General features: G+C 37.3%; 6 protein-coding genes and 1 pseudogene across 6 annotated transcripts in view; 5 read left to right on the top strand and 2 right to left on the bottom strand.

Annotated features, from left to right (window-relative positions):
- Positions 1-4,129: 4,129 nt before the first annotated feature.
- LOC133055692 (olfactory receptor 4P4-like) lies at positions 4,130-5,066 on the top strand (annotated as a pseudogene).
- An 8,041-nt stretch (positions 5,067-13,107) lies between these two features.
- Positions 13,108-14,037, top strand: LOC133065196 (olfactory receptor 4P4-like). Its single transcript, XM_061156037.1, has one exon. The coding sequence runs from the start codon at positions 13,108-13,110 to the stop codon at positions 14,035-14,037; it is 930 nt and encodes a 309-aa protein (XP_061012020.1).
- A 10,125-nt stretch (positions 14,038-24,162) lies between these two features.
- LOC133065138 (olfactory receptor 4P4-like) lies at positions 24,163-25,101 on the top strand. Its single transcript, XM_061155917.1, has one exon. The coding sequence runs from the start codon at positions 24,163-24,165 to the stop codon at positions 25,099-25,101; it is 939 nt and encodes a 312-aa protein (XP_061011900.1).
- Positions 25,102-30,856: 5,755 nt separating this feature from the next.
- On the bottom strand, positions 30,857-31,795 carry LOC133065075 (olfactory receptor 4P4-like). The gene has a single exon (XM_061155791.1). It carries the CDS (start codon positions 31,793-31,795, stop codon positions 30,857-30,859), a length of 939 nt encoding a protein of 312 aa, XP_061011774.1.
- A 7,914-nt stretch (positions 31,796-39,709) lies between these two features.
- On the bottom strand, positions 39,710-40,642 carry LOC133065019 (olfactory receptor 4P4-like). The gene has a single exon (XM_061155669.1). The coding sequence runs from the start codon at positions 40,640-40,642 to the stop codon at positions 39,710-39,712; it is 933 nt and encodes a 310-aa protein (XP_061011652.1).
- A 25,851-nt stretch (positions 40,643-66,493) lies between these two features.
- Positions 66,494-68,291, top strand: LOC133064952 (olfactory receptor 5D13-like). Its single transcript, XM_061155545.1, has 2 exons — positions 66,494-66,583; positions 67,314-68,291. The coding sequence occupies exons 1-2, from the start codon at positions 66,494-66,496 to the stop codon at positions 68,289-68,291; spliced, it is 1,068 nt and encodes a 355-aa protein (XP_061011528.1).
- Positions 68,292-70,823: 2,532 nt separating this feature from the next.
- LOC133063872 (serine/threonine-protein kinase 3-like) overlaps positions 70,824-72,089 on the top strand; it is a 2,433-nt gene continuing 1,167 nt past the window's right edge. Inside the window, exon 1 of the mRNA XM_061153765.1 lies at positions 70,824-72,089. This exon is cut by the window's right edge and continues 1,167 nt beyond it. Coding sequence (XP_061009748.1) covers positions 70,878-72,041 — 1,164 coding nt within the window. The 5' untranslated portion in view covers positions 70,824-70,877 and the 3' untranslated portion in view covers positions 72,042-72,089.

Genomic DNA, 72,089 nt, shown 5'->3' with positions numbered 1-72,089 from the left:
TGAATAAATCCAAAACAGTCCTTCTTATACTTCAGATTGCATTACAAATAGTAAAAGAAAGTTAAACATATAAAGCACCAAGAATAAGGTGTGACAATTGCCCAGATTCAAAAAGGATGATTGATTATGCACTCTAAACTGGAAGGTCTTTTTAGATTTAAATGTCCTCTTCTGTATAAAGCATAAATATAAAAAACTGAAGCAAAAAAAGTAGCTAACTTTCAGTTTACATTATTTCACTTGATATCAAACATCTGAATATTGGAAACATCTAGGTGACCAATATCCTCTCTCTAGCATCAGAAGTTTACCAATGCTTGGATAAAAGTGGTTTTTCCTCCATTTTATTTTATTATCTTTATCATATTTAATTTTAACCTTATTGCTTTTGCATCATCACTTGATTTTTGACTTAATTATGTTTTCTTTTCTTCACTTATGTGTTCAATGTTTTAACCTTCATGAAGGCCATCATTCTACTAGTGCCTTCAAGAGAGCTGATAACATATCTTTATAAGATCAAAGCATTAATATCTGTAGTGTTTAGATTGAAAGCTTGATGTTGTAAAAGTGATTTCAAAGCACGGACATGTTACACCATGCATCTATTCTTATAATTATCATAGTATGTTTTATAGTGATCTGGGAGTCTGTCACCTTTCAGGAGATGAAAATAGTGATAATTCCTTTACTGCTGTCTTTTCTAATAGGTGCCCCTTTCCTGTGGAAAGCAATGATATACATAGTAAGACTTTGAAGATCTAGTTTATAAATGCTGTGGTTTACTTGTTCTGTGGTTTGGGATAGTCACTTACTTTATTTTAAATCAATTCATTCGATACTGAAAATCATATGGTTGGATTAGATGAGTACTTTTATGCTACATAATAACTAGACTTATTTATTTTCAATAAATTTTAAGTCACTTTAGTTTCTTGTACTTTCACTCAAAGGAATGCAATATAATATTTTTTCATAAGTTAGTTATTAATTGCAATTGTGATGATACATTTAAAGATATAACAAAACATTAATTTGTATGGAGTTTATGGTATAAATTGCATGTAATTTTGAAGATACAACCCTGTTGTCTTCATGTTGAAAAAAAAAAGGAGACTATGGATATAATGTCTTCATGTTAAAAAAAGGCATCTTAGGGATATAATGACATAATATGATTAAATTAATACTTTCCCTTTTTAATGTAGATAAAGATATTGAGCTAAAATTGAAAAAAGAATTACTCTCAACATATTTTGCAATGTGCTTTAAAGCCACGTCTGTTTATCAGCTAAGATAATATTAAATATCACAAGCAATACAGCTATACAATTTGGAAAATAGTGAACATGTTAACCTATTCATTTTGTTGTATCAAAAGTTATGTATTATTAAAAATCTGCTTATGGAACCCATGGAAATCAGCATGGCTACTCCATCTGACAGAGGAGTCAGGTAGACAACGACCTGGATACTACCTAATTCCTCAGGAGTGACGGGAATAAAACTGAGAAGTGTGTGTTCTCAGTAGTACATGCTTTCATCACCTTAGTGTTAAGTCCTACCCTGATCAAAAAGAATATACTACATGCAAATCCATTAAAAAGCCAATGAACAGAAAACAACTGATCACTTCTTGACCACAGTTTGCCTTACATTTATATTGAGGTGACATCATTTTCTGATTTTTGCTGTCCATGATTTATTCCAGCAGAGAACACAAGTACCAAATTCAAATTATTTGTTCATTTCAATTAGTGTATCTCTTTATTTGCACTGTTAATTTTAATCACTATAAAATTAACATTAAACCATTATTTTACTTTAAATTTAAATATGAAATACAATTTTCTTTCTTTAAATGTCAATCACTAAAAATTTTTGCTATATTTTCAAATAATTTTAGTCTTATAAAATAGGTAGCAAGATTGGCTCCCCAAGTTCACTATGCAGTACTTACTCTACCCTTACTCTTGTATTTCAAGGGACAGCACTTATAATCCTAATCACACAGCTCATAATTTAGGTGACTTTTATTACATGCACTGTATTCCATGATCATATGACTACAGACAAATCCAGGAGAGTGTTTTATATCATGGTAGGGGAATGGAGCATCATGTAATTAAAAAAAAAATTACCTTTCTGAAGGAGACATTTGAAAATTATAAGTAAAAAAAAGTCCTTTATTAAATTGCATTAATAACACTAAGTGTTAAAAGTAATGGTAATGGTATAATTTATCTCTGGGAAATAGTTCAGATCTTCATGACATTCAATGAGATTCAGTCCAGTTCAGTTCAGTCGCTCAGTCGTGTTTGACTCTTTGCGATCCCATGATGTAGCATGCCAGGCCTCCCTGTCCATCACCAACTCCCGGAGTTTACCCAAACTCGTGTCCATTGAGTCAGTGATGCCACCCAGCCATCTCATCCTCTGTCGTCCCCTTATCCTTCTGCCCCCAATCCATCCCAGCATGAGGGTCTTTTCTAATGAGTCTACTTTTCACATGAGGTGGCCAAAGTATTGGAGTTTCAGCTTCAGAATCAGTCCTTCCAATGAACACTCAGGACTGATCTCCTTCAGGATGGACTGGTTGGATCTCCTTGCAGTCCAAGAGACTCTCAAGAGTCTCTCCAACATCACAGTTCAAAAGCATCAATTCTTTGGTGCTCAGCTTTCTTCACAGTCCAACTCTCATATCATACATGACCACTGGACAAACCATAGCCTTGGCTAGATGGACCTTTGTTGGCAAAGTAATATCTCTGCATTTTAATATTCAATGAGATTACATCCCAATCAATCCATGATAACCTGAAAATACAAGTTGAAAGTGAATTGAATACATCTAACCTACTGGACATCATAGTTTAGTCCAGCTTACCTTAAACATACTCAGAATACTTACATTAGCCTGCAATTGAGCAAAATCATCTCTAATACTTTGACCACCGAATGCAAAGAGCCAACCCATTGGAAAACTCTCTGATGCTGGGAAAGATTGAGGGTAAGAGAAGAAGGGGGAAACAGAGGATGAGATGGTCAGATGGCATCACTGACTCAAAGGAAATGAGTTTGAGGAAACTCGGGGAGATAGTGAAGGAGGGGGGAGCCTGGAGTGCTGCAGTTCATGGGTTCCTAACGAGCTGGACATGACTTAGCTATTGAACAACAACAGCAATCTAACATGAAGCCTATTTTTAACAATCTAACACAAAGCCTATCTCATGCAAGTTATTGAATACTCCACTAAAAGTGAAAAACAATGGCTGTCTGGTACAGAATGGTTGTAAGTGCATCCATTATTTACCTATGAGATCACCAGGCTGACTGGAGGCTACTGTAACTCACTGCTCAGACCCAGCATTATAACAGAGTATCATATCACCTATAGCTAGCCCAGGGAAAAGATCAAAATTCAAGTACAGTTACTTCTTGATGCCTGCTATTCTCATACTATCATAAAGTCAGTAAAGTCACAACATAAATCACCATGAGTCAAGGAATGTCTGTAATGTCTGTTCTGTACTGTAAACCATGTGCTCAGTCGACTCACTGTGGACCCATGGATTCAGAGCCCAGAAGGTTCTTCTGTCCATGGAATTTTCCAGGTGAGAAGTGTGCATTGGGTTACCATTTCCTACTACAGGGGATATGCTTGATCCAAGGATCGAACCCATGTCTCTTGTGTCTTCTGCATTGGCAGATGGGTTCTTTACCTCTAGAGCCACCTGGGAAGCCTAAACAATTATATTTTGAAAATTTAATAGAATTTATTTTTATTCCACTCCAGTGTTCTTGCCTGGAGAATCCCAGGGACAGCGGAGCCTGGTGGGCTGCCGTATGTGGTGTTGCACAGAGTTGGACAAGACTGAAGCGACTTAGCAGCAGCAGCAGCATTTTTATTACTACCAATGTAACAGAATATTTGAAAACAATACTGAAGAAATTAGCTATGGTTCCTAAGAAAAATATAATATCATTAATTTATTAACTAGTTTTGGTAATTTGTTAAAATGAACTTTAATGGCTTGTTAGCAGCTTTTATATGATTGTGATCATATTGTAAATATTTTCTTTTATTTTTTTTTCAGATATTCAATTATTTGCAGATAGCATACAATATATGGAAAGTCAGAGGAACATCTCAGAATTTATTTTTTTGGGGACTTTCCTATAACCAAAACATACAAATATTTTGCTTTGTGTTCTTCTTATTTTGTTACATTGCCATCTTGGTGGGAAACCTTCTGATCCTTGTCTCCATCCGATGCAGTGTCCTTTTTCACCAACCAATGTACTATGTCCTCAGCCACTTATCCTCCATGGACATCTGCTATACCTCTTGTGTGACACCCAAACTGGTCAGTGACCTGCTCCTGGGAAGGAAAACCATCTCTTACGGCAACTGCATGCTACAGGTCTTTTCCTTGCACTTCTTAGGAATGATTGAAATCTGCATCCTTACTGTCATGGCCTTTGACCACTGTGTTGCCATCTGCAAGCCTCTCCACTACATGATTATCATGAACAGGACAAGATGCAATCTCCTTATCATGGCTGCTTGGGCTGGTGGGGCTGTCCATGCCTTTTCTCAGTTCTCTATGATAGTCAGTTTGCCCTTCTGTGGCCCCAATGAAATTGACCACTACTACTGTGACATTTTTCCTTTGTTGAAAGTTGCCTGTACCGATATCTACATCACTGGTGTCCTGGTGGTTGCCAATTCAGGAATGGTTGCCTTAATAACCTTTGTTCTCTTGTTTGGGTCCTATGTCATTATATTATTCACCTTAAGAAACCACTCAGCTGAAGGAAGGTGCAAAGCCCTCTCTACCTGTGGGTCTCACATCACTGTGGTTATCTTATTTTTTGGTCCTTCAATCTTTGCCTACCTCAGACCCCCTACCACTTTCCCTGAGGACAAAATATTTTCTCTCTTTTATACCATCATTGCTCCTATGTTCAATCCCTTAATCTACACTCTGAGAAACACAGAGATGAAAAAGGCCATGAGAAGGGTTTGGCACCAAAAGATATTTTCAGAAGAGAAGCATAATTAATTTCCCCTACTCAATGTGTTAAAACCTCTATGTGGAAGTAAAAGTGGACTTGGGAATTGTAGAACTCAATTAACTTTCAAATCACAGAGCCCAAATTATTTACTTTATAAATGTCAGAGATGATGAGTTGAAAAAGTATGAGAAAAATGACAGTTCCATTGGTCACTCTGAGATTTGGTAGGGACTAATGTGATTAAAAACATATTAGCTTAAAGAAACTGTTGCTATGTTATATAGATTAGGCAATTCTAAGACTGACTGAATTTAAAAAAGATAATTTGCTTCTGATATTTGTACATGAAGACTAGATAGGAAATACCTAAATTTGCTTTCAAGTTAATTCTTTACAGACATATCTAACCTTACACTCTGCCTTGGGTGTTTCACTGACTTATGTATGGTTTTAAGGCATCTTACAGATTTTTTCATATATTAGTTATGACATATAATCCATAAAGAAATGAAAAACAAAACAGAGACAGAAAGACAGAACTATGAAGGCAATAAACCTGTACTCTGTACCTGAATCAAGAAATAGAGCACAATAATAATCTCCAAAGTCTAATATCCATTCCTTCCTGTCCTCACTGCTTCTGTCCCCTAGAAGTAGATACCCTTCTGACTTTTATAGGTACTGTCCTCTCTGCCTGGTGTCAGTCATTGAGAGGACACGACCACTGCTGGAGCAATGAGATGGGCCTGAGCATCAGAAGTTCCTCATTTGTCCTCCCATTCTTGAATTTGAGTTCCATTTATTGTCCCAGTTTTTGCCTTTTCATACTGTTCATGGGGTTCTCAAGGCAAGAATGCTGAAGAGGTTTGCCATTCCGTTCTCCAGTGGGCCACATATTGTCAGAACTCTCCTCCATGACTCGTCCATCTTGAGTGGTCATACATGGCATGGCTCATAGTTTTATGAGTTAGATAAGGCTGCAATCCATATGATCACCTTGTTTAGTCCATCCTAAAGGAAATCAGCCCTGAAGATTCATTGGAAGGACTGATGCTAAAGCAGAAGCTCCAATCCTCTGGCCACCTAATGTGAAGAGTTGACTCACTGGAAAAGACTCTGATGCTGGGAAAGATAGAAGGCAGGAGGAGAAAGGGATGACAGAGGACCGGATGGTTGGATGGCATCACCCACTCAATGGAAGTGATTTTGAGCAAGCTCTGGGAGATGGTGAAGGACAGGGAAACCTGGCTTGCTGCAGTCCACGGGGCTGCAAAGTTGGACATGACTGAGCGACTAAACAACATCACCCCCATAGCTGGAGACATTTTCAAGGATGCAGACTTGAGATAATAAGGTGTTGTTGAGACCATCTGGACTGAATATGTGAATGAACCCAGGAAAAGCCTGTATATGATCTTAAATTTTCTGACATAAAGATGCAAAGATCTGCTTGTCTTGGAACCATCTGTGACAAGCCCCCCATGTAAGGCCCCTTGTTTAGTAAAAGTGCCACCTCCAAACTGGAGTGGTCTGACTCTTTTATCAGTCTCTCCCTGCTTCCTTATATGGGGCCAGTTTGCTAACAAACACCTCGAAACATTAGGCACATTATAAGTTAATTATCTGTTATTGATTTTACTCATAGGTAAATTTAGGAGACTTAGTGCCTTTCTCACTAGGACCTTGTTAAAATGAAAGAGAACCCTTGGTATATGACACCCAGTAAATCCTCGCTATGTATTTGCTATTATTTATTTTGCTCATATAGCACATTGGAAGCAACTGAATCTTCAGAAATACATGGGAAAGAAGAAAATAAGGAAAGAAAGGCTTTTGGAAATGATATGTTTGGGGAAAAATTAAAACATGTTCAACTGAAAATTTTTTCTATTATTTTTTGGAAGTTCTCTAAATTCATAAAAACAACACCAAGGTTTATTAGCTTATAATTTTCTAGGAAATCAATACTTGAAAATAAAGTAAAACCCATTCAAACTCTCTCAGGGAAGATGATCTTTTTGAGGAGCGATGAAGACTATTAATTGCCATAAGTTTACTTCAGCTCAGTGCTTGGTCTTGTCCGACTCTTTGTGACCCCATGAATTGCAACCCACCAGCCTCCTCTGTCCATGGGATTTCCTGGGCACGAATACTCAAATGGGTTGCCCTTTCCTCCTCCAGGGGATCTCTCTGACTCTGGGAGTGAAACCTAGTACCAGAGCTGTCCTTTGCCTCTCACTCAGACTACAGACCGAGAAGGCAATGGCTCCCCACTCCAGGACTCTTGCCTGAAAATCCCACGGACGGAGGAGCCTGGTAGACTGTGGTCCATGGGGTCACTAGGAGTTGGACACGACTGAGAGACTTCACTTTCACTTTTCACATTCATGCATTGGAGAAGGAAAGGGCAACCCACTCCAGTGTTCTTGCCTGGAGAATCCCAGGGACGGGGGAGCCTGGTGGGCTGCCGCCTATGGGGTCACACAGAGACGGTCACAACTGAAGTGACTTGGCAGCAGCAGCAGCAGCAGATTACAGAAATCATGGAAAGGGTAAGCCCCTCAAGGCAAAAAATCCCACAGAGTTGTTTATATCACAAAACTCTGAGTGAAGTGCAAGGGAATTCAGTCACTGAGGCCCAGGAGGAATGAATGTCTAATAACTGAGCTTCCTAAATCACACACAAAAGCCTGGGGTGGCCTGCATACTATTTATAATCCAGCTTTGATGTTCACTTCAGTGGATCTGCTGACTTGGATCTAGAGGAAATCCACTTGGTGAGCTCATGATTCGGGAACATAAATCCAAACAACTTGCAAAACATAGTGTTCTAGAATAAGATAGATATAGTTTTAGAATGTACACTTTAATTTTGTTTATTAGTTATGTGAGCCTGAACATCTTGGGGATTAGAGATGAAAATATAGATGGTGATTAGACTCTTGTGGATATTCACACTAGGCCACTTTCTTCAAACTGTTCCTCTGGGGGTATGTCCTCTCATTGTGTGAACACTGGTTGAGTGACAGTGTCTCTACAATGACACTTTTATTTTTCTATGAATGGCTAATGAATGATATTGAGAGATATGTGAATTCAAGACACAAAATGAAATACTCTGAACAGTAGGTGAATGACCAGAATTTCAGTGAGGAAAGAATGGCCAGATTGAAATAAGTGATATGAATGGACTCACGACAATTGGATTGGAAGGACATGTGTGGTGAATGATTTCTCCTCCTTTCCATGATCCTGCCAGACTGTGTGATAGCTGAATATATTTTCCTTTTACTGCATAGGTAACAGATTGATGGCTAGTTAAAGTTAAGTATAGGTATCTATTTTTTTTTTTTATAATTTGCTTTGTGATTAGAGTAGCAATAAATTCAAGGAGTTTCCTGTTGAGTGTGCTCTGATGTTCCAATAGGAAATCAGACAGTGATAGGGAAATCATGCTTTGCTGAATAAGAGGAAAATAGCATTAAGACTTTTGGTAGAAAATGGGCAAAGTGCTCATTAAGAAAATAAATGACTCACAGTTACCAAGAAAGTGAGAAAAAACAAATCCAAAAGAAAAATAAGATCCCTCCAGTACCCATTGTCATGATCCATGATCCCCCATCCTGACAAAAAAAGAAGAAAAGATGGCTCAAGAATTAAATTAATCAAAGACTCTAGGCAGGACACAAAAAGTCGAAAGGAGATATCTCAAAATTTGAGTCTCTTTACTTTATCTCTATATACCTTGCTCTCCACCCATGTTTCCTGTAATAAATGTGATGCTGATAACTTCACTGATTTGAATACTTTATATATCATTTTAAAACAACTGAAGTTATTTCAACAAATAGTTATTGATTATTGGTTAAATAAATGGTATCTTGTAATCATTTCAGCTCCTCACGTTTGGGTAGGATCATGGAAAGGAGGAGCTATAACTCCCCACACATGTTCTTCCACTTCAATTGTTGTGAATCCATTCATATCACTTCCTTTCAGTCCTGCCATTCTTTCGTCATTCCGGTCATTCACCTACTGTTCAGAGTATTTCATTCTGTGGCTTGAATTCACATTTCTCTCAACGTCATACATTTGCCATTCATAGAAAAAAAAATGATTATGGAGATACAACAAAGATAAAATCATTGGAAATATTTATTGAGCCTCTAATATATGTTGGCTAACTCACACCTCTTATCTAATTAATTCTCACAACAGATGTGGGGGTGGACATGCTCATCAACAAAGTGCTCATCTGCTGGCAATATGATAATCTAAGAAAAATCAGCAGATGTCAAATTCTGGAGAAGATGTGACAGATGCAGATCCAGGAGAAGTGTCTAGAATTTAAAATTAAACATGTACAGGCATTTCTTAATATTCTAGGCAGAATGTAAGATGGTCTTTCTTTCCTTGAGAAATTTAAATTCATGCAGATTAAGGATGTATAAATTTACTTTGGCATAGATTGAAATCTGAAATATTGGAGTCAATGAAGCTCTCTGTTTCTAATATTAACAGCGTCATATATTTACTGAACATGCATAAAGTATCAGGAACTATGGTAACTGTGTAACATTTTACCAAGTGTATTGCTAAGTAAGATATATGCTGTTTTAGATCTTGACTCTACCACTTATTAAGGCCATCTTGCACTAATTTTTAATTTTTCTAAAACTCAATTTCCCCATTTGTAAGCTAAGTTTACCACTAATATTTATTAGAGTTATAGAGATGGTTGAAATATTTGTTTACACAATGTTTAGAAGAAAGTTAGGCACATGAAAATGTGAAATTGTAAACTAATAAAAGAATTAGACTGTTGTTAGTGTAATTAAATAACATCTTGAGGCCATATACTCACTCTTAGCAAAGCCAGAATATAAACCCAAGCAATTTCACTTCCTTAATTTTAATGTTTTCCCAAACTTTACCTTTAATAATACCAGGGTTGTGTAAAATCTTAACTGAAGAATATATTATTAAATTGTCAAGACTATATTCATCATTTGGTATATATATCAAACTGAATTTAGACTGTTTCATTTGCTTACTGTTTTACTTTTTTCAAAGTTTCTGTCTATTTTAAAATTTGAATCCCATAATTCTCTGAATTATTTAGGGAAGAAGCTATTTCTCTACAATTTAGATACAGAAAAATATTACAGGAAATGTAGTTAAGAGTTCACACTTGAAACTGATGACTCTGTCAAAAATAAAAGCTAGAGATCTCCCACTAAAATTGAGAAGCTAGAAATCTAAGCACTAGTTTAAGCATTGTGGGATACAACTGTAGGGGAAGTTAGCAAAAAGAGAAAACTACCAAGAAAGGAATTAAAGAAATGTTTGTGGCCTTGAGAATTGAGAAAATTTGAGATCAAACACATGTTTAACAAAACTTCTTGATTAGAAAGTCAAATTTAAGAAGAAACATTAATACTGTATGAAATGGAGACAGAACAGTTGGCTTTGGTAAATTATTGTAAAAGCTTTAGTTTTTTTATAGGCTTAATTTATTTAGGTATAAACTAAAATGTCCCTGTTTAATTTGGGGGTGGGAAAAAAATTTAAACTGGTTGTTTTTTTCCATGCCCATAATTAAAATAATGGCTTTGTTTATGTCTATTCAAATGAACAAGTGATTGCTTCAAGTTCACCAAATCAGTATTTTAAATATCATTTTAGATTAACCTTTATATAGGGGAGAGAGAGAGAGAGAGAGATGAGGAAATATTTCTATGATATAACTGGAGACATGAAATCTTGCTTTTCCATAGCTACACTGTAAGCTAATTTTAAATTTTAAAATTTTTACCATAGATATAACTTAATTGTTTTAAGGCTCCATTGCAAAGAACTTTTCTTTTTGGATGTGACAGAATTAATTTTGTCTGTAAGAGAGTGATAAGCAGAGAATTTATAAATTAACTGATTAAATATAGCTACAAGATTAGGGCAGAAGATATGTAACAAACTTTAAAGAAAGGTTTTAATTACTTATAATGTATTTTGGGATCAACATTGATAGTAAGAAAACTTGGAGTATGTAGTTACCAGTTCTATGTAATATTTGTCATTAGTGTTGAGACACAAACTACATTCTTAGAGGCTATGGTCAACCTCAAGTGAATTGTTTGTATTTCCATATGTCAAATCCATATGATTTAACAGATTGTTTATGAAGTGTTTCAAGCTACCTTTATTCATATTTTGTATATTTCCCATAAGCTTTTAAGTAAAATCCCATCTATTTAGAATAAGAGGATTTGTCTAGTATACCTCAACATTTTCTTCCAGTTTAAAATAATTGCATGGCTTTAAACCTTCAATTTCTATATGAAAGTTATATTTAGTTAACTTTATTATTGACAGCCTCACTGGTAACACAAGAATACATATAATAAAAATATCAATCAATAATTCAGTGGCTAATAAAACAATGACTATTGATTGATTTGAGTATTTTGTGATAAACTATAAAATATTTCACCATTTTACAAATGTTGTTCAGTTAAGTCATGTCTGACTCTTTGCGACCCCATAGACTGCAGCACGCCAGACTCCCCTGTCCTTCACCATCTTCTGGAGTTTGCTCAAATTCATGTCCATTGAGTTGGTGATGCTATCTAACCGTCTCATCCTCATCCACCCACCCTCTTCTCCTTTTGCCTTCAATCTTTCCCAGCAACAAGGTCTTTTTCAATGAGAGATAGCCTAAATTTAGAGGAATAAAGTGATTTGTACCAACTTCACACACTGCAGTGTAATTAATAATGGATTCTAGACCCCAAATGTTTGTCTTCAGCAAGCCTTTCCCACACACCTCCCATGCACTTTTTCTCTGAACTATACAGTGTAAAATTTTTACACGTGGGTTCTGGAAAAGTCTTAGATTGGACAAATAGGAAGAGAAAGTCATACTCCAATTCTAACCACTGAGAAAAATATTGACTCCTAAAGTATGATTCAGTGAGTTAAGGGCAAAGTCATAAAGGTAAAACTTCCTTTTGCTTCTCTGTTTTTAGTTTTAGCTACCATTCTATTCTGCGGTTGATTTAGTGTATGGTTTTTATTGATGTGCCAGAAATAAACATACTTCTGTTATAAAATGTTAGAACTTTACTATCTCAAATCAGTAATAAAAATATAACTAAGGAATCAAAATTTTTCAAACCAATGGCATTGGCTTCTTGCATAGCTTTCATCTTCCTCTTTGTAAATATACATGTATCATTATATAAATAAATATTTAATTTTATATTTGACCTCATTTTAAAATTATTTTGAAGCAGGATGTTTTCTACTAGTGAATATTTTTAGGTTTTATACTTTCTTCTATATCATTAAAGGTAAACTTTGTAATACTTATGCTTAATTGTGTCTTTAACAAATTTGAGTTTGTAGACATACAAAGCAATGTTTCTTTTCAAGAACTTGTATATTTTTTTAGAAGTGGGAAATATTTGGCAACTAATCATTATTTTTAAATAATTTGACTAATTGATCAAATGTATTTATATTTATTGTTTATTTTGAACCTAATGTTCTTAAAGATGGACTTGTGAAAATCATGAAACTAATCAGAAACAAAGAATACTATCAAATTTTCATTTTGTGAAGCTGGAATTATGTTCATTAAACATAGTTTCATGCTATTAGTGTGCTTTAATTAATTTTTACTGGACTAGAGTTGATTTACAATGTTGTGTTTACTTTCTGCTGTACACCAAAGTGAATCAGTTATACACATAGATAGATCCATTTTTCTTCTAGATTCTTTTCCCAATGGGTCATTATAGAGTATTGAGCAGAATTCCCTGTGTTATAGAGCAGATCCTTATTAGTATCCATTTTATTTATAGTAGGGTGTTTATGTCAATTTTAGTCTCCCAGTTTATGTCTCCCTCCTTTCCCCTTGGTAACCATAAGTTCTTTTTATCTACATCTAAAACTCTATTTTCATTTTTGCAAATAACAGAAATAGCAGACATTAGTGTTATCAGAGGTTTTCTCCTTGAATATTTCTGATATCAACTTATGCATTATGTCCTTTCAGGGAACTGTTATGCCTTTTTACTGCACTGGATCATGGAAAATAGAAATAATGTCACTGTGTTTATTCTCTTGGGATTATCTCAAAATAAGAACATTGAAATCTTCTGCTTTGTCTTGTTTTTGTTTTGTTACATTGCTATTTGGATGGGAAATTTGCTCATAATGATTTCTATTATATGCAGTCCTCTCATTGACCAACCTATGTATTTCTTCCTTAATTACCTCTCCCTCTCTGACCTTTGCTACACATCCACGGTGACACCCAAACTAATGACTGATTTATTGGCAGAAAGGAAGACCATTTCTTATAGTAACTGCATGACACAGCTTTTTATCCTTCACTTCCTTGGAGCCATCGAGATTTTTATCCTCACAGGGATGGCCTATGACCGCTATGTGGCCATCTGCAAGCCCCTGCACTACACCATCATCATGAGCAGACCAAAGTGTAACACAATCATCGTCGCCTGCTGTACCGGGGGACTTATACACTCTGCCAGTCAGTTTCTCCTCACCATCTTTTTACCCTTCTGTGGCCCCAATGAGATTGATCACTACTTCTGTGATGTGTATCCTTTGCTGAAATTGGCTTGCATGGATACACACAGGATTGGTCTCCTGGTGGTTGTTAATTCAGGTCTGATTGCTTTGGTGACTTTTGTGATTTTGATGGCTTCTTATTTTCTGATATTACACACAGTCAGGGATTACCCTGCAGAGAGCCGCACCAAAGCTCTTTCCACTTGCAGTTCTCACATCACCGTTGTGGCCCTATTCTTTGTGCCCATCCTCTTCATCTACATTAGACCAGCTGAAACTTTTCCGGAAGACAAAGTGTTTGCTCTTTTCTACACCATCATTGCCCCCATGTTCAACCCTCTGATCTATACATTGAGAAACTTGGAGATGAAGAATGCTGTGAAGAAAGTGTGGTATCATCAATTTCTTAAGAAAGGGCAGTAACCTGCATGAAAAAAAATATTTCAGAAAGTCACTTTAGGGCTAGAAATATCATGAGCCCTGAAAATAGATGTATGGGATGATATACAAGGAGTTTACAATGATTGCAAAAGCTGGCTACAGACTCTTTAGCATTTTCTCAGGTCTCTCCTGGTTGGGAAATTTAATTTTTTCATGTTTATTTTTCCTCTTTTCTTTTCTCATACCTGTCTCAAGAATTCCTTAATTTGACATTGTATTTTGACTGTGCAATAAAATATTTTAGTTCTTCATATATATATATATATATATATATATATATATGTGTGTGTGTGTGTGTATATATATGTGTATATATATATATATATATGTGTGTGTGTATATATATGTGTATATATATATATATATATATATATATATATGAAAGTTTCTCTTTTTTTCTTTTGAAATGCTTAATTTTATAGGAAATAGTAGATGGAGAATAGTGGGAAGTGGATATATTGATAAGTTTTATTTAAATTTACTAGATTTGAGTAAAATAATTATGTCAGTTCTTAAAGTGAAAGTGCTAGTTAGTCATGTCTAACTCTTTGCAACCTCATAGACTGTAACCTGCCATATTCCTCTGTCCATGAAATTCTCCAGGCCAGAATACTGGGATGGGCAAACATTCCCTTCTCCAGGAGATACTCTCCACTCAGATATCTAACATGGGTCTCCCATTTTGCATGCAGATTCTTTACCATCTGAGCTAACAGGCAAGCCCTCTTAAAATATCAGATCAATATTAAATAAGCATCCTTAATTACTGAAACATAAATTCTCTAGTAGCATACAGCCAATTCTCTAATTCTCTCCTCTGGATTGCCAATCTTATTCTAGGGTGCTCTTAATGACATAAACTAAGAGGAATTCATCTAATAGAGGACAAATATTGTTAGATTTTACTTCCAGCTTCTCAGAGGAGAGCATTTAAAGGTGGATTTTTGAGTTGAAGCTAATAGGTAAATGAGTGTAACATTTAACTCCTTTGGCTACTTAGAGTTTATTACCACTCTTCTACATTAAATTTGAATCTCCTTATAAAAAAACAATAACATCTCTGTTTTTGCCAAATAAGATGCTTCTGCAAAGATAGACTCCCTCTTTCTCTCTCAAAAAGGAAATGCAAATCCTAAACCTCCTGGACAATGTTAGTTTCTCCTCTAGTTCAGGTTGCAAACTTTCTTGAATAATTTGTCACAATAAGAAGAGGTTGTAAAATTAATACTCAAAACTTAAAAAAGAAAAACATAGTATGTAATTAAATATATGAAAAGTACACAATGCTAAATTAGTCTTTGTCTCTGTGATTGGGATCAGGAATTTAGATATATTGAAGATGGTTTATCTAAGTTCCATGATGTCTGGGGTCGAAGCTTAGATAATTCAAAAGTTGGGAGGGAGCTAGAAGAGGGGATATATGTATATCTACGGCTGATTCACGTTGAGGTTTGACAGAAAACAGCAAAATTCTATAGAGCAATTATCCTTCAATAAAAAATAAATTTAAAAAAAAGTTCATTAACTAGAAGCTGAAATCTTTTAATACCTTGAATTGCATGCCTGGAAGTTGAGGTTGGCTGTGAGCTGGGACCTCAGCTGAGCTGCTGGCCATAAAACTCTGTATCTGTCCTGTATGTGTGGGTTTTCAATGGACTAGTTTGGGCTTCTGTATAGTATGGAGGCTGTGAAAAAATATATCTCATTTTCACACCTTCTATGTTATGCTTTCTAAATAGTTAAATGTCCAGTGAAACTATTATCAAATGCCATGTTTAGAAACAGTCCTACACATCTAGACATCTCATTGTCTATACAAACTAGACAATCAAATGCATTGGCTGAGGTTTTGACTACTGAGAATAATTTCTTCACCATTAGCCTTTTGGGAATATTCGTGTTTGAGGCTGCAATGCTATAACATTCCATGTTGAGTCAGTGCCAGATTTTCTGGTAGAACTAAATGCAAACAGATGCAATCATGTGTTTCCTCCTTGGCCAACCCACCATAAGATCACAGTTGTTGACTGAGGGAAAAGAGACAATTTGGCAAGGGTTTCATGAACATTTCTTAAGCGTACAAGACATGTTCAAACATAACCTCTTAGATATCATTCTCACTTGATGATGTGTTGCTGGCAATCACTGAGCTTCTTCATGGTGGAAAATTTACCACTTTGTTTTTCAGTTCAGTTCAGTCACTCAGCTGTGTCTGACTCTTCACAATCCCATGGACTGCAGCACGCCAGACTTCCCTGTCCATCAACAACTCCCAGAAATTGCTCAAACTCATGCTCATCAAGTCAGTGATGCCATTCAACCATCTCATCCTCTGTGGTCCCCTTATCCTGCTGCCTTCAATCCTTCCCAGCATCAGGGTCTTTTCCAATGAGTCAATTCTTTGCATCAGGTGGCCAAAGTACTGGAGTTTCAGCTTCAATGTCTGTCCTTCCAAAGAATATTCAGGAATGATTTCCTTTAGGATTGACTGGTTTGATCTCCTTGCAGTACAAGGGACTCTCAAGAGTCTTCTCCAATACCACAGCTCAAAAATATCAAGTCTTCAAGACACAGCTTTCTTTATGGTCCAACTCTCATATCCATACATGACTACTGGAAAAAGCATAGCTTTGACTAGATGCACCTTTGTTGACAAAGTAATGTCTCTGCTTTTTAATATGTTATCTAGGTTGGTCATAGTTTTTCTTTCAATTTCATGGCTGCAGTCCCCATCTGCAGTGATTTTGGAGCTCAAAAAAATAAAGCCTCTCACTGTTTCTATTGTTTTCCCATCTATTTGCCATGAAGTGATGGGACCAGATGCCATGATCATAGTTTTTTGAATGTTGAGTTTTAAGCCAACTTTTTCATTCTCCTGTTTCACTTTCAGCAAGAGGCTCCTTAGTTCTTCTTTGCTTTCTGCCATATAAGTGGTGCCATTTGCATATCTGAGGTTATTGGTATTTCTTCCCAGCAATCTTGATTCCAGCTTGTGTTTCATCCAGCCTGGTTTATCGCATGATGTACTGTGCATGTAAGTTAAATAAACAGGGTTACAATATACAGCCTTGGCATACTCCTGTCCCTATTTGGAACCCAGTTTCTTGTTTCATGTCCAGTTCTAACTGTTGCTTCTTGACCTGTATACAAATTTCCCAGGAGGCAGGTCAGGTGGTTTGGTATTCCCATCTCTTTCAGAATTTTCCAGAGTTTGTTGTGATTCACACAAGTCAAAGGCTTTGGAGTAGTCAATAAAGCAAAAGTAGATGTTTTTCTAGAACTCTCTTGCTTTTTCAATGATCCAGTGGATGTCAGCAATTTGATCTCTGGTTCCTCTGACTTGTCTAAATCCAGTTTGAACATCTGGAAGCTCACGGTTCATGTACTGTTACAGCCTGACTTGGAGAATTTTGAGCATTACTTTGCCAGTGTATGAGATGAGTGCAATTGTGTGGTAGTTTGACATTCTTTGGCATTGCCTTTCTTTGGGATTGGAACGAAAACTGACCTTTTCCAGTACTGTGGTCACTGTTGAGTTTTCCAAATTTGCTGGCATATTAGTGTTTCACTTAGGAGGGTCTATACTCTTTTGCCTCAGAGACCCTAATCCCTAGACATTAACATGAGTGAGTTTTTGTTCGAATTACTGAATCTGAAGCAGGAGGTGCAGTTGAAGTCATCATCTAGATAATTTATGAACATCCGTTGTCAGTGTTCAAGGTATATCTATCCGCAAGCTAAACAAGTAATTTGAGAAGTACTTGTAATAGGAATTAATGCCCCCTATTGTTTATGTTTTGTTTTTGTTGTTGCTATTATGGTGACCTTAATATATGCATGTCCATCAGAGATACAGTGTTATTTTGGCTACATAGTAATGACAGAGAAATTATATTCCATGGGCTTACATTTGGGCATAATAAGAATCAAAAATCCATTGAAAGGATCACATGTAAATCCATGGCTGATGCATGTCAATGTATGGCAAAAACCACTACAATATTGTAAAGTAATTAGCCTCCAACTAATAAAAATAAATGAAAAACAAAAAAAGAGTGTCTATTTTAGCTGTGCATTTAAGAACTGTGGAAACAAACGTAGTGTGAACCTTTGTTCCCCTGAAGACCAGTATGAGATGGCCTGGGACCACTATCTCTAGCAGTGACGTGCTTTCACTTGAGGTCAGCTGCTTCAGAATCCCATGATTCTTATTGAAAGAAAGAAGTATATTTCTTGGGACTTACTGAGAAAAAAAAAATCTTCTTTTAAATAATAAATAGGATTCACATGTGACAAATTTCTAAAGCAATGACAGAAATTAAAATTTCCAAAATTTCAGGAGGGTAAAACAAACAAATTTATTCTTAAAAGACAAGAAAAGAGGGCAGATTAAAAATAAAAATATATTAAAAATATAAGCAGATATAGAACTATAGAAATGAATCCATGAAGATATGTCAGACTGATTTAATTTATTGAGCTAAAAGATAATAATTATCAGACTAGACTTTTAAATATAGTCATATATGTTAAAGGGGCTTCCCTCTTAGCTCATTCCATAAAGAATCTACCTGCAATGCAGGAGACCCAGGTTCAATTCCTGGGTCGGGAAGATCCCCTGGAGAAGGAAATGGCAACCCATTCCAGTATTCTTGTCTAGAAAATCCCATGGACAGAGGAGACTGGCTGGTTACAGTCCATGGAGTTGCAAGAGTTGGACACAACTTAGCAACTAAACCACCACCACCATACATTTTAAAGAGATTAACCTAAACAATAAAGATGCAAAGTGGTTAAAAGTAAATGAAGAAGGTTGAGTGGGTAAGTACTAATGAAAAGAAAGGTAGTATTCATATTAGTGTCAGAGCAAAATTAATAGAGAAAAGTATGTCGATAGTGTTAATGACATTTCATAACATTAAGAAACTACAAAAATTCTATGAAAATAGGTTTGTATATTTTATGGAAATAGAGGTTTATAAACCTGATGAGATCTCATGGACAGCTATAGCTCACTTGAACCAGAGACTCTGGAAGGTGAATTCCATTTACACACACAGAGATTACTTTTTAAAATATCATATGTTGTGATACAAATTAATTTTCTTCAAATACACATTACTTTGACCACCTCATCTGAAACGTAACAATGCAGTTACATTTCTACTGCAATAAGCACATATTTTAAACAAGTTGAAATTTAAAACTATACAATAAAGCATCTAGTGAGGTTGGGAGGGTGCTTTGGATTTGAAGCAACACACAGAATATTTTTCATTCTCTTTCCAAACAGTTTATTCCATAGTAAACCGAACTTCGAAACGGGGTCTGGAGTTTCCCTGACAGTTCAGTAGACTCTGCCTTCCAGTGCAGGAAGTGTGGGTTCGATCCCTGGATTGGGGAGTTAAGATCCCACATGCCTCATGACCGAAAACCCAAAGCATAAAACAGAAGCACAGAAGCAATACTGTAACAAATTCAATACAGACTTTAAAAAAGGTCCACATCAAAAAATAAAATAAAATAACCTGTTTCTGATTTTCTTGGCCTTTGTCTTCTTCAGTGTTTTCTAATATTTCCTCTGTTCAGACATTATCTCTTAGTTCTTCCTCAAATTTTGTTTCAACATAAAGGACATGATTTATAATCTCAGGATTGAACATAAGTGGGCTTTCAGTTTGTACTCACATTCCTCAGAGTATAAGGAATTAATAGCTATGACATAACTATTTTTTAAGGACTTGGCCAGCTTTTCTTTGGGGAGCTGTCTCATCCTTACAAAAAGTGAGAAGGAGGTTGGGGGTTATAATCTCCAAGGTCATCTATTTAAACACCACTTGGAAATCAAACAGAAGGCTTATGTGTACATTTCCATTCCCAGAACCACAGAGGAGATATAACTTTTGGTAGAAAACAACAGCACTATTCAACAAAAATGCCAGTGATGATTCAGTTTTAAAAATCAAAATGATTTTTAGATCATCTAAAAATTTAGATGATTTTAGTTTCAAAAATCAGGAGAGCAATTCTTATTTCTGTAAGGACAGCAGAAAAGTCCCAGAACCAGGATTCATGTGAGCTGATTTTAAGATAAAATTCAATAACTTTAGTAGTGTCGTTAAGATTCTGACTGCATTGAAAACATTGCTACCATTTACTCAGAGATAAAGGATTTTATCTAAAGAGATAATCACCTGGTAAGTAAAATTTCAATCAAGCTATAGTAAAGAATAATTACTTTCAAATACAAAAGATAAATTTTGCATATATAATTTAAATTAAATTTTATCTATAAATGTGCTGATTACATATGTTAATTCCCCTTGTCATATGCCTCAACAGATGTCAAAATTAAGCAGATTTTTGGTACGTTTTTGAGAAATTCATGGAGAAATGATAGCATTTGTGTCACATGGGGATATATTAAAGAAAAGAAGAAAAAACCTTATACTTAAGATGGAAGAGAAAAAAATATTAAAGAGAAAAAAGGGTACAGATAAAATAAGTTAAGGGAATGTACTGATATAGAGATTCATCACTCTTCTGCCTCCACTGCTACTCTGCATAATACGTATTTAGTGAGTAATTAAAAAAGCAAAATGTTACAATATAGAAAATCTTAATACCAGAGGATCCTGAATGTCAAGGTAGAGCAAACTCAATCAGGAAAATTGAGAATAGGATGAACAGTTACACAGAGAGCAAATAGAATTAGTTTAGCCAGAATTGGTACCGGTCTTAAGAGAAACCTTTGAAACTGTTGGGAAACATTAAGCTTATTCACGAATTTTTGTGTAAGACAACTTGGTTATAAAAGTAATAACAAAACAAACAGATAAAAATAACATGTCCCTAGAATCATAAGACTAGTTTGTACCAGAAACCAAATTAGCAATATCCGGATGGTGAAAGAAAATTAAAATAAACCTAAAAACAGTCTTTAGTATTTATCAGTATTTACCCAAATTGTTAAATATTTGGCTTCCTTTTTTACAAAAAAAGAGATAATAAAATGATCACTGGACACTTATTTGGATTAATTGTTCAATTCATACAAAATGTTTAAAACTTTTCAGGAAATATTAGGTATTATTATCATTACTTATCTTTTATGTCTGTGAAAGACCTGTAAGAAAAATCAATTTGATATGAACTGCAATGGCTTTAATTTTAGCTATTAATATTTCAGCACACTTCTGATTATTTTTTATTGTGCTGTATGAGATACTCAGTCTATACACAATGAAATGAAGAAAAACAAAGTGAAAGAGAAAATAATCGGGCAGAAAGTGAAGAAGAATTAAAGAGCCTCTTGATGAAAGTGAAAGAGGAGAGTGAAAAAGTTGGCTTAAAGCTCAACATTCAGAAAACTAAGATCTTGGCATTCACTCCCATCACTTCATGGCAAATAGATGGGGAAACAGTGGAAACAGTGTCAGACTTTATTTTTCTGGGCAAAATCACTGCAGATGGTGACTGCAGCCTTGAAATTAAAAGACGCTTACTCCTTGGAAGGAAAGTTATGACCAATCTAGATAGCATATTAAAAAGCAGAGACATTACTTTGCCAACAAAGGCCCATCTAGTCAAGGTTATGGTTTTTCCAGTGGCCGTGTGTGGATGTGAGAGTTGGACTGTGAAGAAAGCTGAGGGCAGAAGAATTGATGCTTTTAAACTGTGGTGTTGGAGAAGACTCTTGAGAGTCCCTTGGACTTTGAGGAGATCCAACCAGTCCATCCTAAAGGAGATCAGTCCTGGGTGTTCATTGGTGGACTGATGTTGAAGCTGAAACTCCTATACTTTGGCCACCTGATGCAAAGAGTTGACTCATTTGAAAAGACCCTGATGCTGGGAAAGATGGAGGGCAGGAGGAGAAGGGGACAACAGAGGATGAGATGGTTGGATGGCATCACCGACTCAGTGGACATGTGTCTGGGTGCACTCTGGGAGTTGGTGATAGGCAGAGAGGCCTGGTGTGCTGTGGTTCATGTGGTTGCAAAGAGTTGGACACGACTGAGCGACTGAACTGAACTGATTGCACAGTATGTACCTGCTAATTCTACCTGCACTACCATGAAATATTTATATTTATACTAGAAATGCTCATATTAAAAAGGAGAAATTTGTCATAAATAACAAATTTGTCTTAGCAGCAATGTTAGTCCTTGAAGTTTATCATACAAAATGTTCTCTTTAAATCACATGGATATGAAAATGAGGATCTTGTATATATAAAATCAGTAACTCTAATATTAAAAAGGAAATTGGAAATAATTTGGAAGTGTTAGAAATGTAAGTTATACTTTAAATAGCATGATTATGAAGTCTCTGATATTAAGTTGAAGGCTGTCAAGGAGAGACATTTAAGGGAAAAAAAGGAAACTAATTAAGTGTTCTGATTATTTTCCCATTTTGTTATGATAACATCTAGTTAACATGAGATAGACAGATTTTCAAACTATCCTGCCTATGAATTAATGGAATGTTTCTATTCATTTTTTTTCAGTTAGAATATGCTTTCCTCCAGGATTGTATGAGCAAATTATCAAAATGATCTTAAATTATTGGATTAAAAATATGCTTATAAACTATAGAAGCATATTGGTTAATTAATTGGAAATGAAAGTATCTACAACCTAAACTAAAGTTATTTAAGAAAGTAACTTTTATTTATTTTTCTGATTATAGAAATGCTAATAATATGCATGGTATTCTGAAAAATATTTTCTTGGGATATTTATTTATGAAATTGTCATTATTTCTTAAAGAAATCATTGTAACCTAAAGGATAACAAAGCAGGGACATTATAATTAATCAAATTATAAAATATTCTATTATAAAAATTATTGAAGCCTGATCCCTATAAAGCAAATGCCATTCACTTATATATTATTGTTATTAGTCATTTTGGCAACATTTGTTTCTCAATTTTATGTGTAATTACTATTATTTTTCCTATTAAATTAAAAGAAATGTCACAGCTACTTTTGCTTCACCCGAAACAGTATTTTCTTTACTGTTTTTGTCCACAATGCTTGCAAATATATCAGACCGTTTTCCAGAATCAGAGCTTCTTCTTGTTCAGTCGCTAAGTGTGTCTGAATCTTTGTGACCTCGTGGACTGTACCACGCCAGACTTCCCTGGAGTTTACTCAAATACATGTCCATTGAGTCAATGATGCCGTCCAACCACATCATTCTCTGTTACCCCCACCTCCCCCTACCCTGAATCTTTCCCAGCATCAGGGTCTTTTCCAGTGAGTCGGCTCTTCTAATCAGGTGGAAAAAATTTTGGAACTTCAGCTTCAGCATCAGTCCTTCCAATGAATATTTAGGGTTCATTTTCTTTAGGATTGGCTTGTTTGTTCTCCTTGCTGTCCAGACTCTCAAGAGTCTTCTGCAACACCCCAGTTTGAAAGCCTCCATTCTTTGGCACTCAGCCTTCTCTGTGGTCCAACTCTCAGATCTGTACATTACTACTGGAAAAGTCATAGCTTTGACTATATGGACCTATATTGATAAAGTGAAATCTCTTATGCTGTCTAGGTTTGTCATAGCTTTTCATCAGTCAGACAAATGAGTCACTTGTCTTGTGTGCAAGCAACTCACTGATAAAGATAATAATGATTTAGTGCAACAGTTTAAAAAATCACATTCCACAAGAAAATATCAACATTTTAAACAAAGACAGGGTTCTACCTGGCAATTGCACAACTTACTTTACTCCCTTCACTTTAAATATGCTTGTTTGAATCTCCTAAGCAAACAAGCCACTTCAGGAAAGGAAATGTATCTTTCCTAAACTCACTTTTCATCCCATACATAAGATGACTGTGCATGTTTGTTTATACTTAAGCAAGTGTATTTATCATCACTATTCTCTTTCACTCTAGAAAATAATCAGATCTGGTATATTATATGGCAAGATTTTCATACAAGGTTTAGAATTAACTGTTTAAAAGTATAGTATAGGAAGCTGATTTACTCAATGGATGTATTTCTCCAACACTCACCCTGATTGACTCCATGCTTAGTCAATATTTCTCATTCTAACCTGTCTTTTTTTTTTTTCAGGCAAACTCACTGAGTCTTCACTGCATTAGACCATGGAATATACCAATAACATCACTGAATTCATTCTCTTGGGACTTTCCCAGAACATGAAAATCAAACATGTGTGCTTCCTACTATTCTTATTTTGTTACATAGCTATTTGGATGGGAAACTTGCTCATCATGATTTCTATCACATGCAGTCAGCTAAATGATCAACCCATGTATTTCTTCCTTAATTACCTTGCTCTATCAGATCTGTGTTATACGTCAACAGTGACACCCAAGTTAGTCACTGACTTGCTGGCAGAATGTAGCACAATTTCATACACTGCCTGCATGGTGCAGCTTTTTGCCATGCACTTCTTTGGGGGGATTGAAATCTGTGTCCTCACCGTGATGGCCTATGACCGCTATGTGGCCATCTGCAGGCCCCTGCGCTACACCGTCATCATGAGCAGGACCAGACGCTTTGCCATGGTCAGTGCTTGTTATGCTGGGGCATTTCTGCACTCCTTTGTCCAGGGTCTCCTCACCATTAACTTGCCATTCTGTGGCCCCAATGAAATAGATCACTATTTCTGTGATGTGTATCCTTTGCTGACACTGGCCTGCACAGACACCTACAGGGTTGGGATCCTAGTGGTGGCCAATGCAGGCATGATGGGGTTGGTGATCTTTGTGGTCGTGATGCTGTCCTACATTTTGATATTATACACCATCAAGGCTTACCCTACAGAAAGCCGGTACAAAGCTCTTTCCACCTGTGGTTCCCACATCACAGTTGTGGTTCTGGGCTTCGTGCCTATTCTCTTCATTTACACTAGACCGGTCACAACGTTCCCAGAAGACAAGGTGTTTGCTCTCTTCTACACCATCATTGCTCCCATGTTCAACCCTCTGATTTACACTCTCAGAAATGCAGAGATGAAGAATGCCTTGAGGAAGGTCTGGTGCCAGAAACTATTTTTGATTGCAAGGCAAAGCATCTGAAATCACTTTGCTTCCTCATTACACATCTTATTCAAGTGATATTTGCTTACTTTAGTTCAATAAACAATGAACTTTGCACTAGAAAAACTAAGCATAAACAATAGTATCAGTTGAAATCCTTTTATTCTATCAATCCATGTTTCTGATTAACATCTTCCCCTAGTAACAGGAGTCATCATTTCCTTGTTGAAGTGACACTTTGCTTTGATTGTTTTTTCTCTTTCCATAAGTCGCTAAATGGATGTTACCATTTTAATTTCCCCATACTTTGGTTCCATGAAACAAATCTCCAAGTGTACATAAGCTACAATCATGTTGATCATCCCAGACAGAAAGTCCATAGAACCTTGCTATACTCCCTGCATTCTCATAAAAAAGGAGTATCAAAAATTAAAGTCTTATTTTCTATTCAGCTGAGGACGTCCCATATTCATTGCACTATTTGAAAAGCAAAATTTAGTTATGTAGGAACTGAACAACAAAAATATGATTTATGTGAGAATCACTATATAAAAATTGGAACATGTTTCTAAAGTGATTTTAATGAAATCATCTTAAAATGACAAAAATTAATAATTATATAACCTTTTACCATAACAATATCTTCATATATATTGAAACATTAGTTTGGAAATAAAAAGGATACCTATATGATTTATTGCTCAAATTGAGATATTTGAGTGTAAAAAAGTGGAGTTCTGTGACTAATTATGCTGAAATAATGGACATAAAATGGGATTGTATCAAGCAAGTAGGATGTCTACCTACTTTTCAATGTCTGAGATGTATGGATATTCTTCTAGTGAAAAGGTTAGTGGCAGGAACATTGCAGATCTGCATGTTATCTTAGTTGAAGTCAATGGGGTTTTGAAAACAGAAGTAAATGATAGTACTGAAATTATTCGATCCAGTGTATACTTCAGGTTTTCCATTACCATCGCGTTGCCGTGCCCTCCTCCAGGGGATCTTCCCCACCCAGCGATCCAGCCCAGGCCTCCTGCGTCTCCTACATTGCAGGCGTATTCTTTACTAGTGCCATCTGGGAAGCCCGAAACAAAAGTACACATTTTCAATTTCCATAGAATTTCTATACACTTTGATATCCCTAGATATATATAGAACCAAGAAGCATCTCTTTTCAAATAATTGGATTTTATTTTTTTCTTAATTCTTTAGCAAAATAAGATTCATTGGACATCATGAAAATAATTCGAAGGGGAGGAATAATGCATTATGTTGCACATGTATAGGGGCTTCCTAGGTGGACCTAGTGGTGAAGAACCCGCCTGCCAATGCAGCCAAGGGAAGATATGTGGGCTCAGCCCCCGGGTGGGGAGGAGCTCCTAGAGGTGAGCATGGCACCCCACTCCAGTATTCCTGCCTGGAGAATCCCGTGGACGGAGGAGCTGGCAGGCTGTGGGTCATGGGGTCGCAAAGAGTCAGACACGACTGAAGCAACTTAGCAGCAGCAGCAGCAGCACGTGTGAAGGGAAAAAAATAATAGATAGACTGAATATGCAAATCAATGTAAATTTACATATGCAAATATGTAAATACAAAATGCAAATATGTAAATAAATCCATATAGGGAAAGACAAAACAATGTCATAGCACAGTGTATAATGAAAAATTTCAGAAGCGTTCAAATGTGGAAGTAAGGGGAATATTCATATAGGTACTAAAAATTAAAAAAAATGTTATTAGAGCAATTGATAACCTAGCTAATTCTATGAATTATTATGACGTCTACATCATGATGCATGCTGGTTTGCATTAGTTCATTAAAGGTATCTTGAAGCAATGAGAAAATTATTAACAAGTGTTTCATTTTTTAATACCTTACCTTAGGTTAAAAGAGTTTGTTTTCCAATAATATTATTATTATAAAATGTTGAGTTACTTTAAAATTGTACTAATAGTAGAGATGGCAGTTATGATTCAAGTGATTTATTAAAATATGAATTTAGTAACAAGTGAACAGGAAGCATGCAGATAAATAATATTTTACTAAGTGAGGGGCCCTGAAAAGACCTTGTTCTTTTTTTTTTTCCCTCTGTTGTTTAGAGATATTAGTAAATAGCTTATAAGCTAATTGTGATGCTGAAAGGAAATGTGTATTGTTGTTCTTAGAATAGAAACTGCTCAAAATTGTTTTGCTACTGTTCTTATTTCTAATGTTATATTAGAAATATATATATTATTTCTAATAATAATATTAGAATACAATTCTAATAATTTCTGTAATTTAATTTCTGTGAAACAAGAATTTTATAATAAATATTTTATTTTTACTTTTTCATTATATCAGAAATATAAGTAGAAGATTTCTGTGGCTTATGTTCATGCATATTTAAGTAACATATATGCAAAACAGAAAAAAAGACACAGATGTACAGAACAGAAATTTGGACTCTGTGGGAGAAGGCAAGGGTGGGATGATTCGAGAGAGCAGCATCAAAACATGTATATTATCTAGGGTGAAACAGATCATCAGCCCAGGCTGGATGCATGAGACAAGTACTCGGGCCTGGTGCACTGGGAAGACCCAGAGGTATAGGGTGGAGAGGGAGGTGGGAGGGGGGATCGGGATGGGGAATACATGTAAATCCATGGCTGATTCATGTCAATGTATGACAAAAACCACTACAATATTGTAAAGTAATTAGCCTCCAACTAATAAAAATAAATGAAAAAAAAGAAAAAAAAGAAAAGGCATATAATAAAAAATGTCTACATATTAACATGTAGCAAAAATGTTTGTATATTTAAATATTTGTGAGTATACTTACCCACTCATATGCCATTGAAAGGAATACAAAATAAAATGAGATGGATTCAGCCATTCATTATTGTAAATTATTAGAATAAAAAAGTGCTAAAAATAATCTTTTCTCTTAAGGAATGAAATCAGAACTTCTTTAAAGTTACCTGGAACTGAACTGAAAACACTAAATGTGATAGTAAGAATTTCAGGGGAAAAAATGCCACTTTTAAAGCATTTAGTTGGGGAGTAATTATGATTTGTGTTGAATTATCAGACTTTTCTAAATCCTCCTTTGAAATTGTTAGTCATTGTCTTAACAGTATTACTTTTTATTTCTTCTTGTCCAGTTACAAATGTCTTAATTCCAAAGAACTATAGTTCTCTCATGAGCTTTATAACATTTTATTAAATTGCTAAATAGGGTAACAGTGTTTGGTAGGATGGAAAACTTGAGGTGAAATTGCATATTTTCACCCAAAGTTTAAAAGAAGCATGCTGTTTAATTAATGGTACCTCATCAAGATAAAGGATATTACTAAAATAAAATAAAGCACCAATTTGAAAAGTAACAAAAAAAAGTAACATTATAATAAAATATGATTTCAATCTTCATAAGATATATGTGGTAATTTTTTTCTCATAAAGCTCTATAAACTCTAGTTCTGAAATATTGATCTAATTATCTATGTTATTTTACAGAGGTGCAAATTGAAACTCAGCAGATAAAATTCTTTCTAAGCATCAAATGGCAAAGTCCAGTTAAGACAGTTAAGTAGTCAGGTTTGTGTCTGTGTGTGCTAAGTTGCTTCAGTAGTGTCTTTTTGTGACCTTATGGACTATAGCCTGCCGGGCTCCGCTGTCCATGAGATTATCCAGGCAAGAATAGTGGAGGGGGTTGCTACGACCTCCTCCAGGGGGTCTTCCAGACTCAGGGACTGAACTCATGCCCCTTAAGTCTCCTGCATTGGCAGGTGGGTTCTTTACCACTAGCACCACCTGGGAAGCCCCGTAAGTAGTCAGGTAAGGGAAACCAAAAGCCATAAAATTGATGGCAACACTCAAAGTTTTATTTAAAGCTTTTTAGCAAGGAGGAAGTCATCGTAAAGGCAGAGATCAAAGTCTTCATCCTCAGAAATGACATGTACAGTAGTTCATTTCAGCTCAGTTACTCAGTCGTGTCCAACTCTTTGTGACCCCATGGATTGCAGCATGCATTTATAGTAGAAAAAGCAGAAAATAGAGTGGAAGGGATTATCAGACTAGATAAAACTGAGGAACACCTGATTTAGTTTTAAGGAAAACTGATAGTTGGGTAAATGAATCTTACTTCTTCAAAGATAGTCTTAACTCCATTAAATTCCATCAGATAATTGCTCAAAAATTCCATTTTTTTCTCTCTACTTTCTCTCTCTCTCTCTCTCTCTCTCTCTCTCTCTCTATATATATATATATATATATATATATATATATATATATATATATATATATATATATATATATATATATATTACACACATCAGACTTCCCTGGTAGCTCAGCTGGTAAAGAATCCACCTGCAATGCAGGAGACCCCTGGTTGAGTCTTGGGTCAGGAAGATCCCCTGGAGAGTGGATAGGCTACCCACTCCAGTATTCTTGGGCTTCCCTGATGGCTCAGTCAGTAAAGAATCTGCTTACAATGTGGGAGACCTGGGTTCAGTCCCTGGGTTGGGAAGATTCCCTGGAGGAGAACATGGCAACCCACTCTGATACTTTTGCCTGGAGAATCCCCATGGACAGAGAAGCCTGGTGGGCTACAGTCCACGTGGTCACAGAGTCAGATATATCTAAGCACAGCAGCAGAATATACATACATACACACACACACACACATATATACATTCCCATCACTGAGTCTGATCTATATTTTGTCAAATATTATTTTAGGATTATTCTACACTTGAATTTAGATAGTAAGTGAAAATCTTTTACCTTGAGATAGATCATCTATTCTGAGGAACGAAGGGATTTATATTTTCTTCTTTTTTGTAGCAAAGTCAGTTGTGGTTTATTTATTCCTTGATCATATATACTTAATGTCAAACTCAGTTAAAATAGCATGAATTTGTGTGTTAAAATAGCATGAGTTTATATATATATAAACACATATATTTTCCCCAATGCTTACAATGTCACTTCACAAACAGATCACACAGTGACTTGCTTTTCAGAGGAACATGCCATGTAGACTATAAGACTGGACTTTACACTATGTTCTACTTAGATCTATATATTCTCTTCACTTAAGTAAAATAATAGTGGTTCACAAATGCACAAAAAAATCTCTAGGTATTTGATTAAAAGAAGTCTAGAGTTGTAAGACATGAGGCTAGGTGTACAGTTCTGAAAGGAGTTTGCAGTATGTGATTGCTCCTATTTTCCTGTAACTGCCTTTTTGTTGCTGTTTAGTTGCTGAGTCATGTTCAGCTGTTTTGCATCCCCACGGGCTGTAGCCCACCAGGCTCCTCTCTCCATGGATTTCCCAGGCAAAAACACTGGAGTGGGTAGCCATTTCCTTCTCCAGGGGCTTCCTGGCCCAAGGATCGAACCTGTGTCTCCTGCATTAGCAGGCGAATTCTTTAACTGTCTTTTACCTTTTAACATAATATTACCTTTCATACCTTGAGGCCAAGTGTATTGACAGCCAGGTCTCCCCCAGGTTTAGCCTCCAACAGAAGCAGGACCACTCTCCCTCCAGATTTTTCAGTGTGTTTTCACTCTGCAAAAAGTTTTTTTTCTTTTCTTTTCTTTTTTAACAAAGAGGATTATTAGTGAAAAGTGAAATCAAGGAAAATGCATTGAGAGGAAAATAAAAGCAGGAACCACTGAGGACAAGCTGTTTTAGAAGACTTGGCTTTTACACATTCTGACTGATTTTCCCATTAGCAGGAAAGAATCAGCAACAGAGGGAGTGATGAGAAGACAGTCACTGGCATCAAAGATGAATGACCTTCAAATCATTAGCCTTCCTTCCCAGAACCTTTTATTGCACCAAACTCTTCTTATGGAATTTTTCATCTCCATGTTTCTAAGTGTGTAGATAAGCGGGTTGAGCATGGGGACAATAATTGTGTAGAAGAGTGTAAACACTTTATCTTCTGGTAATGTTGTAGCAGGTCTAATGTAAACAAAGATGACAGGTATGAAAAAGAGGATCACGACTGTGATGTGGGAACTACAGGTGGAAAGTGCTTTATGGCGGCTTTCTGCAGAATATGTGTGCACGTTATACAAAATCAAAATGTAGGAGGCCATGAAAACCACAAAGATCCCCAGTCCCATCAAGCCAGAATTGGCAATGACAAAAAAGCCAATTTTGTGTGTATCAGTGCAGGCTAGTTTCAACAAAGGATACGCATCACAGAAATAGTGATCTATTTCATTAGGGCCACAGAAAGGTAAAACAATTGCAAGAAGAAATAGACCAAGAGAATGAAGAAGTCCCCCGGCACCTGATGCTATGAGAATTGAGTGACGTCTTTGCCTGTTCATGATGATGGCATAGTGGAGAGGTTTGCAGATGGCCACATAGCGGTCATAGGCCATTCCTGTGAGGATGAAGACCTCAATCCCCCCAAAGAACTGTGTGGTGAAAAGCTGTGTCACGCAGTTTTTATAGGAAATGACCTTTTTCTCCAGCAGTAAGTCAGTCATGAGTTTGGGTGACATAGTGGAGGTGTAGAAGAGCTCTGAGGGTGCAAGGCAGTTAAGGAAGGAGTAAACGGGCTGGGTGATTGGCTGACTGCATGAAATAGAAATCACGATGATCAAGTTCCCCAACCAAATAGCCAGGTAACAGAATAAGAAAAATAAAAAGCAGAGGATCCGGGCTTTCTTGTCCGTAGAAAGTCCCAAGAGAATAAATTCAGTAACATTATTTCTATCTTCCATGATCTGATGGTCAAGAAAGTTATCTGAAATGATGAAAGCAATGAAATTAATCATTGATGAGAAAATGGAAACCTATTATCTACTTAAAATGGCACCAATGCCTTTTAAAGACACGTTATTTTGAGACCCACTGAAATCATTTTTGTTTAATACAACTCTTTTGAATATCTAGTACTAATATTCTTCTAAGAGCTAAGCATACAGTGATAAATTAGACAAAGTTCCAGTTTTTATATAATTTAAATTATTTTGTGAGGAAGCAAGGAATTATATTTGTCAAGAATAAAAAAAAGAGATAATAGTGTTAAGTAGGGATTAATACTGTAATCCCTAGCCTAGGGATTAGGATGCAAAATAGAGGCAACTACAGAAGCTGCTTGATTAAGTGGTTTCTAATGAAATCACAAAATTGGTGTAGGGAGTGTGGGTGGGCTTTACAGTGCTCGGTGCAGAGTCAGTGTTAAATAAATGTCAATTAAATAAAAAAACTGGAAAGTGAACAAAGTGCTGTAATTTTGAAGGAATAATACAAGAAATAATCAATCACCCTTTAGTCAGGCAATTCATTATAAAATTGAAGAACAAATCATTTTTAGGAGTGGACTCATAATCCTTTTTGACTTTTAAGAAGAAATAATTCCTTCATGTGAAATACTCCATGAAACTTCCATATTTCTTAAACTTAATTTGTAGCATCTCTAGGTTAATATATCTATAACTCTGCTTTTCCTATTTGTCTATATTTCTCTTGCAAGATTATATCCTGTTTCAAAATAAATTAACATTTAGAGGTTATTTGAGTTAAGTCTTGTCAGACTGTAATTATAGTTGCCTAGTTTGGAAATAATATACTGAGAAAAGGGCTCCTCTAATTCCAAAATAGTTCCCCCAAACACAATACAATAAACAAGATGTAGCACTTCTTCCCTTAATTTCTTAGAGAATTCACCCACACAATCTGCATGACTATATAAAAGAATCTCTTCAGTTCTCTAAAATAGAAGCAGTTATACCTGTATTCAGGTAATCATCTGGTAAATACACTATATAAGCAGACAAAATACCTAGTTTTTTCCTCCCATTCTGTTGCTTAGTTGTTCATTCCCTAGGATCCCAGGCTCCCATTCATGAAATAAAGCGATTAGATAATCTCTGAAGATCTCCCCAGATTCCAATATTGTGTGATTTCTGATTCTCCATTAATTTGAGGAAGACATCTGTTTACCTCTCTCCTGCCTTCCCTTCTCTGCCTGATACATTGAGACTATGAAAAGTAACAAATACAGTGGCAATTTCATTACAATTCCTGTGCCTCAGTTTACTTCTTTGTAAAAATCAAGGTAAAGATAATATCTCTTTATATGGTGATTTTTTTGAATAATTAGTTTCTAAATATGAAAATTCTTAAAACAGTATCTGGAAAGTACTATATATTTAATAATTACTAGCCATCCTCAACAATTACTAAGGGTTTCCCTGATGGCTCCGATGGTAAAAGTCTGCTTGCCATGAAGAAGACCAGGGTTCAATCCCTGGGTTGGGAAGATCTGCTGGAGAAGGGAATGGCTATACACGTCAATAAATATTTTTGCCTGGCGAATTCCATGGACAGATGAGCCTGGTAGGCTACAGTCCTTGGGGTCACAAAGAGTCAGATACAACTGAGCAAATAACACACACATGATTACTAACTATAAGATCAAGGCCCAGAGAAAATATAAGTACACCATCTTAGGAATTGTATCTTGTACTATCCTTCCCTAAACAAGATAGGAAATATTATTAATAGTAATATCAGAAACTTCAGAGATAGAGTCGTGTTCAGCACATGCAAGAGTCTTCACCTCCTTAAATACTTTTTCCTTCTTCCTTAAAATAAGCATGCAGTACCTAATTTACAGGACTACTGTGGAATGTAAATAAGCTTACATATACAGAACTTTATGCTCAAAAACATGTTAGTTTCCCCTCCTTCCTCTTGGAAGCCCATAGTGTTATAAATTTAGGAGGTCCTCACACTATTTGAGTGGTAGTAGGTTCTAGTAACTCATAATTAAGATTATGAGTTCTGGACCAACATAGAATGAGATACTGGCTCCAAAATTGACTTGGAGCATAATCACAGATAAAATATATAAGCTCAGCTTCTTCACCTATAAAATGAATAATACTGTAATTAACTCTGAGATCTGCTGTAAAGGTGTGATGAGGTCACTTATACAACAGCTTAGGACAGAAACTGGTATATATTAAGATAAAACATTTAGTACATATTCATTGTCATTGACATCATATATGTCATATCAATGATATATTGTATTATTCTTACTATACGTTTTGAATAGCTTATTTAAAATATGTCATATTGTAACACGGGATAAATATGGATAAGACATAGCAGAGCTTCCCTGCCGTAAGCCGTCTGCTCTTTCTTACCTGGAGGCTGGGCTTGCTCACTTTGGGGAAACAGCCTATCATTGAGCAAAACCTTTCTCTTTGGTCTGCGTTGAGCTGCCTTCCCCACATTTCTGAAGATAAATGTACTGCTTATTTCAGCCAGTTAATACTTTTGTTTTCTTTCTTTTGAATTAATTAACCTTATCCAAATTGACAGATGTTTATGTTCTCCTTTGATAATTTTTCTTCATCTCAACTAAACTTAGGAAAAAGAAACCTACCACTTAAATACTATCCATTCAAGTAGCTTGTTTGAAAATTTCATCATACATTTTTGCTTCTGCATAATCTTAGAAGCATACTGGAGTTTTGATTTTATTTTTTTTAAATACATCTTCTGTTTCTTCACTGCAATACTGTCCACTTATCTGCTGGACCAGTGCATTCTTCTTTATATTAAACATTTTTCCATAATGGAATTCAAAGAGCTAATAATATGATTAAATTTGTGAAATATGAAAAGACAAGTAAATCTAGTAATATTTTGATATCTGCTGAGAGACATGGCACTGATAACTTTAAGAGCTCATGTGCAAATCACCATTCATGATAGTTGAAGCCAGGTTTTCCCAAATAGTAAAAATAGCATTTTAAAGTTTCTGGAATTTTTCAGAGGTTAGTTAGAAGGCTTAGACCATAAATGCAATCAGAATGATTCAAATATTCATTTTAAGGAAAGTCACTATTATAATTAGGAACTGGATTTAACTTACCAGCTGCTTAACTCATCAGACATTTCTTATAAGATGAGGCTTCACACCTAAGATAAAGTCAGAATATTAAAAATTATCATTTCCATGCAGTAATCCATCTCTAATTGCATAAAATCTTACAAGAGAACTCGTGAGTTCCGCTGTTACAGATATGTTTGGTAAATTGAACTAATTTTGAGATTTTTTTTTAGCATGCAGTTTTTCCATTTCTAAAAAAAATAAATGTGTCTCTGTGATATTTTACCTTTGTCTCTATAGAAAAGTTACACACATACATATATACATGATATATTCTGCTTGATGTTAAATTGGCACTTAAGGAGAATTCCGACAAAATGTGTAATATAGAAAAGGTCTCAATATCTCTGAAGATATAGAAATTTCCCATCAGTATACTTCGCCAAAGATGTAAATCATAGCTTCAATTTCTCAATTTCTCCCTAATAAATAAATATGCCAAAGTTCTTAAATACATTTCCCTATTGCATCAACATCCAAACCACTGAGATCAGACATGGACATGGAGACTATGAGGAGATGGAGTATATAATGACTATGGACGTGGAGTATATAAAGCTCGTTTGTCAGGACAGGGCACAATCAGCTGAGGGAGACTGAAGTCGGCTACCATGGGAAATACTGAGACCCCTACAGCTAGAATTAAAAGTTCAGAGAGTAGACCCAGGACTTAAGACTTAAATTTTCCTGGGGAGAAAAAAAAAAAAAAAGCTTGTTAGGGAATTATAATTTCTGGCTGATGCCTGGAAAAGACTTCTATGCTTTACCCCTATGCTTTTATTTGTGGGGCGGGGGGGGGGGGGGGGGGAAACTCACATGCCCCCATGGGCTGTCTTGCAGATGCACAGACAATTTCCCAATTTATAAGGCAAACTTACATATAAGTTTGTAAGGCAAACTCCTTTCTAAAAAGATATGCTTTTTCCTGATTGAATTCTCCATATGTATATTGCAGAAAACATATTTTAAAAAGAATTGTAACAAAAATAAAATGGTCTCATAAATTTATTCGTATAAAAATATTTACTATCTCCTAATTCTAAAAGGTCTGACTTGGACAAAACTTACTATGGAGAATGCATTTGTTGTTGTTTAGTCGCTAAGTGATGTCCCACTCTTTTGCAAATCCACAGAATGTAGCTTGCCAGACTCCTCTGTCCATGGAATTTTCCAGCAAGAATATTGGAGTGGGTTTCCGTTTCCTTCTCCAGGGGAACATCTTGACCCTGTGATCAAACTCACATCTCCTGCATTGGCAGGTGGGTTCTTTACCATAGACCACCAGGGAAGCCCTAGAGAATGTATTTAGTGGTGAACAAAACAGCCTTTGTCCTCAGTGAGGCTGGAGACTAAGGAAAGAGACAGGCAATGAAACAAACAAGAAAATAAGCAAGTGTATAATTACAAATAGTATATTTTAAATAAACAAATAGGAAGTTGTGGGTCATTTCTTTTCAATCTATAGAAGTTTTAGTCAAGTGTAAATCTTGGACATTTTTATGTTATACAGATATTTATTCCTTAGTTGCCTCTTGAATTTTACTTTATGTAATTCCATAAGACAATTGTATTTTCTCATCCATTTTTTACCTGAAAATGTAGTATTTATATTTGTTGAAAAGTTGAAATCATACAACTGAATTAATCCTTTAAGATATTTACTTAATCTTTATTGTTTGTCTGAAAGCTTCTAAGATCTTTTAATGTACCATTGAATTTTTTTAAACAGTCAGTGGGTGTCTGTGAATGGATCTATTTCTATAGTTTCTTTAAAGTTTACCATTTGTCAAAGGATACAGTTTAAAAGAGAATATAATTGAATTTTTATGCAAATGATGAATGGACATTTCAAAGATTCTATTGAATTTATTATTAATATTTAATGTAGAAACCAATAAGATGTTAAAATCAGTTCAGGCAACAGTTCACCACATATTTACCATCAGTAAGGGGTGCTAAAATGAATTTATAAGTTGATGCAAAATAGTCAAATATCCAACGGGCTATCATTAATTGCATTTCACCTGACACAATTTGAATTTCTACGTCCAGGCATTGTTGATATTGATATTATTTTGTGAAAATCAACTTCTCTATTTTGTGTTGTAAAATGTCTTAGCCAAAAATAATGAAAGGTAGATAATAACCTGAATGCAAGAACTAGTAGGGTCACTCACTAAATTACAAAGAATCTCACTGTGCTTTCTTGATATTATATGTGCTATTAATGATCCATCTGAAGAGAGAAGTATGGCTGATGCTCTTGAGAACCTAAGAAGGGAGGAGATTACAGTGCAAAAGTGAAGGAGCTAAATCATAATTCCCTGGTTAATGGTTGATATTGACAATGCAGGGTTTGCTTGTTTATCTTATTAAACTATAGTTTATTTACAGTGGTGTGTTGGTTTTGGGTATATAGTCATGTGATTCAGTTCATATATATGTATGTTCATATGTATGTGTATTTTCCATCTCAGATTACTTTTCATTATAGGTTATTACAAGATATTGAGTATAGTTTCCTGTGCTATACAATAGATCATTGTTGTTTATCTATTTTATATTTGGTAGTCTCTATCTGTTAATCCCAAATTGCCAATTTATCCCTCCCCTCCCCTTTTCTTTTGGTAACCATAAGTTTGTTTTCTGTGTCTGTGTATTTTTCTATTTTGTAAATAAGTCTATCTGTGTAATTTTTTTTTTTTTTTTTTTAGAATCCACATATAAGTGATTGCATGTATTTGTTTTTCTCTGTCTGACTTATTTTACTTAGATTTCTTGGTCCATCCATGTTGCTGCAGTCTCCAAGTTTTTTAATAATCCACAGTCACAACTTTTATTCCAAGAATAAAAATAAAACAGAAACATTTGTGTTAATTTTTGAAGTTTTATTTTTCAATAATACAAATCTGGTTGGTTGGAGGATAGGGCTTCTGAAGCAGGCGAAACTTTGAGGGTTGGCTGGTCTTCTTATTAAAGACCCTGCTTATTTCACACCAGAAAGTGATCTTTAACTTTCCTGCTCTGTTATGTTCTCTGACGTGTATACTGTGCATGCCCTATCCAGGAGTTCTCAGATAGCCGTCAAGAATTAGGTTTAAAACAATAAGCAAATATGTTAGGATCTTTTTATAAGAATTTCTAGCACATACTATTTTTAGGTTTATTTGTTGGGCATTTTAAACTGAGTCATATAACTATGCTATTTTTCTTGTTTATATTGTGAACCCATTTTAAGAATCCTCAACATTGAAACTCCTTTTTATCTAACATGGCTCTCTCTACAGCTTGAAAACAAATTCTCATGCAAGTACATCACATCCACAAAGTTTTTTAAAGAATTTTGAGACTCTACCCATTCCTAATCAGTTTCTAGTGGCCTGATCTTGCTCCTAGTCATTTCTGACATTGGGCAAAGGAGCTCCAGGATGACTACTGGAAAAACTGCCATTAACTTGAACAGTGCCAAAGATGTGCCCATTGACTTTAAGTGATATTCTCCACTTGCCCACTCTAAGAAAAAAACAATTTCCCCAGTAATAGGTGCCCACTGCACGCTGCGCTCTGCTTAGTCACTCAGTCGTGTCCTGCTCTTTGGGACCCCTGGACTGCAGCCTGCCGGGTACCTCTCTCCATGGGGATTCTCCAGGGAAGAATACTGGAAGAGATTGTCATGCGCACCTCCAAGGGATCTTCCCAACCCAGGGATTGAACCCAGATCCACCACATTGCAGGTGGATTCTTTACCGTCTGAGCCACCAGGGAAGCCTAGTAATAAGAGCATGATTTAACATGAGCCCCATTCTCACACCCTCACTGCTCCCAAGGAAAGTTATTATCAGAATGGTTACATTTCTGATGCATAACAGGAGATTGGGCAATAAAACAGCTCATTCGTATTCAGCACTGACTGTGTGACCAAGCAGTGTTTCAGTCTGGCACATATCCTCACAAGACTGTGTGTTGGGCTATTATTATCACTTGATGGATGATCTGTTGAGCATATGTCCCAATCCTCATAGTTAGTAAGCAATTCTGGGTCCAGAACACATGCCCATAACAAATATACACTATCAGGTGCTAGAATTAGCCAGAGTTGCAGTTCACATTTACATGGACAGAGTTGGGAGGGACAGTTCCTTTGAACAAAAGAAAAGAGATTGATGTGGGGCTTAGGTAAGAGTACTGGTGTTGGACATATGAGAAGCTCCAGATCGCCACTGCTACAAAATTATCAGAGTAGAAAGCTATATTTTTAAGAAATATAGTTGCAGGTCCAAAATTTGGTCTTTTAAAATATTCTTTAAATGATGCAAGTAAAATGTTGGAATTATCTTCTAAATCATTGCTACCCGGAATTGGCTGTATTGAATAAAGTCACATACAAGAATGGACTCTATGGGTTCTCAGTGTGGATTTGTATTACATGATGCCTTTGATATCTAAATTTATATTTAGATATGCTAAATATCTAAATTGATTACACAGTCAAAAGATCAGAGGGGAAGAGGAGATATAAATAAGAAAACAAGAAAACTAGAAGAGAGCACATCAGAGAATCTGGATAAATCCAGGGAGTTGCAAGCTTTTGCTCGTAGTTAAACCTATATATTGCTAAAACAAAATGAAACAAAAAAGCATATAAGGCAAGCATTATACATTTTAAAGTCTTCATTGTAGAAAATTCATATATTCAACAAGTTCAGCAGTGGGAATCAGAGGTATCTTAGTTCATTTCCTCTCTTACTGCGATATGGCACCAGAGTTTCTTTACGGCATTCTTCATCTCCAAGTTTCTCAGCGTGTAGATTAGAGGATTAAGCATGGGAGCAATGATGGTATAAAAAAGAGCGAACACTTTGTCTTCTGGTAAAGTAGTTGCTGGTCGAATGTAAATGAAGAATAAAGGAGCGAAAAAGAGGACCACCACAGTGATGTGGGAACTGCAGGTGGAGAGAGCTTTGCCGCGATTCTCTACAGAGTAGGACCTGACCGTGTATAAGATCACAGCGTAAGACATCAACAAGACCACGAAAGTCACCAGGCCCATCAGGCCCGAATTGGCAACGACAAGGAGACTGATTCTGGTGGTGTCAGTGCAGGCCAGTTTCAGCAGAGGATACACATCGCAGAAGTAATGATCTATTTCGTTGGGCCCACAGTAGGGTAAAAGGATGGCCAGGAGAAACTGGCCAAAGGAATGCAGGAACCCCCCAGCGCAGCAAGCAGCGATCATGGCAGCGCACTTCTGTCTGGTCATGATCAGAGTGCAGTGCAGAGGCTTGCAGATGGCGACATAGTGGTCATAGGCCATCCCCGTGAGGAGGAAGACCTCGATGCCCCCGAAGAAGTGCATGGTGAAGAGCTGGGTCATGCAGCCGTTGTAGGAAATGGCCTTCTTTGCTGCCAGCAAGTCAGTGATCAACTTGGGGGTCACAGTGGAGGTGTAACAAAGGTCTGAGAGGGAGAGGTAACTCAGAAAGAAATACATGGGCTGCTTCATAAGTTGACTGGAGGTGATAGAGATCGTGACAAGTAGGTTTCCAATCAGAATTGCAGTGTAACAAAGTAAGAACAGTAAAAAACAGAGAATTTCAATTTCCTTTTTCTGAGAAAGTCCTAGGAGAATAAATTCTGTAAGGTTATTCCTATTTTCCATGACTCAGAGCAGTTTGTAGCTACCTGGAATTAAATAGTTATCAATCTTTATAAATATGTAAATATGATGATGTATATTATTCCTTGTCATAGGCATTTTATAACGGAAAGCGTTCAAAACTTGAAGAAAAAGATTTGATTTTTATTTTGAAAGGCTTTCCTTGCATTCTTTTTGTCCCTTTCTGGAAAATGTTAACTCCTGATAAGCAACTTTGATACCTGATTTAAAAACTAACACTGTAGAATGTAGCATATTTATGCAACCATTCTGTTAGCATGTATTAACAAACATAACTGGATATTATGCCCTGGTAGAATTCAAGAAATGGTACTGTAGAAAAAAAGCAGTCATCCGTTTCCTATTTTCACCATTTGTTATTGAGAAAATAGACATAGAAACGAAACTTTGACAGAAAATACAAACACACTTGTACGTGGATAATGTTATATGTGAAAAATTTCCTTCCATCTGTCCTAGGTGGAAATGTGATAAATAGAAAAAAAAATCAACCAATTTGGAATCATGAGGTATATATACATGGCCAAAATCAGTTATATATCTGTTGTGCCTAATTTACAGATATGATTAATTTATAATTGTGCCTAATTACAGATAGGATATGATATTTTATAGTCAAACAAAAGGATAACAAGCAAAGTATAATTACCTCTATTTTTTCAAAAGGTATCATCTCAAACTTTAAAAATATTTGTTTTAGACATTCAGGAAGGCAAAGAATGCTCAAACTACCACACAACTGCACTGATTTCACACACTAGTGAAGTAATACTTAAAATTCTCCAAGCCGGGCTTCAGCAATATGTGAACCGTGAACTTCCAGATGTTCAAGCTGGTTTTAGAAAAGGCAGAGGAACAAGAGATCAAATTGCCAACATCCACTGGATCATTGGAAAAGCAAGAGAGTTCCAGAAAAACATCTATTTCTGCTTTATTGACTATGCCAAAGCCTTTGACTGTGTGGATCACAATAAACTGTGGAAAATTCTGAAAGAGATGGGAATACCAGACCACCTGACCTGCCTCTTGAGAAACCTGTATACAGGTCAGGAAGCAAGAGTTAGAACTGGACATGGAACAACAGACTGGCTCTAAATAGGAAAAGGAGTACGTCAAGGCTGTATATTGTCACCCTGCTTATTTAACTTATATGCAGAGTACATCATGAGAAACGCTGGGCTGGAGGAAGCACAAGTTGGAATTAAGATTGCCTGGAGAAATATCAATAACTTCAGATATGCAGATGACACCACCCTTATGGTGGTGAAGAAGAAGAACTCAAGAAGTGAAGTGAAGTGAAGAAGAACTCAAGAGCTGCTTGATGAAAGTGAAAGAGGAGAGTGAAAAAGTTGGCTTAAAGCTCAACATTCAGAAAACTAAGATCATGACATCTGGCACCATCACTTCATGGGAAATAGATGTGGAAATAGTGGAAACAGTGGCTGACTTTATTTTTCTGGGCTCCAAAATCACTGCGGATGGTGATTGTAGCCATGAAATTTAAAGACGCTTACTCCTTGGAACGAAAGTTATGACCAACCTAGACAGCATATTAAAAAGCAGAGACATTACTTTGCCAACAAAATTCTCCCTAGTCAAAGCTATTGTTTTTCCAGTAGTCATGTGTGGATGTGAGAGTTGGACTATAAAGAAAGCTAAGTGCCGAAGAATTGATGCTTTTGAACTGTGGTGTTGGAGAAGACTCTTGAGAGTCCCTTGGACTGCAAGGAGATACAACCAGTCCATCCTAAAGGAGATCAGTCTGGGTGTTCATTGGAAAGACTGATTTTGAAGCTGAAACTCCAATCCTTTGGCCACCTGATGCAGAGAGCTGACTCATCTGAAGCGACCCTGATGCTGGGAATGATTGAGGGCCGGAAGAGAAGGGGACGACAGAGGATGAGATGGTTGGATGGCATTATCGACTCAATGGACATTGGTTTGAGTAAACTCTTGGAGCTGGTGATGGACAGGGAGGCCTGGCATGTTGCAATTCATGGGGTCTCAAAGAGTCAGACACGGCTCAGTGACTGAACTGAACTGAAGGCATTTTAGGATAATAGTAGGTTTCACTTGAGTTTTGGTTTCACACAGTGTCTTATTTATTTGCATAAATTTGCTTCTTTCTAATTGATGTACTCAAACTCTTCAACTCTTCCTAATAATCAGTCATCTTGAAAATGTTTGTTTCTTTCTGTTCCTACATCACACGTCTTAGTATCTCAGGCTGGCTTTTCTCTCTTTAATTTCTGTTATTTTTACCTCCTCTCCTCCTAGCCACTGCTATAAAGTAATGTAAGACCAGTGCTAATAATGTGTTTATAACCATCACACCTTTGAACAAACCAATAGCTTTCTATTGGCAGAAGTTCAAGAAGCATAGACTAGGAGAAACTACTGAGAATTAATCATCCCACTAAGTCACACCAAAATTCCCTACTTCAACTATATAATACATAGGACTTTAGTATTTAAAATATTTTATTTCATTTACTCCAAACTTCAGAGCCAATCTATTCACAATTTATTTTCAAATCTGTAATGCTCCTCTCCTTCTTTTTCATTTTCAGAGAAATTGCCATTCAAATCTGTGTACATAAAGTGGGGTTTGGAAGAGGAAAACTGCAAATCTATCCGGGGTATGAGAGTTACCATCAAGGCCCACAAGATGACATTTAAATAGGTATCATACTGAATAGTGAAGAGGGGATATTTGTAGTGGTCAAATAAGCCATCTCCTTCAACCAGCACTAACAATTATGCTTTAGGCTTTTAATCATTCCCAATAATTTAAAAGCATGTAATTCTCTATTCTGATTTCTCCCCTAAATTTTATTCTTCTTCTGATTTGGTGGGAAACACTGCAAGTTAAATATTCAATCACAGATTATTCTTTATATAATACTTGACTTGCTGCATGATCAGTTAACTTACATTTTCTCAGCCTTTTTTCCGCTTACTATTTGTCTAAAATTCTGCCTCTGTGAGACTCTTTATTAGATAACAGACCAAATTATATTTGAAAAAGACAATGTAAATGCCATTTTGATGAGTGTGTTTGCACTAAAAGTGGAAAAATCAATGAAATGATTATGAATTATCAAGAAAATAAACAAATGCTTTTAAAATGCAGGTTATTTTGTCTTACCAATATTTGAATATTTCAGGCAAAATTGAAAATTATTTTTAAAATAGCAATCATGTAAATGCACTCAATCTACTCTGTTAGGAAGACAGGGAAATATGTGAAAAATTCCTAAAAACTAATTTACTTTTTAAAATATAAAAACTGTATAATGCATGACTCAAAAACTATAGCCTGCATTCCTGAACAACTTGAAAGCATTTCTCCTATTTTCAATTATTTCTATAGAAATAAAAAAGTATGACTCATGTGTAAAAGTATCACAGCATTTTCACATTTAAAAAAATAAGTATTATATCATCTTAACAGAAGATATTCTTTAAAATGAAGCAAAGTATTTTCTCCCTCATCTCATTGTACTATTTTCTAGCTTGTTGACTTGAGTATGCTACATCCCTGTTTTGTATTTCGGTTTAGGCATCAGTGAGCAATGGGAGTTAAACTGTATCTTTAAGGATCTCTGCTGGACCTGAACTTTTTGTCCATTGTTCTGACAGAAATTTTGAGGAGTCAGCAGCTGGATGTTGATGGTTAATGTTTTCCAAACAAATCAGAGTAAATTTACAACTCCTCTCCAGGTTATTGTCTCTCTTACCTCTTATATGATTAACTGATCCAGTCTCAGAAAGAAGCACAGCTCCTTGAGCTCTCCTTTAACTTGGATCCGTTAGAGACTGCTATTTAAGTTCGTTTAATCCAATCCAGGTATATGGAAATCTATATCATCTATGGTTCATACTTAAGTGTTCTCTGAAATCTCTAATGATTCCATGAAGTAGTGACGCTGGACGAGCAGTTCAAATCAATATTTGTTCAATACTATCACAGTGTATTAAACTCTAGCTACATCCAGGTCGCTTTCACTAACGACAGCCCACCACGCCATGGTTGCCCAAATATTCTAAGTCTTATGGTTCTTAGAACTAATTACCTTGCTTCATATTTTTATCTGATTATTGTCAGATACTATTAAATGCTTTAGTTTATCTCTCTAAAAAATCTTATCTTGGTGAGAGTTAGGGCCAGTGCCTCATTTTCTCCCTGAAATGAACAAAATTAAAAATGAAACAAAACAAAATTCATGCCATTCAGATCTATGTTGAATAGTGAATGTTTAGCTTTGGAACAGATTATGTATACTCTGAGCCACCTTACTTGTTTAACCTCTAAAGAAAGGAAAATAAAACTCATTATTAATTAGTTATCAACTACTATGTGCCAAAAGTTGTACAAGGTGGAAATAAGACTAAAATCACCTAGGAGACTTCACTGAAATTCTCATTTAGTAAGTTAGTTACCCAGTTCTCCTATGATAAGATTGTGACTGGATAATAAAATGATGAATTATGAAGGATTTGATGTATTAGGTTATACAATACATTCCTCATTTAATCAATTGTAGTGTACTTTGTCTCATCATGAATTAAATTATTAATTATATTAGTTTTCTCATTATATCCTCACTCTATACTTTAAGTGTTCAGTATGTATTTGTCAAAGAAATAATTTTATTTCAATATTTGATAGAATGAAATGAAACTTAATTTTAATTTATCAATATAATTGTTTTGAGACATAAAAGCACAGAATCTTATAATCATATTTACTTCAGAAAGATAGAGACTCGGAAAGATCAACTTAGGATTGTTCTTCTAATTTTTCCTAGCATTCTGTCTATCAGCAAAAATCATTTGAAGTTCACATAAACCCATCCCTGTAACCTTTCTCCATTGTTCACTCCCTTGGCTTACTGCGGAGACTAGACCCTTAAGAGTAGTCTTATATGTTCAAACTCAGTCACTTGCCCTAAAACCCTGGTTGTCTCCAGCCTGGGTGGTTTCCAAAATGTGCAGAACTAAATCTGAGCATGCTCCATTCACCACTGTTTCATTTATTCTGAATAATTATTCAGATCAACTTCAGTAACTTCCTATTTTAATAAATAGCTCTGTCTTGGTTGAAATGTAATAGAATAAGTGGTGTTAATACAGGAATGAGAAACTCAAGCTACAAATATGGCACATCCAGGCAATTAATAGAAAGTAAGAGCAGAGTGATTTAACATACTCTGTGCACTCCAGGACTCTTGCCTGGGAAATCCCACGGACGGAGAAGCCTGGTGGGCTACAGTCCAGGGGGTCGCAATGAGTCGGACACGACTGAGTGACTTCACTTTCACTTTTCACTTTCATGCACTGGAGAAGGAAATGGCAGCCCACTCCAGTGTTCTTGTCTGGAGAATCCCAGGGACGGGGGAGCCTGGTGGGCTGCCGTCTATGGGGTCACAGAGTCGGACACGACTGAAGTGACTTAGCAGCAGCAGTACTTCTTGAGGTTTTCCTTGACAGATGTTCTGTGTCCTTAACTGAAATATAAGTCACCGACTTTCTGCTTTACTTGTTTCCCTTTAATATTCCCCAAGTTATGCAAAAATGTTTATTACTGTTACTGTTCATTACTTTATGCAACTGACATAGGAAGGGTAAGTTATCACACATGGGTTGTATAAAAATATATAACCATGAAAGAGATGCTCTATGTTACCAGGTAGGTAGAGCAATAGTTTCAAATATTGACTGTATGTAAATGTGGCTAAAGTTTTCTTACAAACATTAACCAGAGGGCAAATGATCATTAAATTATATTTAGATAATTAATTCTAAAATCATATTGATCAAGCAATAGTAATTAATTGTGGGTTGATTAAAGAAAAGTCAACTCATGTCCAACTCACCAGATATTTGGCTTAAATCTAAGGTACATGTAGTATTTCACAGTAGTTCACCTTAAGTCAACCAGTAAATTTTATGACTATGTAGTAATATGTCTCATTATACAAATAATTTTGAAGAAATCTGAAAATAGAACTTACCTGCTCTCTAAGGTAAGGTGTCCAGCTTTTTTCTTAAGCAAATTCAAGAGGCTTTTCCCAGTTTTATTTTAATATTTAAGAGAATAAAATGGGGCACCATCAGCATTTATGTTGGCAACTATTCTTTATTTCTCTTTAAATAACACTTTTATTATATTCTATGGTGAACATAAAAACAAAGACAACACAAGGTTCCTATCTGATTTCTAAAAAACTTTACCTGGGAGATATTTAACTTGCAGACACTTATTGCAGTATCTCTGTGAGTTTGGAAATTCCCTTTGGGATAATCTGACCAAAGTGAAGCTGAACTTTTGGAACATTATTCAAAGACCTAAAAATAATTATATCGACCAAGCCAAATTTTCCCTATGTGTATATGGAAACTAAGCACAAATCAGCTTCTACTTTAATATGGTGACAATTGTGAGCAAAACTCTAATGACCTGGAAAGAAAGCTCATAATACCCACACCTCAGAAAGAAGAGGTGAGGAAAGAAAAGGAAACTCTGAGTTGCAGGGAAAAGGAAAGCATTGATGCTGCCTCAACTGACAGTTTGTGGAGGATGCTGGCTATTGCAGCATGCATCTTCTAAAGTCTATTAATAATAAAACCTCTTTGAAAAGTTACCACAATCTATTCTTTACTCCTCAGTGTCCTTCACTGTTGATTTTTCTGTCAACAAGTCACCCAAACATCTCCCTTATACACCTCATCCCTGTAATGGAAGATAATACCAAGCCTTTTTGTGATTGTTCATGTTTGTCTTATTTCTCAGTAACATTTTGAGACTATTTTCTCTTTGACAGCATTTTATTCAGGCTCCAGAGACCATATTCTTCAAATGTATTAACATTTTAAAAAATGAAACTTCAACAACTTTAAGTGCAAAACAGTGGCATTAATTACATTTAAAATATTGTACCACCACTACATATTTCCAAAACATTTTCATCACTCCACACAGAAACTTTGCACCCATTAATAATAACTCCTCAGCCCCCTATCCCTCTAACTGAAATCCTGTAATATACTCTGCCTCTGGGAACCTGCTTCTTATCTTTCATGTAAATAGAATCATACAATGTTTGTTTCTCCTGTTACTTTAAATTAATTAGTTACTTTGGCTGTATCGGGTCTTAGCTGTGGGACAGGGATCTCTCATTACTCTACCTGGATGCCTCAATGCAGCGTGGGGTCTCAGCTGCTCCTCCACATGTGGGATCTTAGCTCCCAACTAGGGACTGAACCCGTACCCCCTGCACTAAAGGTGGTTTCCTAAACACTGGACCACCAAGCAGGTCCCCTATCCCTTTTTTCAACCTTGCAATTTAATCTTCGGTTCAGTTCACTTCAGTAGCTCAGTCATGTCTGACTCTTTGGGACACCACGGACTGCAGCACACTAGACCACCCTGTCCATCACCAAACCCTGGAGCTTACTCAAATTCATGTGCATAGAGTCGGTGATGCCATCCAACCACCTCACCCTCTGCCATCCCCTTCTCCTCCTGCCCTCAATATTTTCCAGCATCAGGGTCTTTTCCAATAAGTCAATTCTTTGCATCAGGTGGCCAAACTATTGCAATTTCAGTTTCAGCATCAGCCCTTCCAAAGAATATTCAGGACTGATTTCCTTTCGGATGGACTGGTTGGATCTCCTTGCAGTCAAAGGGACTCTCAAGAGTCTTCTCCAACACCACAGTTCAAAAGCATCAATTCTTAGGTGCTCAGTTTTCTTTGTAGTCCAACTCTCACATCCATACATGACCACTGGAAAAACCATAAATTTGACTAGATGGACCTTTGTTGGCAAAGTAATGTCTCTGCTTTTTAATATGCTGTCTAGGTTGGTTACAGCTTTTCTTTCAAGGAGCAAACATCTTTTAATTTCATGGTTGAGTCACCATTTGCAGTGATTTTAAAGCCCCCAAAATCAAGGTCTCTCAGTGTCCACTGTTTCCCCATCTATTTGCCATGAAGTGATGGGACCAGATGCCATGAGCTTAGTGTTCAGAGTGTTGTCCTAAGCCAGCTTTTTCACTCCCCTCTTTCACATTCATCAAGAGACTCTTTAGTTCTTTTTTACTTTCTGCCATAAGGGTGGTGTCATCTGCATATCTGAGGTTATTGATATTTCTCCTGGCAATCTTGATTCCAGCCTATGCTTCATCCAGCCCAGCATTTCTCATGATGTACTCTGCATATAAGTTAAATAAGCAGGGAGATAGCATACAGCCTTAACATACTCCTTTTCCAATTTGGAACCAGTCTAACTGGTTCCAACCCATTCTAACTGTTGCTTCTTGACCTGCATACAGATTTCTCTGGAGGCAGACAACTTTGTCTGGTAGTTCCATCTCTTGAAGAATTTTCTACGGTTTGTTGTGATCTACACAGTCAAAGGTGTTGGCGTAATCAATAAAGCAGAAATAGATATTTTTCTGGAATTCTCTTCCTTTATCTATGATCCAACAGATACTGGGAATTAGATCGTTGGCTCTTCTGCCCTTTCTAAATCCAGCTTGAACATCTGGAAGTTCACGGTTGATGTACTGTGGAAACCTGGCTTGGAGAATTTTGAACATTACTTTGCTAGTGTGTGAAAGTGAAAGTGAAGTCGCTCAGTCATGTCCGACTCTTTGCGACCCCATGGACTATAGCCCACCAGGCTCCTCAGTCCATGGAATTTTCCAGGCAAGAGTACTGGAGTGGGTTGCCATTTCCTAGTAACTGTGTGGCAGTTTGAGCATTCTATGGCATTGCCTTTCTTTGTGATTTGAATGAAAACTGACCTTTTCCAGTCCTGTGGCCACTGGGGAGTTTTCCGAATTTGCTGGCATGTTGAGTGCGGCACTTCCACAGCATCATCTTTTAGGATTTGAAACCCAAGGATTTTGTACTCCAAGGCCAAATTTGCCTATTACTCCAGGTATATCTTGACTTTTGACTTTTGCATTCCAGTCCCCCCGATGAAAAGTGGGCTTCCCTCATAGCTCAGATCATGAACACCTTATTGCCAACTTTAGACTTAAATTGAATAAAGGAGGATAAACCACTACACCATTTAGGTACGACCTAAATCAAATCCCTTATGATCATACACTGGAGTGACAAAGAGATTCACGGGACTAGATCTGATAGACGGAGTGCCTGTTGAACTATGGACGGAGGTTTGTGACATTGTACAGGAGGCAGGGATCAAGACCATCCCCAAGAAAAAGAAATGCAAACAAGCAAAAGGGCTGTCTGAGGAGGCCTTACAAATAGCTGTGAAAAGAAGGGAAGCGAAAAGCAAAGGAGAAAAGGAAAGATATACCCATTTGAATGCAGATTTCCACAGAATAGCAAGGAGAGATAAGAAAGCCTTCCTCAGTGACCAATGAAAATAAACAGAGGAAAACAATAGAATGGGAATGAGATCTCTTCAAGAAAATTAGAGATAGCAAGGGAACATTTCATGCAAAGATGGGCTCAATAAAAGACAGAAATGGTAGGGACCTAACAGAAGCAGAAGACATTAAGAAGAGGTGACAAGAATACACAGAAGAACTGTACAAAAAAGATCTTCATGACCCAGATAATCACGATGGTATGATCACTCACCTAGAGCCAGACGTCCTGGAATGTGAAGTCAAGTGGGCCTTAGAAAGCATCACTAGGAACAAAGCTAGTGGAGGTGATGGAATTCCAGTGGAGCTATTTCAAATCCTGAAAGATAATGCTGTGAAAGTGCTGCACTCAATATGCCAGCAAATTTGGAAAACTCAGCAGTGGCCACAGGACTGGAAAAGCTCAGTTTTCATTCTAATCCCAAAGAAAGGCAATGCCAAAGAATGCTCAAGCTACCACACAATTGCACTCATCTAACAAGCTAGTAAAGTAACACTCAAAATTCTCCAAGCCAGGTTTCAACGGTACGTGAACTGTGAACTTCCAGATGTTCAAACTGGTTTTAGAAAAGGCAGAAGAACCAGAGATTATCCTTTGAATCATCGAAAAAGCAAGAGAGTTCCAGAAAAACATCTATTTCTGCTTTATTGACTAAGTCAAAGCGTTTGACTGTGTGGATCACCACAAAATGTGGAAAATTTTGAGAGATGGGAATACCAGTCCACCTAACTTGCCTCTTGAGAAATCTGTATGCAGGTCAGGAAGCAACAGTTAGAACTGGACATGGAACAGCAGAGTCTTCCAAATAAAGAAAGGAGTATGTCAAGGCTGTATATTGTCACCCTGCTTATTTAACTTATATGCAGAGTACATCATGAGAAACGCTGGACTGGAAGAAGCACAAGCTGGAATCAAGATTGCCAGGAGAAATATCAATAACCTCAGATATGCAGATGACCACCACCGTTATGGCAGAAATAAAAAAAGAACTAAAGAGCCTCTTGTTGAAAGTGAAAGAGGAGAGTGAAAATGTTGGCTTAAAACTCAACATTCAGAAAACTAAGATTATGGCACCTGTCCCATCACTTCATGGCAAGTAGATGGAGAAACAGTGGAAACAGTGACAGACTTTATTTTTTTGGGCTCCAAAGTCACTGCAGATGGTGATTGCAGCCATGAAATTAAAAGATGCTTACTCCTTGGAAGAAAACTTATGACCAACCTTGACCGCATATTGAAAAGCAGAGACATTACTTTGCCATTACTTTGTTATAACTCCTCTTCATTTATAGTAAGCCTGCTTTAAAGCTAAGAAAAATTTTATCAATTCTTATTCACAACCTTACAGAGTTATGAACACAAATAGTAAATTGTGTCAAATAAGACTATTACAATGATTTATTCAATCTTATTGAGAACCAACTTGGTGGGGTGGATCATAGAAGATGCCATAAAACATTCATTATTAAAGAGCGCCTGCTTTAGACTTGAGATGAATAACTCTCCCTGTCCTAATCTCGAGAAGGCAATGGGCTAGCAGAGGATACAATCCAGTGAACAACACAGGTTTAGACTGAACGGGTCCACTTATACACACATTTTTTCAGTATTAAATACAGTACTACGTAATTGCAGTTGGTTGAATCTGGGAGACGTGGAACTGTGGATTCACAGAAACCATGTATATTAATTGTATTTGTTGCTTTAAGGATTTTAATATTTTTACTAATATCTGTACATATTATTAACCACATTTTTGTGTATTAGCTTCTTATACAATTAATTGAAATGAAGTGTTAACTCTCTTCATTAACCAAAATATGTGATTCTGTAAGTGACCAAGAGACAATACATCGCTGCTAGTTCAAAACTGAAAAGTGAAAAAGCAAAGATAAAAATCAAAGGTGAGTGGATACTTGAATGTGATCAAGTAAATTACCATCTTTGAACACTTGTTTCCTTATTCCTGAAAGAGAAATGAAATTACCAACTGACAAAAAAAGAAAAAAAAAAAAACACAACCTAAATAGTGATAATTATTTTTTATTCTATTTACTGAAACCGAGAAATTACGGGGCTTCCCCGGTGGCTCAGACAGTAAAGAATTCACCTGTTGTGCAGGAGACAGGATCAATCCCTAGGTCAGGAAGATCTCCTGGAGGAGGAAATGGCTTCCCGCTCCAATATTCTTGCTTGGAGAATCCCATGGACAGAGGAGCCGGGTGGGCTCAGCCCATGAGGTCAAAATAGAGTCAAACTCCACTGAGAGACTATGCACAGTGCAAACCTGGGAGACAACATCTCAGTTCAAAGAAACTGCTCTGAAGAGGGAAGGGAGGAGTCAGAATGTACATGCATTTTGCAGCAAAATCCAGGTAGTCAGACCATCAGAAGATTACTGTAAATCAAAGAAAACCAGGGAGCTCGTGTTAATGAACTTAGGGCTTCTCTGCGCCTGGGAAGGGGGAACAGTCTGGCTCCTTGATATCATCCCTGTGAGCTGCACCTTAACTGCTCAGGGCCGGTACCCTGCTCTTTTCTCTCCTGTGTCCTCAGGGTGCAGCTCTGACCCCATCCAGAGCTCCTCCAGGCTCAGGTCTGAGCGGGAGGTGGGGGTGCAGGAGGCGTGCCGATGGCTTGGTGGCCTCAGCATCCTCTGTCGGTCGACGCAGGTCACAGTTTTTCTTCACAGAATAAAATGTTTTCAAAGTTATATTTAAACCACGAACATCTTGCTTTCTATCAGTTTCTGCTACTTTCTCTAAAGCAATCAATGCACATTATTGGTGCCTTGATTTAAATTACGGTGTCACCCTGCCATCTAGTGGACATGCTAGGTGCATCACTTGTTAGGGAAAGACTAATTCATACTCTCTGCTACTAATTTGCAGAGGGATTTTATGCTGCTTGTGGCTCAGAAGGTAAAGGATCCGTCTAGAAAGTGAGAGATTCTGTGTTCGATTCCTGGATCAGGAAGATACCCTGGAGAAAGGAATGACAACCCACTCCAGTATTCTTGCTGGGAGAATTCCAGGCACAGAGGAGCCTGCTGGGTTACAGCCCACAGGGTTGCAAAGAGTCAGCCACGACTGAGCGATTAGCACTTTATACTCTTCGATCCTATGAAAACATTCTGCCAGCTGCTATGTAATTTTGCTGAGAATGAGACCACAAATAGCTAATGTAGGGTCAAACTGGGAATGTTGGGGGGAAAATAAAACCAACATCTCCTTCCCATTATGTCAAACTAGTATTTAAACTGTATATAAATTTAAGAGGAAAAAATAATCTCTTGTGTAATAAGAAATAATACTGGACTGAGATGATCAGATTTACTTTAATTCTTGAATCTTTTCTGAAATATGTGGCAGACTGGAGGCCCAGGCTAGATCAAAGAAAGATAAATAAAACTGCCTGTGAGCACAGTGAGTGACCCTGGACACCAGGGTGCCCGTGATGGCCTGCCTTCACACTCGCCATTCTCAGAGGCATCTGCACACACATACCTGGGGGAGGAAAGTGCAGGTGTTAGTGGCTCTGTCGTGGCTGACTCTTCATGACCCCATGGGCTATAGCCCACCAGTCGCCTCCATCCATGGAACTCTCCAGCCAAGGATACTGGAGTGAGCAGCCATTCCCTTCTCCAGGGGAATCTTCCTAATCCAGGGATAGAAGCCAGGTCTCCTGCATTGCAGGTCAAATCTTCACCATCTGAGCCCCCAGGGATCTATCTAAAACTACATATTTACATGTAGTACTGAATTTAGGAGGCTATTTTGAATTAACTTTCTTACTTTTTTAAAGTATGCTTTGCCCACTACACTTATAGGAATGACCTCCTCAGGTATGTGCCGTGCTCAGCCACTCAGTCATGTCCAACTCTTTGTGACCCCATGGACAAGCTCCTCTGTCTATGGGAATTCTCCAGGCAAAAATACTGGAGTGAGTTGCCATTCCCTCCTCCAGGCGCTATTCCCAACCCAGGGACTGAGCCTGGGTCTCCTGCATTGCAGGAGGATTCTTAACCATCTGAGTCACCAGGGAAGGCCCTCCTCCATTATAGACAAAAGATTAATAAAGTTAGTATTGAAATGAATCCTTCTGTGTTAAGGTGGTTAGAATGTACTACTTAATTATAGCAATAGATATTTTATCAGGTGGAGTAGTTAAATCAACCTGTTACAGATGTGTAAATTATGGATTTTGAGAATTATACAGATAATTTTAAACAGCATTTTGAGAACACCAAGTATGTATATTATCTATAGTGAAACAGATCACCAGCCCAGGTGGGATGCATAAGACAAGTGCTCGGGCCTGGTGTGCTGGGAAGACCCAGAGGAATCGGGTGGAGAGGGAGGTGGGAGCGGGGATCAGGATGGGGAATGCATGTAACTCCATGGCTGATTCATGTCAATGTATGACAAAACCCACTGAAATGTTGTGAAGTAATTAGCCTCCAACTAATAAAAAAAAGATAAAAATAAATAAAAATAAAAGCTATTTCTAAAATTAAAAAAAAAAAAAAAGAAAAGTGATCTTAATGAAAGCTCTAGGCCAATGTGAGGACCAGTCACAGAATATGGGAAATGTAGAGAGACATTGTGGAGTTTAACATCTTGTCTGCGTGCTTCCTGAAGAGTCTCCTCCTTCCTTTTGTTTACATTAAAGTTTGTGTCTCTAGAGCCCCTTCTTATATACTTTTAGTGAAACTGGGCAACCCAGAGACTCTGAGTCATTCACACTATTCTGTTTATTGACACTGGAGAAAAAAAGAAAATTCTTTTATTGTTGTTGTCCTGAAATTAGCTTCCTGTTGCTTTTAGAAGTGGATTCATTTAAAATTAAATTTGGGCCAGTGTTTCTTTCATATTTTAGCCTTGAAATATTTGAGGACAGTGTTAAGAGTCTCTTTTTGTTTTCCTTCTGTGCTCCAGATGTCTTCAGGCCTTTGACTGTTTATTAGATGCTCTAGCTCCCACATTACACCTCATTGTTTATTACTTCACATTTTAGGTGCCTGAATAATTATTGCTAGCTTCTGGGAATTATTCACTTATCTGCAGTGAGATGTTGTCGAGAACATAATGTTCGTTTCTGAATCAAAATGAAAATGGGAGTTAATTCTTTCTGTTTACATCAACTACTGATGAAACCACACTGAATGCCGTGATTATAATATTGAAACTGAATCAGTTCCATTCCCATTGTCGACGCTGTTTTACAACCACAGCCTCTTCACTACCACATACTTGTCCTGTGGGCATGGAACTCTATTTCAACCCTACTCAGCAACCGTTACTAACCCTAATTGCGTTCTTTACACAGTTTAGATTCCCTGGTCGTCCGATTGTATCTCATACTGAAAGATTGTTGCTGAACGATAAGACGCGGGATTCTTGGCCTCTGGAGGAGACAAATTCAACCCAGGGCCAGAGACGAGGCTGGGTCGCTCAGAGCTTTTGTGTAATAAAGTTTTATTAAAGTATAAAGGAGATAGAGAAAGCTTCTGACATAGGCATCAGAAGGGGGCAAAAGAGTACCCCCTCCCAGTCTTTAGCTGTATGTTATATAGTCACTCACAGTCTGTTAATGAAAAGAAAGGAATGTCATAAAATTTAAAATGGCACCAGATATTTCATCCCTGGCCACAAAATGATTGACTTGAATCTTGTAGAAGGGCAGAATACCAGCAAATAGTTTCATTTACATAGATTAGGGGAACAATACCTGAGTAAGTAAGTTAGGCCGTTTTGGAACCAACTTGAAGATAGAGTCTGGGGTACATTAACATAGCTTAAGACAACATTTCCATAAGAAAAAGAAATGTATTGGTTAACTCAAGGTTTGAGAGTAGTTAGCTTCAAGTGAAACCAGGTGTCATGGCAACACAGCATTTTAAGAGAAACCTCCTTTTAAATTTGTATAGAGAAGAAAAAATATGGCTGGTTTGTTTCTTCTGCCGCTTAAGAGAGATAAAAATGTCTGGCACTTGCAGCCTCTTTCCTCCATTTGTAGACCCCTGGCCTTCCTGCCTGTTACCCTCTCAATACTTTTTGTTGTTCAGTCTTGCAGTCATATAAGACTCTCTGCAACCCCATGGATTGCAGCATGCCAGGCTTCTCTGTCCCTCACCATCTCCCAAAGTTTGCCCTGTGAAATGTGAAACCCAAATGACTCCATTTTAACATAGCACCACCATTTTGAGTAAAACCACCTCCCGAGGAGAGAAAACAAAACTTTAAGACAAAGAAACTCAACGAGCCAATCAGGGGAGGACAGAAAGTCCCTCACCCCCTTACTCTAACCCACCAATCAGTAGCTAACAAGACATCCTTAGTTAAAGAATTAACCAATCCCCTTAAGCTTCCTGTTTTCCTCACTATACGGTATAAAAATAGACCACCGCCATCACTCGGGGCTCTCTCTGCATGGCCATTAGGTTGTGTGGAGGGAATCCCTGCTCGAGCTTGTAATAAAGTTCCTCATTGCTTTTGCATCGATCCGTGGCTCCTGTGGTGTTTGGTGGGATTCCACGATCCGGGTACAACATTTTGGGGGTTCGTCCAGGATCCCCCGGACCCTCCAGGACCCGTGCTTCAGAGGACAAACGGCCGGTAAGCAGTAGCGGCAGCTGCATCTGTATGTGTAGGGGGGCCCCAATCTATATCTGTAGCTGGAATTAAACCTAGGTGGACGCGCCGATAATGGTCTCCAGCAGGGAGCCAGAAGAGATGTCTTCCAGCTCCCACTCTGTATATATATATATATAGATACACCTGTGCGGGGACTACTCTGTGTGAGGCGAGCAGAAGTAATGCCATGGCAGGCAGTTTAGATTAGGAGTAGGCCTTCCTACTTCTGGGTGGTAAGATTATCAGGCCACCTGGATCAGCTTTCGCTTAACACTGACCGCTGTTTGCCAATTAGGAACGGGGCGGAAACCCCCGGGTAAGTCCCACACGTGCGAAAGTTTTGACCAATGAAATTGCTTTGTAATCCGCTTAAACCAACTACCAATGGCATGTGCTCACCCTATAAATTTGTGTAACAGCTTGGGCTCAGGGCTCTCTGACCCCGCACCCCTGCGTTGGATGCGGCAGGAGCCCTGACTCGAGTCAGCAATAAACTTCCCTTTTTGCAAGTTGCATTGTCTTGGAGGCCTTCTCTCTTCCCACTCAGGGATTCGGACATCAGGCATAACACTCTGTACTTTTTTTCTCGGGATTGCACACTCTGTTACTTGTCTGGTGTGTTGTCTTGTTTGTTCATTGTGTGACTGACTGACAATGGGACAGACCCAATCTGGATGCTCTCCACTTACCTTAATAACTGGATTCAGAGTCCAGAGTACTCAGGGGCCAGCTTGCCTGCCAGTGGACCAGACCCAGCGGCCGCAACTGGAACCCTTTTGTCCCTGGTCTCCTCCTGACGCAGACAACTGGCCAGAGTGCCCTGACCGGTAAGGAACAAGAGGCTTTACTGACCTCTCTCCCCTTCCCTCTCTCTTTCCTCTCCTTAGCCCTTCCTATCCTTCCCATTTTTCTAGTCCCCCAGTCCTGGACGCAGGAATCTGGTCGAAGGGCCTCAGCTTGAGCTGAGGATTGGAGACTGATCACCTCCTCTTGGCAGAGACCTCGAATTTTCTGGTCTGGTTTCTGGTAGGGCCGAGTTCCAGTCCTCCCTTTTCTGGAAGCCCAGGGAAAAGTCCCGTAATGCCTGGGTGTCTGTAGGTGGCAGGAGACGTCTGTAAGGCCACCCCTTTTGCCCCCATTTCCCGCCTCCTCCTCCTTCTTTTTTCAACCTGGCTTCCTTTTCTCCTTTTGAAATCTTTGAAGACATCTGAAGTTTTGTGTCTCTATAGAAGGTTTTCTGAGAGACTGTATTCTTGTGTTTAAGAGAGTGTCTGATGAGGACTGCCATGTTTATATGTGTGTGTTTTAACTCTGTTCTGTGTTGTGATTTGTTAAGGCCATTTTGCTTTGTCTGGCCACCATTTAGACCTGCCGCCATTTTGTTAGAACTTGATTTTCTTTCCCTGTGCCTTGAGACCAGGGCTCTCAGGAACACTTATCTACACCATCTCTAACTCCTGAGACTGAGAAAAAAAAAGGAAAAAAAAGCCTTTAAAAATGTTATTTATTTAAATTTTATATTGTAATATCTAATTCATGACCAAACTTAGAAAATGAAGCTAGATCTTGCACTGTGTCTGTCTAAATATGTTTTGGTATGTCTTTGTCTCTGGGTAATATTTTTTTTAGGTTAATTTGTAAATGAGCTCTATTTAATTGGCTTAAAAAAAGGTAAGTGCTTACAAATCAAATAATTCTAAATTAAACAATAAATTCCAGGTTCAGGTGAACAGGGAAATATTCAGTATTAAATACCTGATATTAATGTTTGTTTGTTGACCTATCTAATATAGACATGTCTTAGAGTAATTAACATCAAGTAGAATATTTTCATTGTATCTAGGTTTAATATAAGTTAAATATTATACCTGTTACAAGTTTGTCAACAAGGAAAGTACCTCGAGTGAAAAAAACTTCTAAAAAATGTAAATGAGGTATGAGTTTGTATATAAACTCTATTAAGAATAATTATTCTTTAAGAATATCTGTTTAAAATAGTCTCTCCAGATTGGCGTAACTTAAATTTCTAAGGGTTGTGCTAAACTAAGTATTGGAAGTCTATTAAGTAATTAGGTCATTTCCAAATGAAATAAGATTTTGAAACATTTACTACTAAACACTGATTTCCTTTTACAGAAAAACCAAAGAGATTTGGGGCTATAAATGAATAATGTTTGATGCCATCCTAAAATGTTTTAAGAAAGCAAGGGTTTTAAAAATTATCACTGGTATTTATGCTCACCAATCTATAAAATGCCAATATAAAAGTTAGCTCTTGGTTGCTAAAGGAAAGCAAGAAGTGTGCTTTCAGTAAAAAAGTATGAAAAAATACTAAAAAGAGTTATGCATGATCAGGATTTTCTAAAATTGGATTACAATTAGTTAGATAAATGGATTTTGTTAAAAATGACACGGTCATAAGAAAACTGGTTAGAGCCAATTAGGTCCAAGATGGCGGAGCTGACTTTCACTAGACCTTGAGCCTTGGTATTTACGCCCATTGTGACATATCAACAAGCTAAATGATACACCCATCAACATTGACTAAATCTGACCAAATGTTCTAAATGCTTTTAATTGATCTTTTAGATAAAACTTCCTAAATCGAATTCTTTCGAAGTTCCTTTGATATCTAGCTAACTTTGGGGTGTTTCAGAGGGCCCCTGAAACATCCCCAAAGAGAGATATTAAACTGTGTTTATTTGGTTGGTTAAATTACATGAAAAAGATTATCAAATGAGTAATAAATCTGCTCATGTTATAATGTATGGAAAATTACTAATACAGATATCCTAGAAATTATATGGAGTTCTTAACATTTTGATATGTCTTGGTATTCTAATGAGAAACCTGATGACTTCACAAAAGTTAACAAAGGACTGAATGAACCAGCGAATATGCTTATAACTTTTATGGTTTCTATCTGAAAAATTACAGGTTTAAATCTTGTGTTTTCCGGGAGTAGGGAAAACCTTCCTCTCAAACTAATTATAAAAATAATTTGGTAAAATTACACGTTATAAACAAAACAATAATATTTTCTCTCTGACTCCTCCAGAAATTTGAAACTCTTAGGTTTCCAGTAAGTTTATCAAATGAGCTAAGAAGGTTATCTCACTAACAGGTACAAAAATCTCAAGGAATTTTTGAGACCTTAAAAAGAAAAGAGTTCACCTAGATTTGTTAGGCAAAATCTGTGATAAGCCTTTGGTGTGAGTTTCCCAGCCCTGTTTTATATTAAAAGTTCAGTCTGAGATCCTATAAGTGTTTCAGCAAAATAAAAAGTCTATGATCAATTATGGTTATATAAATCATCAGACCAAAATTAGTGAAAACAGACCTATTTTGCAAACAAACTAGCCTTAATTTGGTTGTATTTGATAAAAATGAGGGTAACTTTAGAGAGAAAAAGATATCTCAAAAAATGTTAAATCCCAGTTTGTTAATGGAAGTCTGCATGTAGTAAGACTCATTTCTCAGATAGTTCTTTGCTGTTATGTGATATTAATGTGAAAGTTTGTTTCTGAAGCTTATCTCAGTAATCTATCTTTGGATGAAGATCAAATGCCTCATGACCTGCAACCAGGACTGGAAAAAGACATAATTTAAGAGACTGTCTCCAACCTGGATGGAAGGACTTTTTATCAGGTACTCTTAACTAGCTCATGCACAATGAAACTGAAGAGAAATTAACTTAGATATTCCCACTTCCAAAGGCCCCTACACTGGATTGATCTATAGAGAAGACAGCTGACCTGATCTCACCTTAAAATGATGCTCAAACAGGAAAAAATACACTACACCAAGATGAGAAGACAACAACATCAGAGGTAGACAGCTTGCCCAAGATGCTGGATCTGCTTTGTATGATCATTTATAATGTTTTCTTGACTTCTTAGACCTTTGCATATAAATCAAATGCTTTTCTATCATAGGCCTGATCCTATGCTAATTTTAAAAATCAATTCAATTGTTGGGTTTGTGCCCAATTACCTGTATCTAGTTCTGGGTTACCTTGGTAAATTTCTCTACTACAAGACTCTAACTGGTTGGCCCTGAGGAAATTTACTTAAAAAAAAAAATTATAATCATATTCAGGTCACTGTGATACTACCAGACAGGATCCCCTCACTGGGCCAATTAATAATGCCTACTCTGACTCTGGCCATAAATTTGAGCCCTTTTCTATTACTCAAGCTCAATCAGAGCAACAAGAAAAGTTTCAGCAAAGGAAAAAGAAATGTCCCACAATTATGAAATAGATATATATAGATAACACCAGGCTATGTGTTTAGGCTATTTAGGTTTAAAGTCTCCTCTGTGTGGAAAACAATTAAATCATACTAAGGATAATCAGTCTAGTAACACTAGAAAACTGGGCTATATGCCTTATAGATGGTGGTGCCAATGTATAATTTCCCTGAAAGATAAAGATTCATACAGAGTAGACTAAGTCAGACGACCTGGGATATACTGGGCTACATCTAATAGAAGCTCTTAAGTCTTACTTGTGACTTTACTAATACTGCTGGCTATGTTCTTTGTATTTCACCTGTTTTACAAAATTGCTGTTTCTTACACTGCCAAATGTGTGACTGAGGCCTCTGATAGAATAATATATCTAGATATATCTAGATATATATCTAGATATATAGAATGAGATCGATGATGATAACAGTGTAACTCTAGATATGGGAAGGAGCAACAAGAGGGAAATGTTTTCCTGGACCAAGAGGCTAAAAGACAGGTGGTCCAGAGAATTTTGGATACTGTTTTATGGCCTAGTCCAGTAACAGCACATTGAGTGGCCTGTCAACAAAATCTTTGCCAAACCTGAGAATGGACATTCTCAGCACCGTGGGATAAAATGGTCATGAAATGCCCCCCTCAAAATCATGGTCAAGTTTATGAGCAAAAAGGGGCTCTGCCAACTGAAGATTGACACTTGCCATCTACAACTACAGAGATTAAATCATGGCCTGTGCAACTGCTGACTTTCAACGGCCCTGAAAGGAGTTCAGGGTGAAAATCAAGAATGAGGCACTTGGTGCTCTGAGAAAAAACTGGCAGAACAGGCCTTCAGATAGTTAGGTCTTTTCAGGAGATTTTATGAGTCCTAATTCTTGCATCTTCTCATACCTAGAGAAACACTGACGTCATTAAAGGTGACATCTGCTTTGGCTATTAAGGGAAATTTTACAACTAAAAGTCAAAACAGAGTACTCAGCTATGGTTCAGACATCCTGGGAAATAACCAGGTGTTACTATAGGTGTAATTTCAGATTAGACGTTGTACTGCTAAACACTGGAGTTTTCTGAGTCATGTCAGGCTTAGATGCCACCATTCTCCAAACAATGTCTACTGAAAGCTAGTAACTTATATCTCACTTTTTATAAAACTAGGCAACTGGCCACCTGGCTAAAAGTCTCCCCAAAATGCCAGGTCCAGACTGGGTTTCAGGCCTATTCATCAAAAAAGGAAGAGATTTATTTTGTCTATTAAAATTCCAGTTATCCTTCCTCCAGCTACTTCTAATTGGGTCTGTTACAACAAAATAGCAGACCAAGGGATTGAGATTTTAATCATACAAGGCTCAGATCTAGGACTTGGAACTCAGGAATACTTCCAATTCAGTGTATATTCTCCAAGCTGAGGCAGTCCTATGCCCCATTTTGACAGAAAGTTATCACAGTCATAGTTGCCCTGTTCCCTAAATTAAAACTGAGCAGAACTCTGTGGGGTGGTGACTCTGGAATACAGATCTGTTCTGTGTTCTCCATTTCTTGTCTGTAGGATATAGGCTTCATTCAGCCTCCTTGACCTTCCCTGAGTTCCAAAGGGTGGATTCAAACGATTGCTAATCAGGGAAGGGAGGGAATACAGAAACAGGGGAGAAACAATCAAATGGTGGTACAGCCTTGAAATAGGGTCCTGTTTCCTACTCAAAGAAATATGCATAACAATGTCTTTTGAGTTCTTCTACAGAACTGGAGCCCCACCCAGGTGGAAGATGGTAACTTCAGACTAAACACAAGATTCCTGGAGCACAGCTCTGTTGCTTGACCACCAGCCAAAAAAAAAAAAAAAAAAAAAAAGTCACAAACCCTGCAGCCCTCACCCCAAATGTTGCCTCCTGTTTCTGGGGACCAGTGATGACCATCCTGTTAGGTCTCCTGTTTGGCCCCTGTCTATTTTATCTCTGAGAGGCACCAACAGTTTCAAACTAAGTTGCTGTTATTACAAGAGTAAAAGCTGGTTTCAGATATCAAACACCCCAACTTAGGTCAGGGAGAGAGAGACTTCTGCTCTGCTAGGCAGGCCTATGACCTGGCACAGCAGGAAGAAGTTACAGAAGAAAGAGACCTCCGGGCCAATTCCCAAAAAGCATCTTGAGTATGAAGTCTCTCAGGGCAGAGTTGTTAGGGGAAGCACACTGATTGAAACTGCCCACCCTGGCCAGGCACCATAGTAACTATTTGCATGAGTTGTTTTATGACAGGAGATCCTGATAAGGAATACGGAACTAATAAGGCACCACTAGCTGGAAGAGTTCGGGAAAGGTCGAGAAGAGTTCGGGAAAGGTAGAGAAGAGACACTGCCTGTCCGTCCCCCTAATGTTACTCAGATCTCAATATTCGACTGTCTCCACAGATGATATAGTTGACTCTGTAGAAGACCCATGATTGGGCCTTCCATAGGAACTAGAAGAGGGGGAAATGTGAAATGTGAAACCCAAACGACTCCATTTTAACATAGCACCACCATTTTGAGGGGATGCTAAAACCCCCTCCTGAGGAGAGAAAACAAAACTTTAAGACAAAGAAACTCAACGAGCCAATCAGGGGAGGACAGAAAGTCCCTCACCCCCTTACTCTAACCCACCAATCAGTAGCTAACAAGACATCCTTAGTTAAAGAATTAACCAATCCCCTTAAGCTTCCTGTTTTCCCCACTATACGGTATAAAAATAGACCACCGCCATCACTCGGGGCTCTCTCTGCATGGCCATTAGGTTGTGTGGAGGGAATCCCTGCTCGAGCTTGTAATAAAGTTCCTCATTGCTTTTGCATCGATCCGTGGCTCCTGTGGTGTTTGGTGGGATTCCGCGATCTGGGTACAACAGCCCTGCATAAACTCTACTTCTAATTGAAAAAAAAAATTGAACATTCAAACTCCTACCTTGGTTCAGACTGTCTTCTCTGCTTAAAATGTCTTTTGTTTTTCTTTCTTAATCCTTCCCTCTACCTTAACACTATAGTTTGACTCAAAGTTCAAAGTTCTATTGTGATTTTATTGATCAGGAAATATCTTGGTCATTATTCAAATATCTCAACATGTGAAGAGCACTCTTAATATGCTTGACAAAAGCTTAATGAAAAATAAATAAACAAAACACAAAAATATTATGCACAGTAGCAATGCAGAAAAGTGTAGTATTTTTTAAACCAAATTATTATTTCTCTCACTACATTATAATTATACCATAACAATTCCATTGTTGAACTTTCCAGGTGGCGCTAGTGGTAAACAACCTAACTGCCAATCCAAGAGAGACAGGTTTGATCCCTGGGCTGGGAAGATTCCCTGGATGAGAGCACTGCATCCCAGTCCAGAATTCTGCCTGGAGAATCCCATGGACAGAGGAGCCTGGCAGGCTTCAGTCTATACCCCTGCACAGCGTCAGATACCACTAAAGTGACTTAACACACATGCACCCAGTCACATTATCATAAGCCATAATTGAGAACAAGCTTAAGTCTCTGCATTGCCACTCAGAGGGCATCTGCCTACTGATCTGGAAATAATTTGAGACTTTGAACAATCAAGAAATGCATTCTATTGCATAGGTTGACAAGGTGTGATCTGCAAACCAAATCTGTCCTACTGTCTTTTATAAATAAAATTTTATTGGAACAGAGTCATGCCTATTGATTTACGTATTGTCTACAGGTGAATCCAGGCTACAAGATGCAGAAGTGCATAGCTGAAATTGAGATGATGTGGTCCACAAAGGCTAAAGTATTTACTGCACAGCTTTTTCCAGAAAAAAATGCTGCTCCCTGTTCTATTAAATTAAGTCACTGGAGTTGAGATGTTTATATGTTAAGATATGGCAGCTTCTTAAATAATAAATATACTATACTTCCCATAAACCTAGACTACAAATTGAAAAATAGAATGGAATTTCAATAATAAATGTAAGAATAAAAAAAAATGTGCTCATATTTGTAATAGTAATGCAAGTTATATTATCTTAAGAAAACCAATCATTTTTATAGAAAATGAAACACAACACAATGTTAAAGAAAGGATTAAAAAAACACTGTAATATGATTCATATTGTATAAGTTTTACATCCAAACACATCAATATGTCCCTCAGATACACAGAAAGTGAAAGTTGCTCAGTTGTGTCAGACTCTTTGCTACCCCATGGACTATACAGTCCGTGGAATTCTCCAGGTCAGAATACTGGACTGGGTAGTCTTTCCCTTCTCCAGGGAATCTTCCCAACCCAGAGATGGAACCCAGGTCTCCCGCATTGCCGGCAGATTCTTTACCAGCTGAGCCACAAGGGAAGCCCAAGAATACTGGAGTGGGTACCCTGTCCCTTCTCCAGGGGATCTCCCCGACCAGGAATCGAACTGGGGTCTCCTGAATTGCACGAGGATTCTTTACCAACTAGCTATGAGGGAAGCCCACAGATACAGATACAGAGGGACAACCAGAAATTCAACAAAAATTAAGAATCTTTGGATTGTTACCCAATAGCTGATTTTGCTTTAGTATATTTCTGCATTTTGCAAGTATTTAAAGACAAAAATATAGTGTATAGTTCAACATTTTTAAAAGATCAATGAACTAGAGTGCATGATGAAATTCTTCCCCAAACTTTGGAAAAAATGCATATGCAACCAGAGTATCACAAGGGCATTATTTCATCTAATTGCCACATTTGTGGTCTCAAGGCAATAGTTAAATAATATTCTCTAAAGTAAACCTCCTTAGGGTTTTGGTGACATATATATGTGACAGTTTGATGTTAGGGTTCACCTTTTTTGGTCTCCTTTGCTCTTTGTCATGTCTGAATATATTTTAATACATTATAAGAGAAATTCATTTTCTTCTGAAATATTCATTGCAATATACTCTAGTTTCCTATTTTTAAGGCTTATTACTATATTAAAAAATTGCCTTCTCAGCAGAAATTTTCCTGGAATCCATTAAACTTAGAAACTTTATTAAATGAGCCAGTCAAATTTTTCTACACTCAGGTGAGTTGATTTTTATTTCACTTTAAAAGAAAAATAATATGTTTCTAATATGTTCCATTAATTTTTGCAGCTGGCGAACAAACATGTGTATAAATCTAATTGCCAGGTTACCTGTTTAGCTGACTAGAAGTCTTTGATTATTTATCTTTCACCACATTTATTATTGTTCACCAGGCTACATCACTGGGAAATATCTTTGGCTTTTCTGAATCACAATATTTTCATTCCCTTTATACACACAAACTTTCATAATAAACAAGAAGTATAAGTTGTCATTTGTGTTTATATGGGTTATATCCTGGAATAATGCTCTAAGAAACAAATTGAGACTGAGATTTTATAATTTTATAATTTCTAAAATGCCTGTTACAGGACTGAGTACATAATGGGTCTGGAATGGGAAAATTATTCCAGGGTAATTGCACAGAAAAGAAGATAAATACTCTGCATAGCACCTGTGCTCATAGCTGAGCATGGCTGACACTTCCTGGGGCTACATGGGCAATTGGGAACATGGGCCCCAAGCCTATTGATAATACAGAGTATGGGAGGTGGAGTGAAAAGCTACAGGTGTGGAGAAGGAGTGTGGGGAAGAAGGAACAAGTATGCATCAGAAATTGTATTCATCCTTGGTGAAGATTTCCCTTTCAACCCTGGACTATTCAAACTTTGTTACCATAGACATAGGGAACAAATCCTGACTTTCAGAAAAAGTGTTTTCAGTTAGAGAATATGTGCTCTACGATTTGTATGTTAAAGTGAAACATACTTTCAGGGAATCAGGAATTAATCACATGTTTAGGAATGTAAACAAACAACTGAAGAAAAAGGATGGGGGAATATGTGAATGGCATAGTTATACATGTACAGGAAATCTTGAAGGGTTATATGTGTTCTTGGAGTATAAAGTTATAAAACCTGAGTGAAAGTAACAGAGTGTTTAATTTCAACTCCTAATGAGATATAGAATTTTTAGAGAATTCTATGTGGAATGAACTTCCCTTTATACTGAGTGCCATTTCAGGTTTAGGTAAGAATTTAGGAAGTAGCTTTGAAAAGAATGAATTTTAATGTCAAAAAAAGACAATAGAGGCATTTTGGAGGAAAAGAGGCTAATTAAAAAAAGAGAGAGAGAGAATTCAATGCACTCTTTTCCCCATAAGTACTCTTATTCTATGCCTGGGTCAGGAAGATCCCCTGGAGGAGGGCATGACAACCCATCCAAGAGAATCTCATGGACAGAGGAACCTGGCAGGCTACAGTCCATGGAGTTGCAAAAACCTCTGACAAGACTGAGCGAATAACACGACTTTTCATTCAAATTTTGCTTCAGAGGTCTCTGAATCAACTTTTATATTTTGTCCACAGGAACCAAGAAAACCAGAGTGCTGAAGTCACTTTCATTCTCTTGGGCTTCTCAGAATATCCCAAACTCCAGATACCCCTTGTCCTGTTATTCTTAACCATCTACTCTGTCACTGTGCTGGGGAACCTGGGCATGATCCTGATTATCAAGATAAATCCTAAACTCCACATCCCTATGTACTACTTTCTCAGACATTTGTCCTTTGTTGATCTCTGTTACTCAACAGTAGTTACACCCAAGCTACTAGAAAACTTGGTTGTGGAAGACAGAACCATCTCCCTCACAGGATGCCTCACGCAATTCTTCTTTGCCTGCACATTTGTGGTGACAGAGACATTCCTGTTGGCAGCGATGGCGTATGACCGATTTGTAGCTGTTTGCAACCCTCTTCTCTACACAGCTGTGATGTCCCAGAAGCTTTGTTCCTTACTGGTGGGTGCATCATACTCTTGGGGTACAGTCTGTTCCCTGACTCTTACCTGCTTTTTATCCGAATTGTCCTTTAGAGGAAATAATATCATAAATAACTTTGTCTGTGAGCACGGGGCCATTGTTGCTGTTTCCTGCTCTGACCCTTACATTAACCAGGAGATCATTTTAGCCTCTGCCACATTCAATGAAGTAAGCAGCCTGGTGATCATTCTTACCTCCTATGTTTGCATTTTTATCACTGCCCTGAAGATGCCCTTGACTGGGGGGCGCCACAGAGCCTTCTCCACCTGTGCCTCCCACCTGACTGCCATCACCATCTTCCATGGGAGCATCCTTTTCCTCTACTGTGTTCCTAACTCCAGAAGCTCATGGCTCATGGTCAAGGTGGCCTCTGTCTTTTACACAATGGTCATCCCCATGCTGAACCCGCTGATCTACAGCCTCAGGAACAAGGATGTGAAAGAGACTGCTAGGAAGCTAGTTAACACCAAATTATTATGTCAACAAACGTAAAACGGCTTAGGTTTGCTTTTTCATTTTCAAGACCACTGTGGAGAACTGTCCAAGTTTTCTAGCATTTTTAATAGCATTTCAAACTACAATTTTTAGGAAGGAAAACAGTGCACACATTTAACATAATTTCTCTTGTTGATACATCGTTCAACAACTTTAGCAAACTGTAGAGAATTAGCAATAAAATAATGAATAACACCTAATTAAAGCCTAGACTATTTAAAAGGTCTCTAGATAAAGTGTTTGTCATGTAAAGATTTCTGAGTAAAGACACATTACCATTTGGCTGTTCAGGTGAGTCCATTTTTTTTTTTTTTTCTTTAAATCATTATCAGTCATCGAAAAATCATCAGAACATCGAAGAAGTTGTCATGAAAACTGGCCACCTGATGCGAAGAGCTGACTCATTGGAAAACACCCTGATGCTGGGAAAGATTGAGGGCAGGAGGAGAAGGGGACCACAGAGGATGAGATGGTTGGATGGCATCACTGACTCAATGGACATGGGTTTGGGGTGGACTCTGGGAGTTGGTGATGGACAGTGAGGCCTGGCGTGCTGCAGTTCATAGGGTTGCAAAGAGTCAGACACGACTAAGTGACCAAAGTGAACTGGTGAGGGAGTCACATCAGTTGAATCACAGTAACTAAGAGTTGTTCAACACTAAGACGCTAAAGTTAAAAGACTTGCCAGTGCTTAGTTGCTCAGTCATGTCTGACTCTTTACAATTCTATGGGCTTTAGCCTGCCAGGCTCCTGTGTCCATGGCAAGAATACTGGAGTGGGTAGCCATTCTCTTCTCCAGGGGATCTGCATGACCAGCAATCAAACCTATGTCTCCCACATTGAGGGCAGATTCTTTACCATCTAAGGTACCAGGGAAGCCTAAATTTAAAGGATACATTTATTTAACACCACGTAGAAAGGATTGGTACATTATAAGTGCAAAGAAGTCATGTCTCTGCCCCCACAAAGTCCTGAATATGATTTGGTAAAATTCTACTTGTTAATATAAAATGTATTTGTTTTTTTATACATAAGTCATCAAAAATAAAATTAAGAAATGCACACTTCAGAAATAGTTCCAGCTAAATCTAAAATAGTCTTTCATGTCAGTAAAATTACATATAAAATAGCTATTGATGTACAATGATAAAATAACAGAGAACTTCATCAGTAAGTAACATTAATGGTAGATTGAATGGGGGCCCTGCTAACATCAGTTAGAGCGTCTTGGTTAACCTGATTTAATTTTGCCCAACTGGCAAACTCATGGACTTCCCTTGTGGCTCAGATGATAAAGAGTCCGCTTGCAATGCAGGAGACCTGGGTTCTATCCCTGGGTGGGGAAGATCCCCTGGAGAAAGGGATGGCAACCCACTCCAGTATCCTTGCCTGGAGAATCCCATGGCAGAGGAGCCTGGTGGGCTTCAGTCCATGGAGTTACAAAGATTCAGACATGACTGAGCAACTAACACACTTTGCAGTAAACTCACGTCCAGTCTGTAGAGTGAATCTATTTGACGTATGCTGTGGTGCTTCCCAGGTGGCACTAGTGGTGGAGAACCTGCCTACCGATGCAGGAGATACAGGAGACGTGGGTTCAGTCCCTGGGTTGGGAGGATCCTCTGGAGGAGGGCACGGCAACCCACTCCAGTACTCTTGCCTGGAGAATTCCACAGACAGTGAAGCCTGGTGGGCTACAGTCCATCAATTGGCAAGGAATCAAACACCACTGAAGTGACTCAGCATGCACACACCTTGATACTAGGTGTACCCAGCCCCTCCTCCCTAAGTAGACTCTACAATCACGTAAGATATATATTATCTGCCAGAAATTGGGGGGAAAGCCTAACACCTCTTTGTGAAAGACTCTTTTTTCCCCTGCTAAGCATTTTGTCTAATAGTAATTCTATGTTCATCCATGTGAGAGGAACCACCAAACTTATTCTACAGTGTCTGTAGCATTTTAGATTCCCAGGCACAATATATAACTTCTGATTGCTTCATATCCTTGCCAATCATTGCTATTATATACTTTTATTATAGCAAATCCAGTGGATATAAATTGATATCTCATCATGATATTGATTTGCATTTTCCTAATAACTAAATAAGTTGAGAATATTTTCACATGCTTGTTGGACATTTGTAAATTTTTTGTTGTATCTGATTTGACTTTTTGTCTTTATTCTTTCTTTTCTGTACCTTTTCTTTTCACTTTATTGATAATGTTTTTAATATACAAATATTTTAACTTTTGAGGAAGTTCAATTTAGCAATTTATTTATTTATTGTCACATGTTTTTGTTTCCCTAAGAATCTACTGCCAAATTCAAGGCCATGAAATTTAAGGCCTGTGTTTTTCTTATAAAAGTTTTATAGTTTATGCTCTTTCATTCAAGTCCTTGTTCACTTTCTGAGTTAATTGTTGTATATAATATGAGGTGAGTGTCCAATCCCATAATTTTGCTTGTGAATGCCCAGTTGTCATGGCATCATTTATTTGAAGAAGAGTGTATGCTTTCTCCAATGAATGTTGTAAAGTACTATGGCAGTTACTTTAAGAACACAGATCTCTGGATTGTCATGGAGTACTGTGGAGCTGGCTCTGTCTCAGACATAACTAGATTACAAAACAAGACATTAACAGAAGATGAGATTGCAACCATTCTCAAATCTACTTTGAAAGGACTAGAATACTTACACTTTATGAGAAAAATACACAGAGATATAAAAGCTGGAAATATTCTCCTCAATACAGAAGGACATGCAAAATTGGCGGATTTTGGAGTTGCCGGTCAGTTAACGGATACAATGGCAAAACGCAATACTGTGATAGGAACTCCGTTTTGGATGGCTCCTGAGGTCATTCAGGAAATAGGCTATAACTGTGTGGCCGACATCTGGTCCCTTGGCATTACTTCTATAGAAATGGCTGAAGGAAAACCTCCTTATGCTGATATACATCCGATGAGGGCTATATTTATGATTCCCACAAACCCACCACCAACATTCAGGAAGCCAGAACTTTGGTCTGATGATTTCACCGATTTTGTTAAAAAGTGCCTAGTGAAGAATCCTGAGCAGAGAGCTACTGCAACACAACTTTTACAGCACCCTTTTATTAAGAATGCAAAACCTGTGTCGATTTTAAGAGACCTGATCACAGAAGCAATGGAGATCAAAGCTAAAAGACATGAAGAACAGCAGCGAGAACTGGAAGAGGAGGAAGAAAATTCGGATGAGGATGAGCTGGACTCCCACACCATGGTGAAGACAAGCTCGGAAAGCGTGGGCACCATGAGTGAAGGGGCCCAGACCATGATTGAACACAACAGCACCATGTTAGAGTCTGACTTGGGGACCATGGTTATAAACAGCGAGGATGAGGAAGAAGAAGATGGAACTATGAAAAGAAATGCAACTTCGCCACAAGTACAAAGGCCGTCTTCCATGGATTACTTTGATAAACAGGACTTCAAGAATAAGAGTCATGAAAACTGTCATCAAAATATGCATGACCCCTTCCCTATGTCCAAAAATGTTTTTCCTGATAACTGGAAAGTTCCTCAGGATGGAGACTTTGACTTCTTAAAAAATCTAAGTTTAGAAGAACTACAGATGCGGTTAAAAGCACTGGATCCCATGATGGAACGAGAAATAGAAGAGCTTCGTCAAAGATACACCGCGAAAAGGCAGCCCATTCTGGATGCAATGGATGCGAAGAAAAGAAGACAGCAAAACTTCTGAGTCTAATTTCCTTTCTGTTTGTTTCTATGACTATTCTGGAGACCAAGA

The sequence above is a fragment of the Dama dama genome, chromosome 1 (assembly GCF_033118175.1).
Source record: "Dama dama isolate Ldn47 chromosome 1, ASM3311817v1, whole genome shotgun sequence".
In the NCBI taxonomy this organism is placed as follows: Eukaryota; Metazoa; Chordata; class Mammalia; order Artiodactyla; family Cervidae; genus Dama; species Dama dama.
This window is presented reverse-complemented; position numbering and strand designations above follow the sequence as displayed.

Coding starts and splice junctions, on each gene's coding strand:
- LOC133065019 (XM_061155669.1), bottom strand. CDS start 40,642: ATGGAAAATAGGAATAACCTTACAGAATTTATTCTCCTAGGACTTTCT.
- LOC133065075 (XM_061155791.1), bottom strand. CDS start 31,795: ATGGAAGATAGAAATAATGTTACTGAATTTATTCTCTTGGGACTTTCT.
- LOC133065138 (XM_061155917.1), top strand. CDS start 24,163: ATGGAATATACCAATAACATCACTGAATTCATTCTCTTGGGACTTTCC.
- LOC133065196 (XM_061156037.1), top strand. CDS start 13,108: ATGGAAAATAGAAATAATGTCACTGTGTTTATTCTCTTGGGATTATCT.
- LOC133064952 (XM_061155545.1), top strand. CDS start 66,494: ATGGGCCCCAAGCCTATTGATAATACAGAGTATGGGAGGTGGAGTGAA. Junction 66,584..67,313: donor GTGTGGGGAAGAAGGAACAA/GTATGCATCAGA, acceptor ATTTTGCTTCAG/AGGTCTCTGAATCAACTTTT.